At 46.3% G+C, this 72,089-nt stretch overlaps 3 gene segments (V, D, J or C); all 3 read right to left on the reverse strand.

Annotated features, from left to right (window-relative positions):
• Window positions 1-5,068: 5,068 nt before the first annotated feature.
• On the reverse strand, window positions 5,069-8,059 carry LOC129508339 (immunoglobulin lambda variable 1-44-like). The segment is given in 3 exon segments: window positions 5,069-5,108; window positions 7,601-7,901; window positions 8,014-8,059. Coding segments are annotated over 3 exon segments (387 nt in total).
• Window positions 8,060-30,666: 22,607 nt separating this feature from the next.
• On the reverse strand, window positions 30,667-31,190 carry LOC129508295 (immunoglobulin lambda variable 1-47-like). The segment is given in 2 exon segments: window positions 30,667-31,019; window positions 31,133-31,190. Coding segments are annotated over 2 exon segments (411 nt in total).
• Window positions 31,191-70,372: 39,182 nt separating this feature from the next.
• LOC129508296 (immunoglobulin lambda variable 1-40-like) lies at window positions 70,373-70,948 on the reverse strand. The segment is given in 2 exon segments: window positions 70,373-70,758; window positions 70,871-70,948. Coding segments are annotated over 2 exon segments (444 nt in total).
• Window positions 70,949-72,089: the final 1,141 nt, after the last annotated feature.

Genomic DNA, 72,089 nt, shown 5'->3' on the forward strand with positions numbered 1-72,089 from the left:
AAATACTTGCGTGTGTGACAAACATGTACCTGCAACAGTGGAGTAGGGACACAGCTCCCCTGTATCTCTGTGATCCTTTCTCCATAAATTGTGGAAGTGGAAAAATTGGACATCCACATCCAGAAGAATGAAATTAGACCATTCTCTTGCACCATACACAAAGATAAACTCAAAATGTATGAAAGATCTAAATGTGAGACAAGATTCCATCAAAATTCTAGAGGAGAACACAGGCAATGCCCTATTTGAACTCAGCCACAGTAACTTCTTGCAAGATACATCCACGAAGGCAAAAGAAACAAAAGCAAAAATGAACTATTGGGATTTCATCAAGATAAGAGGCTTTTGCACAGCAAAGATACAGTCCACAAAACTAAAAGACAACCTGCAGAATGGGAGAAGATATTTGCAAATGACATATCAGATAAAGGGCTAGTTTCCAAGAACTATAAAGAACTTATTAAACTCAACACCAAAGAAACAAACAATCCAGTCATGAAATGGGCAAAAGACGTGAACAGAAATCTCACAGAGGAAGACATAGACATGGCCAACAAGCACATGAGGAAATGCTCCGCATCACTTCCCATCAGGGAAATACAAATCAAAACCACAATGAGATACCACCTCACACCAGTGAGAATGGGGAAAATAAACAAGTCAGGAAACAACAAATGTTGGAGAGGATGCGGAGAAAAGGGAACCCTCTTGCATTGTTGGTAGGAATGTGAACTGGTGCAGCCACTCTGGAAAACTGTGTGGAGGTTCCTCAAAGAATTAAAAATAGACCTGCCCTAGGACCCAGCAATTGCACTGTTGGGGATTTACCCCAAAGATTCAGATGCAACAAAACGCCGGGACACCTGCACCCCGATGTTTCTAGCAGCAATGTCCACAATAGCCAAACTGTGGAAGGAGCCTCAGTGTCCATCGAAAGATGAATGGATAAAGAAGATGTGGTTTATGTATACAATGGAATGTCACTCAGCCATTAGAAACGACAAATTCCCACCATTTGCTTCAACGTGGATGGAACTGGAGGGTATTATGCTGAGTGAAGTAAGTCAATCAGAGAAGGACAAGCATTGTATGTTCTCATTCATTTGGGGAATATAAATAATAGTGAAAGGGAATAGAAGGGAAGGGAGAAGAAATGTGTGGGAAATATCAGAAAGGGTGACAGAACATAAAGACTCCTACCTCTGGGAAACAAACTAGGGGTGGTGGAAGGGGAGGAGGGCGGGGGGTGGGGGTGAATGGGTGACGGGCACTGAGGGGGGCACTTGACAGGATGAGCACTGGGTGTTATTCTGTATTTTGGTAAATTGAACACCAATAAAAAATAAATTTATTATAAAAAAATAAAATAAAATCTCAACTACATTTTTTGTAGAAAAAAAAGATGAATGGATAAAGAAGATGTGGTCTATGTTTACAATGGAATATTACTCAGCTATTAGAAACGACAAATACCCACCATTTGCTTCGACGTGGATGGAACTGGAGGGTATTATGCTGAGTGAAATGAGTCAATAGGAGAAGGACAAACATTATATGGTCTTATTCATTTGGGGAATATAAAAAAATAGTGAAAGGTAATAAAGGGGAAAGGAGAAAAAATGAGTCAGAAATATCAGAAAGGGAGACAGAACATGAGAGACTCCTAACTCCGGGAAATGAACTAGGGGTGGTGGAAGGGCAGGAGGGTGGGGGGTGGGGGTGACTGGGTGGTGGGCACTGAGGTGGGTACTTGACGGGATGAGCACTGGGTGTTATTCTGTATGTTGGCAAATTGAACACCATTAAAAATATGTTTTTTAATTTTAAAAATTTGAAGTGGAACTTCTTTTCTTCTCCCATATATGTTCCTGAGCCTTGAGAGTCCACAGCCTTGTGAACATTGTGGCATGAGCGTCAGATCACTTTGTGATGAAGAAGAGACATGGTTCTCACCGAACCTGCCTTTCTGCTAAAGGCTACTGATGTTTGAATGGCCAGTGCACACAGATGGGTCACACATTGTCACATCTGACTTTGGAGAAGGATTTTTTTTTTCAAAATCACTGATGCCACAGAGAAGGGCTTCCTCTGAGCCTCAAGAGAAAAAAGAATTCCCAGAGACAAGTGATTATATGTGATATTTTTCTAATACAAGTTGCTTCCAAATTAATAGACCCTTTAATGTAAGACATCATAATAACAGAACACTAGGTAAAAATATATAATCTCAACAGATCCTTAAAGATCTATTGACCAAATTGAAAGTAAAGTCCTATAAAAACTGCAATTATTAATAGAAACAGAACAAATCTACTTATAACCTGGTAACACACTGGATGTCCTACACATAGAGGCAGGAAAGTAGCTAATGCGGCAGGAGGGAGGAAAATTCACAAGCTGAGGAGCAGGTCATTGTGACCTTAAGTCCATTATGACTCCAAATCATTCTGCCAGTATTAGGCAATGTATGTTAACAAGAAAAATCACTGATTAGAGCTTCTCATTAATAGGAATAAACAGGTATTTATTGCAAAAGATCCAAATGTATGGTTTGGCCATTGATACACCAGTGTTGGTTCAGAAGTGAAAGGAGAAATCTCCCCAATGAGCAAAAGAATAGGACTGTTAAAGTATGTCTAAATAAAAGATGGCACAACACCAAAGACATCTAGAAATAGTTTAATGACCAGAGATGAGGACGCCTGATTCCTCAGGCTCTAGGTATGAGACAAGCACTCTGGACCTGTCATTTGCTGTCCATGAACTCCAGTACAATGAGACCCTGTGTCTCAACTTCATGGAGGAAGGCAACCATTCTATGCCCATTGACAACCTTTGTCTAGGAAGAGATTGTTGCGAGTGACCTGAGGACAGAAAGTCAGGAGGATTCCTCACTCCTTGGTGGTGTACCTGGATGGATCTGGACCCATGGTGGCAGTTGACCATGGCTCCTCTTCCCTGTGAACCCTCCACAGCACTGAGGTGTGAGGGAGCCTCCCTCTGGGGATGGGAGGTTATAGGAAAGATTTAGGTAGGGATCCCTAATGGGTTATGCCGGAGAAACTTCTTTGTGTATCAATGTCCCTTCACACTTGGGTACCTCCATCATCTGCATAGCATTGAACACAGTGACTCACTCCTAGGAATGACTTCTGCAAGCACAGAACACTGGTCAACAGCAGCCAGAGCAAATGATGTCTTTGTAGCATTTTATTTAAAATTTGAATCCCTGAGCAGGGTCTTTTCACAGGAGACTGAGTTGTGGTGACTGGAGAGCCATATTCCATAGTTGTTTGAGGAAAATATAGTTGGGTTGAGGAAAATACAGTTCATACTGAGGAATGAGAGCTGCAGTGCTGATTAAAAATGATAACAACATATGCTTGCATTTGAAACTGTAACCACTATCTATCATATTTTTCCAGAAAAATTAACTTAATTGCCAAAGGGGGGGGGAAGGAAGAAAATTAAAACAAAACAAAAAAACATGGGTCTCGTTTACCAAAATAAAATAATCAGATGTTTTAATAATTAGAAAAATTCTGGAATTACATTCAATAGACTCTTAATGAATTCGTTTAATTTAGTGAGTTGTTTAGGTGAAAAACAGCAGCCTGATTACCTATATGCTCAGCTCTGTGTTGGGTGTGGTGCAATGTAGTTGTGTTACCTTGGAATTTTAAATGCACCAACATGTTTAAATTGATTAGTGAAAATCTAAGGTCATTAGTTAAAATTATTCCGTGAATTTAACTGAAAAAAAAACAATACTTTGAATTTGACACTTATGAGGGTTTTATCTTTTGAAATATCATTTTGTTTAGAAGCCTCATTGTTTAAGATAATTTTTGGAAAAATCACAGAAGAGGCATTTTTGTTCATTATTAGGTAAATTTGGTTCTTTTTTTTTAAAGATTTTATTTATTTATTCATGATAGTCACACAGAGAGAGACAGAGAGGCAGAGACACAGGCAGAGGGAGAAGCAGGCTCCATGCACCGGGAGCCCGACGTGGGATTCGATCCCGGGTCTCCAGGATCGCGCCCCGGGCCAAAGGCAGGCGCCAAACCGCTGCGCCACCCAGGGATCCCAGTAAATTTGGTTCTTACAAACATTTGCACCCTGTATTTTCTTCCTCTGCTTCCTCTTTGAAGATGCAGAGGTCTCAATTAAAAATTTTATTTTCCTTTCTCCTTCCAACATAGTAAAAAAAAAAAGAATTTGCTTTGTCTCATTGAGTGTCACACACAGGGTAAGGCTGCCCATGTTCTTCTTCTGATGGGGGCTCTCTCCCTTGTGGGTGGCCACCAGCTTTCTGGCTTAGGACAGAGAGAGGAGCATGTGGTACACCCAACCCTCATTCTATTCAGTCCGAATCCTGGCCAAACACCACGTGTCCTGGGTGGTGAAGGGCATGTCTGTAATGGTAAGTATTTATTGGGCCCCTGGCCTGGTGCTGGATGTGGTGGTTGGCAGTGGAAGTCCAGGATGGGCCAGACAGCCTCAACCCTGCCTCATGGGGCTGTCTCTGGAGAGAAAACATGAATAGGGAGCCCAAAGTTGGTCTACCTTCCTCATCTTCACTCCTGGAGGCAGGGAGATTAGAGCCCATTTCTTGGGCTCCCCTTGGGTTGGAGATATGGAGACTGCTGTGTCACAGGGGAAATATGAATCACAGACAACAGGAGAACTGATGGCATGACTCAAAGGTTTCCTGGGTTTAGGTGATGCTGTAGAAAGGCCATGAAATGAGTATGAAGAGAGGGAGACGGAGAAGAATAACATAACCCTGGGGACGAGGATCCCCAGGAACAAGGTCATGAGCATCCCGCAAAAGGAGATTCAAGTAGAGAAAAGCCAAAGGAACCCAGGAAGATGGCTTTGGTTGGTCAGGTCGATGGCCTTGCTTGCTGTTTCACTGTGATCTATGGAGGCTCCGGGAATGGAATTCAAGATGGAGCCATATGTCAGAGGGGAGTGCGGTACACTGTGGGGCATAGGGATGGAGGGAGAATAGATCCCCATCAGGGGAGATCAAATGAGAAGAGTAAGGTGGCCAATCTAACATCTAGATGGCCTTCTTTGTTCCTTTCCCATTAATAAATCCATGTAAATGATTTTTTTTTGTCTCAGGGTAAGATAAATTCAAAGCTCCTACTTTTATTGTCCTCTAAAATAAGAACCAGCTCATCTCCAACACAGGAAATGTTCTTCTTTGGCCATGTTTTGGTTGATTATAAGTATTATGTTTTTAAGATTTTATTTAAAATCTTATAACATTTTACTGTTTTCCTCATTAATACAGGAGCTGAATAACTTTTGTGAAATGTGTTCATATTCTATTTATATGAGAGACATGAGTGCAACATTAAAAAAATTAGAATTTTACACTTTTGGAAGTCATTCACTGAAATGGCCAAAGGGACTCTTCTAATCCAGTCCAGCTGCATTTTTGTGACTGAGTCTGAAATCTTTAAGCTCAGAATAACTTTTTTTTAGGCCCTAGAGTGAGTGATTCCTAAGAAGTAAATTCTTTGCTGTCTCTGTGTTTTTCCTGAAATCCCTCCCATCCACCCCCACACACACATTATTGTGGCAATGGACAGGAGGTGATTATATGGGATTATGAACTGATTGATGGAAAGGTGAGGAGAACATGAGGCAGTGAGTAGAATTTTAAAAAGACTCTAAGCCTAAAGACATAACATGGCATGAATGGATAGAGAAAGAACATTCCAGAAGAAATCCGTCAAGGGGAGTCCAAACTCGGAGAACGCCAGAAGAGTCACAACGGACTTGACTTTGTCCCAGAGGGGCAGAGTCAAGGTGGACTAAGTCAGGCAGACTGTGACCTCACTCCCTATTACCAGGCCCGTGTGAGGTGGGGGCTCTCAGCAATGACATAGAGGTGACCTCGGGAGCCTTGGAGTAGGAGGAAACCCATATGGAGTGTGTGAACCAAAGGAATGGTTCCTGTGCTGGCCCTGAGTCTGGTCATACCTGACGGAGTAATAGGTGAGAGAGAGGCACTCACATGTAGGGTTGTGGGGAATTGGCCACCGTTGAGGTTTCTGGAAGCTCCTTTCATTTCTTCCTACCTCTGATGAGAGGAGGCCATTGAGTGAGGAATATTTTTGCCATTTTCTGCCTCTTATGGGGCTGCCTGCCTTTCAAATGAGCACCTTGTGCCTGGGACTCCATGTGTTTGACTTGGAATTGATCAGGTCCAGGGACATCAGAATGGTCAGGATGTTGAGCTGTAGTTTTATGAGATGGAAACAACTTGTCTTGTGTCTGCATTCCCAGATACCAGAGTCCACAGTTCATGTTCCAAGCTGAATAATCAAGAGGGTAGAAGACAATGATGCAGATTATGGGGACCTGTTTGGTGAAGCTTTCATCACTTTCTTCTCCTTTTTGAACCCCAAATCCCCAGCCATGTGGTTTGTCAGTGACTGAGCCCAGTTTCAACTAAACAGTCCCTTCCCGCATTCCCCACACCAATCAGACCATCTGCTCACAGGTCACCATAGTGGTGTCAGGGGAGATGATGGAGTGGGCCAGTCAAGCCATCCTGAAAGCTGAAGATGCTGATTTTGGGTCCAGTAGGGCTAGTCTTTCTCATTCTAGAGGGGGTGTTGTGTGGATCTCGTTCCTGGGACTCAGAGACACTTTGTCCTCATGTGGTAAATCATCCTGAGACATAATATGTTTTGTTTGTGTGTCCTCTTTCTTTCTCTAGACACTGTCAGCTCCCTGAGCATGGGGGCTTCCTATCTTTCCTGAACTATTTCCTGACCAATTAGACACAAGCCCAATACATAGAAAGTGTTCAGTAAAAAATATGGATTCATACCATTGGAAGTGTTGACTATCCTAAACCAGACATAGCTGGACTCCATGTTCCGGCTTTCTGTCCTAACCCTTTGATATGGACTGAACTGAGTACCCTCAAAATCCTATGTGGAAAACCTAACCACCATTGTGATGATGAGAAATAAGGCATTGAAGGATGTAGTTATGGATAGATGAGACCATAGGAGCGCTGTCCTAATATGGCTGGGGTCATTTTTAGAAGAGGCTGAGACACCAGATGTAAGCAAACATAGAAAAGGCCCTGTGAGGATCCAGAGAAAACGGAGCCATCTATGAGCCAAAAAGGGAGACCTCAGGGAAAATCAAACCTGGAAATACTCTCAACCTTGCTTTTCAACCTCCAGAACTGTGAGAAAATAAGTATATGTTATTTTATCTACTCAGACTGTGGGACTACATTATGGCAGCCCTAGCTGATGAGCACAATCCTCAGGGAACCTGTCCTCACAGCAACTTGTCCCAGCATCCAGGAATTTCTGTTCAGTTTACATGAAAAAGAAAACTTGTGATAAAAGGACACATTTCAGGGACAGAATTGAGAGAACAAGGATATATAGTCTAGAGAATATTCACTGGGGTGTATTTCAGACCTCATTTTTAGGCCAAACAAAAAGAGAAGCAGATTCCTTGGCAGAGGGTGCTTTCTGCAGAAGGAAACCCCATCACTATGGGGAGATCAGGTTTTTGTTTCATTTCCACCCAGGCCTGGAGGACTGTGTGAGTGCTGAGACTGTCATCCCAGGATGAGCAGTAATAATCAGCCTCGTCCTCAGCCTGGAGCTCAGAGATGGTCAAGGTGGCTGAGTTGCCAGACTTGGAGCCAGAGAATCGATCAGGGACCCCAGAGAGTCTGTCATTATTCCAATAGATGATGGTTTTAGGGGCTATTCCCGGCAACTGTTGGTGCCAGCTCACAGAATTAGCACCAATGTTGGAGCTGCTTCCAGTGCAGGAGATGGTGACCCTCTGGCCCAGGGTCCCAGACACTGAGGGAGGCTGAGTCAGCACAGATTGGGCCCAGGACCCTACAAGGGGAGAGACACAGAGAGGGTAATGCTGGGATCTGGACAGAAGAAGAGGAAGCAGGTCTCCATGTGTCATCCCAGGGCCCCTTCCCATGTCCCCACATCCAGTCACCTGTGAAGCGAGCGAGGAGGGTGAGGAGGAGAGGGGACCAGGCCATGGTGGAAGTCATCACTGATCCTGCCTCTGTGGTCTTGCAGCTGAGCAGAGCCTCCCCTCATCTCTCCCATCTCCTCTTCATCCTCTGAGAGAGGGAGGGCCTATCCATGCAAATTGACCCTCCCTGACCCTGGGTCAGGTCCCTCTGCCTGAGTATGTTAGGGAGTTGGCAGGGGAGGGGTTGTGTGGGGCCAGGAGTGGAGATGTCACAGCTGTGAATCCTGTACAGTTGGCAGAGCAATGCCAGTTGACAGGTCCCAGCTTTGATCAGCCCTTAATCCTCAGAAATGTGCCCTTGTGTCCAGACTCAACACGGCATTGTGTGACTTGCTGTTTATCAGAGACACCTGCTCTGTCTACTGTCTTTTAGGGCCAAGGTAGGTGTCCACTTTTGCCATCTCTCATTATGTCAGGAAGGAGTTTGCTCTATCCAGACTCTTTAGGGTGAATCTTTCCATGTGTCCCATGGCTGTTCATGGTTCAGGACTGAAGTGGTGTGTCTACACAGATACCTCGTAAATCCGTACCAAGTCCAGAACAGAGACCTACCCCATGAATACAGTTACCTTTCTGTATAGGACACAGGATTTCTCCTTGTATATCATTCCTTGCTTGTTAAAAATGCAGCAGTGTACCTCCCACACTTGAAAATATTTGTTCAAATTTCACTTTCTGTGAAAACTTTAGGTAGGAACTTTGCTTTTTGATTGCTCTTTAATCAGAATTCACCATTTTACTCATTCCCCCACTAATAAAAGAGTTGAATCAAATCTTTCTCACTTGTTCATTTTGTACTTGTATGCATGTCAGGTATTTGGATTTATTTTATTTATTTATTTTCAGGCTAACTCTGATCCCTGTCCCAGGACACAAAAGGAAGTGAGTGTGAATGCACCTCCTGTGATCAAGAACCTGAGAAGAGGCTCTCACCAATGACTCTGGTGACCTGGGGGAGCACAGGCTGGGGATGGGAACAGAAGGGGCTCTATCATGAGATGTGTCCAAAACATCTGTGGTGAGTCTCTGGGTCTGGTCCTGACCTGAAGGAGGGAGAGATGGAGGATAGGATTACAGATGATCATGGGATGTCTTAAGTTTGTAAGAATTAGAAAGGTCTGAGAGTAAAAACTGAAACATTGGGACACAGCAATCCCCCTGTCTCTGTTCCCTGCTTAGCTCTCAGTGTCCACAGTACAAGACACAACATGAACTAGCTATAAGGGTAGAGAGCAGATTTGGTGGAGGGCTGAGTCATGTCCACAGTGGGGACACATGGGCAAACCTTCTGACCCTTCCCTCTCCTATCTGGACTCACATATCCCAGCCATATAGTCATCATGTGATTGACCCCAATACCAACTCCAGGGATGAGCGTTATTTTTCCTAAAGAAATCAGACTATTCCCTTTCTGATAACCAAGTTAATGTCAAAGAAGATGATGTAGGTGGTCCAGTCCTCCGGAAAGCTGGGATTCCTGATCAATGGGTGCAGGAGCATGAGATTCTCTCATTTTTGAGGTCTTGTCATGTGGATGCAATATGTGGAAATGCTGAAGGATTTTACCCCTATGTGGGTAAAATCAGCCCAGGGGTAGGGGGTCATGAAAAGGACAATTCAGATAACTATCAGAGAAGAGAGAATGAGCCCTGCAAGGTACTCCAGTTGTCACCTTGAGAGAATATATGCCTGTGTAGCCACAGAACAAGTCATGGAGGCTGTTGCACTTCCATCATTGGGATGAGCTTCATTCCCCATCTCCATACCCTTGCCCATGAAGTTTCTTCTCAGGAGCTCAATCATGCCCCTTTCAATTCCAAAGGGCAGCCTTGAAACCACACCTCGTTGTTCACTATCTCCTTCCTCTCTAAGCTTGCTGAGAAGGCCCATTCTCTTCCAAAAGCCACATCCAACCCCACTAGCCTTCCTCTTCCTTCTTCCTCATTAATGCTCACTGAAGCATATGGACATTTCTTTCTAAGCTTGAATCATATCCCATGTCTTCTTGACAAATCCTCTTGCGACTCCTATCTCCACCTGGCCATGCTCACCTCTACTTACTCCAAGGTAACATTTTATTTGTATTGATGCTTTTGCTGGATTGTTCTCTCTTCCCCAGGAAGTGAAATCTTGGAAGATGCCCTGAGAACAGGGCCCACCCCTATCTTGTTCATGCTGTTTTCTGACCCCCTAAACCCAGTGTGGTAACAAGTACATATTAAGGAAATATTATGAATGGAGGACCTCTCGATGGGCCAACTGTCTTGAACCAGACTCAGCTGGACTCTGTGTCACTGTTTCTACTCTGACCCATCATGCATTTGTTTCCCAGGGTAAGCAGACCCTGGCGTCAAGCAATTGCTCATCATTGTGAGACAATATCACAATATATGGTTTCCATGGACTGGATATTAGAATAGAATTTGAGAGGATAAGTACAGTTTGTAGATGAAGTGCAGTTAGGTAGAGTAAGTGCTGTGAGAGTGAAGAGCCCACAGAGAAAGTAGGGAGACTGGATCTTGATTCTTCACAGATCTGGAACACTGTGTGCAGATCACTCCATGTCTGTACAATAATACCTTGAATCATCTTTGGATCCAGGAAATGATGGGGGGCTGGTATCCCTGGTATATTATCTGACACTGAGTTGTATCTCAGGATATAACGACGAGGGCACCATGGTTTCTGCAATGTCAGTATGCCTAATTATAAAAAAATTGCATAATTTTTTAAACCAAAATGGTGTCACTTCACAGGTACATATGAGTTTGACAGGTCTTCCAGGAATGTGAGAAGGAGGATGACTGAGTCAGCGCAGGTTAGAAATGGGAATCCACAGACACAGACATCATGGGTGATGGGGCAGGGGTGGAGGCGAAGCTACTTGGGGATCTGCTTCAAAGAGGTTGACATAGGTGTGTGGGCTCCCCTAGATCACTGAGGATGGTCCTTACCTTTGCAAAAAGAGGGAAACACAGGAAAGAGAAGCATCCACACTATGGTAGACACAGACCTGCTAAAACCCTACAGCCAGATCTTGGTTGATCCAGGCATCTTATCCTCTTCAGTGGTCTCTGGAATAAAGGGGTGTTTCTGAACATTTTTTTCCATACTTTTGATTTCTGCTTCACTCTGAGAATCAGCTCAGATATGCACTAGCGTTTAGACAGAGGGGGCTGATGGGTGAATCTCAGTATGTCCCCTGGAGAGACTATGGGAGAAGCATCTTCTGGCATCTTCCACAGACATGTGAGAAGGAAATTCTGCCCAGCTCAGAGAGGACGTACCTTCTGAGGCCCCACCAATATCCACAAGTACCTATAACCCAGCCTTGTGGATTTTAGGTGATTTGAGGGAGATTAAACAGAAGTAACCCCCTGCAAACACTAGGGTAAGCTCACAGTGACCTGTTCTGCCCACTGGCCAAATTTCACCCTCTCAGGGATACAATGTTAGGGCCACAGTCATGATAGCCTGGTCACTGCCAGTTCTCCAACACCCAAGGGACAAAGTCCCTGCTCTGCCTCCAGGTAACTGAGATTAGCAATCAACCATTTCCCTTTTTTTAATATTTTATTTATTTACTCATTAGACACCCAGAGAGAGAGGCAGAGATATAGACAGAGGGAGAAACAGACTCCTCTCAAGGGGCGCTATGTGGGACTGGATCCTGTTCTCTGGGATCATGCCCTGAGCCAAAAGCACATGCTCAACCACTGATCCACCCAGGCATCCCACCATCAGCCCTTTCCATTGCAGGAATTTCTAGAATACCAGGAGGACATGTGGAAATACGATCCTGTACAGGATGGGTTGGAATGCAGGGAGGTGGGAATGCAGAGGACTGGCTCAATGGCCTGATTCTTCCTTTAGTGGGGCCCTATGAGGGGTGACTAGTGACCAGGTTTGAGGCAGGAAGCATGTCCTATTGGAGGACAAGGATAGCAGACACCATGCCTGGAAGAAGGGAAGTGTTCCTAGATGATACTCAGTGACACAGAGCAGACATTGATGACGGGAAGGCAATTGCTGCACAGTGACTGCTACATGGAAATGGTTGGAGAGTGAGAGGAATAGTGGACACAGCACAGAATGATATTTCTATATGAACAGATTGGAAGGCATTTATGAAAGACTCACTGAGATATTAGTGACTTGCCATCAAATGCATATATTTAAAGTTTTCATCTCAATACATTTCAAGAGGTATATAAACAAATAACCATCACCACAGTCAGGTTGATGATGTAGGGCCAAGGCCAAGTTGCAAGACGATGGGCATCTTTGGCATGAACGTTGTTCTGAGTTCAAAGCAATCACGACTCAGCCAATCGAGGAAAAGCTCTTTACCTCCCCTTCAACTGCAAGCCTGTCTCAAGGACATGAGAAGAACAGAGAAGCCTCTTTATCTAAGAAAATTATGTGTGTAACAGGGTAACATTGATTTTCTAAACATTTCCTCTCACCTTCCAGCTGACGGTCTTTCTCCCTTAATATCATCAGGCCCCAGGCCCCTACCCTTCTCCTTAGCTCAGAAGATCAGTTAAGCCTTGTGATTACGGATCACATATAGACAATTATTCTGCCTGTTACTCTGTGGGCTACTTATAAAGATCACCAGAGATGTCGAAAATGCAAACCAAGAGCACCCAGCAAAGGTCACTACCTGTCCTGACTCCATCTGCTGATGCTTCCAGCCCCACATCTAGAAGTCTTCTCACTGGCAGCACCCAGGACTCAGACCTGGGTTTACAATTAGCTCTGAACATTATCCTGTGTTTTACTCTTTTTCTTTTTTTTAATAAATTAATTTTTCATTGGTGTTCAATTTACCAACATACAGAATAACACCCAGTGCTCATCCCGTCAAGTGCCCCCTCACCCCTCAGTGCCCATCACCCACTCACCCCCACCCCCCGCCCTCCTCCCCTTCCACCACCCCTAGTTCCTTTCCCAGAGTTAGGAGTCTTTATGTTCTGTCTCCCTTTCTGATATTTCCCACACATTTCTTCTCCCTTCCCTTATATTCCCTTTCACTATTATTTATATTCCCCAAAAGAATCAGAACATACAATGTTTGTCCTTCTCCGATTGACTTACTTCACTCAGCACAATACCCTCCAGTTCCATCCACGTTGAAGCAAATGGTGGGTATTTGTCGTTTCCAATGGCTGAGTAATATTCCATTGTATACATAAACCACATCTTCTTTATCCATTCATCTTTCGATGGACACCGAGGCTCCTTCCACAGTTTGGCTATTGTGGACATGGCTGCTAGAAACATCGGGGTGCAGGTGTCCTGGCATTTCATTGCATCTGAATCTTTGGGGTAAATCCCCAACAGTGCAATTGCTGGGTCCTAGGGCAGGTCTATTTTTAACTCTTTGAGGAACCTCCACACAGTTTTCCAGAGTGGCTGCACCAGTTCACATTCCCACCAACAGTGTAAGAGGGTTCCCTTTTCTCTGCATCCTCTCCAACATTTGTGGATTCCTGCCTTGTTAATTTTCCCCATTCTCACTGGTGTGAGGTGGTATCTCATTGTGGTTTTGATTTGTATTTCCCTGATGGCAAGTGATGCAGAGCATTTTCTCATGTGCTTGTTGGCCATGTCTATGTCTTCCTCTGTGAGATTTCTCTTCACGTCCTTTGCCCATTTCATGATTGGATTGTTTGTTTCTTTGCTGTTGAGTTTAAGAAGTTCTTTATAGATTTTGGAAACTTGCCCTTTATCTGATACGTCATTTGCAAATATCTTCTCCCATTCTGTATGTTGTCTTTTAGTTTTGTTGACTGTATCCTTTGCTGTGCAAAAGCTTCTTATCTTGATGAAGTCCCAATAGTTCATTTTTGCTTTTGTTTCTTTTGCCTTCGTGGATGTATCTTGCAAGAGGTTAGTGTGGCCGAGTTCAAAAAGGGTGTTGCCTGTGTTCTCCTCTGGGATTTTGATGGAATCTTGTCTCACATTTAGATCTTTCATCCATTTTGAGTTTATCTTTGTGTATGGTGCAAGAGAGTGGTCTAGTTTCATTCTTCTGCATGTGGAAGTCCAATTTTCCCAGCACCATTTATTGAAGAGACTGTCTTTCTTCCAGTGGATAGTCTTTCCTTCTTTATCGAATATTAGTTGACCATAAAGTTCAGGGTCCACTTCTGGGTTCTCTATTCTGTTCCATTGATCTATGTGTCTGTTTTTGTGCCAGTACCACACTGTCTTGATGACCACAGCTTTGTAGTACAACCTGAAATCTGGCATTGTGATGCTCCCAGATATGGTTTTCTTTTTTAAAATTCCCCTGGCTATTCGGGGTCTTTTCTGATTCCACACAAATCTTAAAATAATTTGTTCGAACTCTCTGAAGAAAGTCCAAGGTATTTTGATAGGGATTGCATTAAACGTGTAACATTGGGTAACATTGATATTTTCACAATATTAATTCTGCCAATCCATGAGCATGGAATATTTTTCCATCTCTTTGTGTCTTCCTCAATTTCTTTCAGAAGTGTTCTATAGTTTTTAGGGTATATATCCTTTACCTCTTTGGTTTGGTTTTACCTAGGTATCTTATTCTTTTGGTGCAACAAGTTTATTGGGAAAAGGAGAAAAAGAGAGAGAGAGAAGGAAAGAAAAGAGAAAAAGATAAAAGATAAAAGGAAGAAAAAAGGAAAAAAGAGAAGAAAAAGAGAAAGAAAAAGAAAAAAAGGGTGGGGGAAGCAATCAGAAATCAAAAAGAAAAAAAAACACGGGGGAGTATCTTCTGATTCTGTATACTTTAAGTCCCTTGACTTCCCCCTGGAACTCGTCCATCTAGCTGGTCTTCTGGGGGAGGGGCCTGTTGTGCTGATTTTCAGGTGTTAGCACTTGGGGGAGCTGCTCTGCCCCTGCCTGTTGCAGGGCTCAGTGGGGGTCGTTTACCCCGTGAGGTCCCTGGAGGAACAACCCCAGTGGCTGTGGCAGCTCTAGACGTCTGCAGGGGCCTGGAGGCTCCTGGGCAGGGCCGCTGACCTGCTCAGCTCGGGGCAGGAGCATCCTTGCCGTCCTGGGCGCTCCCGGCCTCTGCCTGTCCCGTGGAGGCCGGATCCTGGGCTGTGTCCCGGCGCCCTGTGCTCCGGGGCCTGCGCTGGTGGATTCGCGCTCCCGCCCCGCAGCCCCCTCCGCGGAGCCGCCGCCCGAGCCCCTCCGAGCTGCTCCGGTCGGTCCCGCCGTGCGCGCTGCAGCCCTTAGGGAGCTCGGAGCACTCTCCCGGGGCGCAGGTGTCTGTGAGTGTCCCCGGGAGCCCGAGGGCATCCCCGCCCTCCTGGGTCCTGCTCTAACTCCCTGGGGGCCCCTTTCCGCCCGGGAAGGTTGGTGCAGCTCCTGCTCCTCCGGGACGGGGCTCTCCTGTCCTGGGGACACTCGCCCCGGCCTCAGCCCGGCTCCTCGCGGGCCCCTCCCCCTCGGAGGCCTTTTGTTTCTTTATTTCTTTTTCCCGTCTTCTACCTTGATAGAAGCGCGAACTCTTCTCACTGTAGCATTCCAGCTGGTCTCTCTTTAAATCTCAGGCCGAATTCGTAGATTTTCAGGATGATTTGAAGGTTATCTAGGTAATTTGGTGGGGACAGGTGATTTGGGGACCCTACTCCTCCGCCATCTTGCCCCTCCTCTACCTACTCCTTTTCCATTAAAAATATATCCCTTCTCAAAGACCTGATTGCTTGCCAAATATGGGCTCAACTTTGAGAGCCCACCTGCATGTCCACCTCCTGAAATGAATTTAAGTGAACTGACCTATTAACAGACTAAGGTTCTTGTTCAACAAGATGAAACACACTTCCTGCTCACCTGTGACTGTGCGAGACTCCAGGGAACAACCGGAGGAGGGAGCTGGAGGAAACAAGAGCGGGACGCTCCTAGATGATCCACTTTGGCATGAAGATAATAGTGAGTGAAAAAGTAGTTGAAACCCAGCAGACTCAGGAAAAGCTTCTCACCTCCCCCTAAGCTGAGTAAAGGAATGTAGACCAGGCACCTGCTCTGGGAGGAGAGCTCGCACCCCAGGAAAGGACACTAGGACATGAACTCAGTGGGTAGGACAGGACCCACCAAGGCCTGTTTAGACAAAGTCCTCAGTGTCCCACTGTTTCCCAGGGGTCCCAACATGTTTGTCCAGCAAACGTTGACTCTTCTTGTGTCTGTGAATGGTATTTTTCTGCATTGAATACTCAACCAAACTTTTTCCTTAGTTCAGAAAAACATATATCCTTCATTTTGTGAGGGTGTCCTTGTAAATTCCATGTCCATGTGGATAAGCATTTGTGCCCTACTAAAATTAGTTTTCTCCTCTTAATCTGTCCCACGTCATTTGACTATTAGTCCAGCTAGAAGGATCTTGTAATGAACAGGATGTTCCTGCTTCCTGACAGTAGTCAAGGAGACACAACAGGAAAGAAAGACCGAGGTTTTGGCTTTAAAAGTATGCATTTCTTTTAATTTACCCCAGACCCAGGGACTTGAGGAGCTGGGCTGTATTCCCCCACACAAATGTGCTCCTGGGACACCTGTGCTGCGTCAGGCAGCAGTAGAATCTCTGTGTCGCTCCTCCCTCCTCAAAGACAGGTGTCCCTACATAGGATTCTCCCCTACTAGAGCCTCAGCAGAAGCTTCTCAACTCAGGAGTCTCAGAGACAAGGACTGTGGGTCCAGGGGGTTTTGTCTCACTTCTGCGTTATCTGAGACACTGTGGGTAAAGGTAGCTTCTCCCACTGCCATGATCTGTAGCACAGTGATAGTCAGCCTTGTCCTCAGGCTGCAGCTCAGAGATGAGCAGGAGACCTGCATTTATCAAAGTATCTTTGGATGCAGAGAAGTGGCTGGGGACCACAGAGCCCTGGTGTTTTTCGGAGTCTGAGTTGAAGCTCAAAGGATACCGTGGAGGGCTCCCTGGCTTCTGCTGGAACCAGTTTATACCATAGCTGCCAACACTGATGCCACTGCTCAGAGTGCAGGTGAGAGTGGCTGTTCTTCCCAGGGATGCAGAGAGGGAGGGCGGCTGGCTCAGCACAGGTTGGGACAGGGAACCTGCAAAACACACACACTCATGGGTGATGGCATTAGATGGGAAACAAAACAACCAAGAACAAGAACAACAATTTCTCATGATGCGGAGAACAGGAAGGGTGATTTATGGACCATCCTATGTTCAGAGGCCTGACTCTACCTGTGCCGTGAGATAAGAGCAGGAGAAGGAACAGAGACCAGGCCATGGTGATGCAGATCCTGGCCTTCACAGAGGGCTGGGCTACCCAGGCCTCCTTTTCTCCTCCACCCTCTGCCACGGGGGGGGGGGGCTGCCCATGCCAATGGGCTCTACCAAGTGACTGCCCAGCCCTGTGGTGCTGGAGCTCAGCTCAAACTATGCCCTGAGCATGATGGAGGCTGTCTTCACCCCTGGGACAGTCCTGGGAGGAAGCACTTGCTGAGAGACCTCAATGCCCCAGGCATGGTCTCCTTTGCTTGAGTGGTCCTCACTGAGCAGCCTTGTAAAATCCATAGATCATTCTATTAATCCCATGTGGAAAATTGAAAAATGAATACAAAAAAAGTGTGAATGATAGCTCCTATTAAGAAAAAATTGAATACATTCTACTTAAGAGGTTACAAAATTGGGGGTCCCTGGGTTGCTCAGTCAGTGGAATGTCAGACTCTTGATTAGAGCTCAGGTCATCATGATCTTGGAGCTTTGGAATCTAGCCCCCAATTATGCCCTATGTTCAGTGGGGAGTCTACTTCTCCTGCCCCCCATGAACTCTCTAACTAAATAAACCTTAAAACTAAATAAATCTTAAAACAGAAGTCACAAAATTAGATGTACTAGAAATACATTGAGTGAATAGACTCAGTTCCATAGGATAATAGAAAATGTTATTGTAGAAGAACTCCACAGAAATGCATAAAATAGAGACAAGTTCACAGGAAACATCTAACAAACCTCCAGCTGTAGGTGGTTCCAAATCATTGATATCATATTTTTCACAACATTGAAAAATATGGAAAGCTTCTTAGTTCATTTTAAAGGGCTATAAAACTGATAAATACACCTTCCAAATACATTTCACAAAAAGAGGAATTATAGACCCGTGTCATTAAATGTCCATAGAAGTATGGCAAATATGGCATGTGAAATATCAAGAGAGACCTCAATACCATATTAATAAGTTAGTACATCATCATAAGTGTGATTTATCCCACTGCTATAAGGTGGATAAAGTAATATAATAAGTAATAGTTTAAATTATACACCATATTATCCCATCAAGAGATAGGATCATATTGCCCCAATTGGTCTTAAAGAGCCTTTGACCAAATTTAACAACACATCCCAAGAAAAGCCACATAAACATACTAACAGAAATATTCACAATACGGCACTACATGTGCTGTCCCCTCTGCTGATGATGCTGTCCTGAGGCCAACATCTTAGTTCATGGAGTAGGGAAGACGACCATTTCCACAAAGATCAGGAACACACAAATGTGATCTTCACTTCAAGAATCTTTTAACATTAATCTGCCAGTGTTAAAAAATTGAATTAAGGAAGTGAAATAAATGGTTAGTACTTAGCATTGATGGGAAAGGACAAGTAGTCATTCTCAAAGATCCAAAGGACAGCATGGCCTCAGATGGGTCAAGGCTGATGCAGGAGTGACCGTAGAGATCTCCCCAATGTGTGACTAGTACTGGTGACACTTAGTGACAGAGACACGATGGATGGAACAAGGGCAGCAGAGCAGAGGTGTTGGCAAACTTGTCTGGGGTGAAGAGCACCGTAGAAGGTTGAGGCAGTGACCCCAGATTGGAAATGACCATTTTTTCCCACTCAGGCTACATCCTAAGTGATGTCATCATTGCATTTATGGGGCTTCTGTCCCAGACCCTCACACCACACATTGCTGATGTTTCCAGTGCACAAACTGGGGACCTTTTCCAAGTGACCAGTACACCTGTGAGTCCAGTGTCACTACACCAGCTCCTTGCACTGAGGAGAGAGCATGTCCTGGAGACCTCGGGTACTCCTTTCCCTAAAATCAGGGAGCCTAAAATTTGAAAGCCTGAAGGAGACACGGCAGGACATGGTAGGAACCCCCTCAGAGCTCCTTCTCCTGAGGTTCCATGGAAGGGATTCTGCACACAGGCTGTCTGACACTCTGTGCAGACTCTCCTGAGGGTCCTCTGCCTCCTCAGACATGCATTCTGACTGTTCTTGGTCTATCAGCCTCAATCTACCAGACCTCATAGAGAACAGGAAGAGATGATCCATATTTGAAGCATTGTGGCGAGGAAGCTGGACTCAGGTGCTCACAGGGCGATGGACCCCCACTAGCTGAGGCCGCTCACACATAGGTGAGGACACAGCTGCCCAACACCCCTCTAGCCAGCTGAGTGCTTTGCCCACATTCCCAGTCTCAGGTTCCATGGCTCCCCTGCTGCCCTCAGCACCTACCCCCCCACAGCCCTATGATACCATCTGCACACGGAGCAGGATATTCTTTATGGCAGCAGTCTTACTGATGTCATGACCCTAGAGAGTGCAGTGGGAACGGGCCATTCTAGGTCCCTTATCGGAATGATGACACTCACACATTCAGAATTTTATCTCAATGAAAAAGTGTGACTTATTTCAAAGTGCCCACCTCTGCCAACTGTATCCCTAGAACTCCCACTGGGTATCATCCTGTTCCCAGACCGTGCACATGGTAAGTGCAAGGACAGTGAAGGAGGGACGCTGGGTCACACATATGGGGGTGCTGCCCATGTGCACGTGGGGTATGTGTGAGAGAGTTTGGACAAAGACGTCTACACAGAGCTGTGGTATGTAATGTGGGATCTGAAGGGTGAGTCAAGTGATGCCCTGCAGAGTGTCAGGAGCTGAGACTAGAAAACCAGGGAAGGCGGGTGGTTATGATCCTGGTGACCATCCAATCGAGGTCAGAAAGCTGGACCAGCTGAGCACATGAATCCATCATGTCCAAACAGAATAGGGCACCCTAGGAACATACATATCTCTTTACTTAAACCTGAGATATATTTTTACTCAGTGTGAATACACATGAATGTACATATTTTCACATGGTCACAATTATGTTCACAACAATGCCACCCAAGTGGACTACTAATTTTGCAGTCCAAGCCTTTTCCCTCACATTATTATTTCATACAATCCAGAGGTGTCCACACAAAGATACAATTTCACCCAGAATACGATGGAAGAAAAATCCTTTTCAAAAATGTTTATAATTTTTAATTACTTTTAAAGGAAGCATGAGGGCAGCCCCAGTGGTGCAGCGGTTTAGTGCCGCCTGCAGCCCAGGGCATGATCCTGGAGTCCTGGGATCAAGTCCCACGCCAGGCTCTCTGCATGGAACCTGCTTCTCCCTCTGCCTTTTTGTCTGCCCCCCCCCCCTGCATCTCTATGAATAAATAAATATAATCTTTAAAATTTTTTTTAAATCTTTAAAAATTTTTTTAAAAATAAAGGAAGTATGCAATATATTTGCATTTCACAAAAATGAATCCTAATAAAATGAACTTTAGAAATAGACAAAATGAGGATTTTATTCATTTGCTCTTATATCACATAGAATATTGGAGATGTTCCTTTTTTTCTGTATTTGACCTCAATCTGTGTTCTGATCTAACAGATACTTGTAATAGAAAAGAACTGAATTTTACTTTTTGTGGACCACTTCCTCCCAAGTCATTTATACACTTACTTCAGTTTAGGACTCACACAGTAAAGGGAACCAATTTAGACCCTTCCCAACCCCATCTCTCCCTAGATGGTCAACATTTAGGATGCCCTGAGAGCTCAGGTGACCAGTCAAGAAATGCCAATATCACCTGATATTTATATCCACACTAAATGAACAAGTTTTATGTGTTCCTTCCCCATCTGGGTCTCTCAGTGTGACCAGCATCATTATAGTGTAGACATCCAGCAGTGATACTTGGTCTCCTCCTCAGGCTGGGCTCTGTGAGGGTCAGGGCAGCTTTGCCCCCTAGGATGGAGCCTGAGAACCAGGCAGAAATCCAGGAGTGTATATTGTGTGTATCCTAAATCAGTGTCCTGGGGACTTGGCCAGTCTCTGATAGAACCAGTATGGAGAGTGCCCATTGGTGACCTTGCCAGTGCTGGAAGCACAGGTGAGAGTGACAGTCCCTCCTGGGAACATGGCCAGTGAGACTCCTGATCACCACAGCCTGAGGACTGGTCCCTGGAATGAGAATAGACCCATGTGATAAATGAAGAATAAAGGCAGAGGAATCCCTCTTAAGGACGCCTCTAAAATCTCCATGAACCTGAGCAGTGAGTGAGGAGAGGGAGGAGGAGAAAAGGTCATGGTGTGGACTTAACAAAGGTCCCCTGGCCTTACATCTGAGACACGTCTCTGGGATGTGTCCTCATCTCCTCCTGAGCTCCTGGGACTGAGGGTGGGAGGGGTGGGGGTCGGGTAAAAGGTGTGTTTGGTGGTACATTATGCAAATATAAGACTCTACTTCCATTTGGTTCTGGATCATTGCTCCAGCTAGTAGCTTCCTGCCCAGGAGAAATTCTGGGTTGGTTAAGAGCAATGAGTTGGTCCCTCCAGAGCAAGCAGCTGCTGTCATCTCTCACTCAAGCAGTGAGCAGGGTGCAGGGGCCCATCAGGTGGAATAATTTCAGGCCTTGCCAGCTCTGAGCAGTTATACAGCCCACCCACCCCACCCCCACCCCCCAGTGACCAGCTCAGGAGACTATTCATGGTGATGGGAATTAGGCAGAGGAAATGTAGACCATTTTTACTTTCAACAGGCAAGTGAAAAAAACCTAAGTCAGTGTCACCTACTCTTGTATCCCTCCAGAGAGTATTCCTTCTTAATTTCATTTCTTGTATTTTTAATTTCTATAATTTCTATTTGGTTTGATGACTTCTATTTCAACTAAGACTTTCTATCTTTTCCATCTCTTCCAAGTATGTGAGTAGCTGCTCATCAAATGGATTCTATGATTGTTGCCTGAAAATATCTGTCCCATAATTTCAACATGTGAGTCATCTCAGTGTTGGTGGAAGTAGAGTCTCCTTTCTCTTTTTTTTTGTGCAGTCAGTATTTTATTTTATTTTTTTAATAATAAATTTATTTTTTATTGGTGTTCAATTTGCCAACATACAGAATAACAGCCAGTGCTCATCCCGTCAAGTGCCCCCCTCGGTGCCCATCACCCATTCACCCCCACACCCACCCTCCTCCCCTTCCTCCACCCCTGGTTCGTTTCCCAGAGTTAGGAGTCTTTATGTTCTGTCTCCCTTTATGATATTTCCTACCCATTTCTTCTCCCTTCCCTTCTATTCCCTTTCACTATTATTTATATTCCCCAAATGAATGAGAACATATAATGTTTGTCCTTCTCCGATTGTAGAGTCTCCTTTCTCATTCAAGGTTTGATTTTCCTGGTTCCTGACCTGATAAGTGATCTTTTTTAATGGATCACGGATATTTTGGATATTATATGATGGATTCTCAGTCCCCAGCTAATTTTCTTCAACCAGGCAATCCTCTCAGGAGGTGCAACAGAAGGTCAGGAGTGTGTGTGTGTCTGCTTCCCAGTTGCCCCAGGGAAGTGGAGCACTCACTCCCAGGGCTCAGCTGCTGACTCTCTGCTGGAGAAAGTGGGACCTCCCAGGTCCCAACAGGTGCAAGTGTGGGATCAGCTTCCTGCTGACTCCAGGGAGGACACACAACCCAGAATAGAGATGCCTTCCTGCACGGGTGGAAACTCTGCTCCCTACTGGACTCCATGTTTTCACTGAGGCCAGCAAGTCGAGAGGTCAACTGCAGGACCAGGTCCTCTGCCTCTCAATCCTTCATTCAGTGTGTTAATGCCAGGTGGGAGTCCTGGTTCAGCTCTTCCCTGGCCCCGTGGCCACCTGCAGTGGCAAAGGAGTGCAGACCAGCTCAGCCATGTACCACCCACTTAGTCTCCCTGTTGAGGGATGAGGTTAAAGTGAGCTCCTCCAGGGACTGATGAAATAATGGGCGGCAAGAACTGGAGTGCTAACTCTCCCACTGGAAGTGGCTGTCTCAAGCTTGATGCTCCTACGGGATGGAGCCTCAGCTCTCCACTGGACCACTGAGACCACCCCAGATGGGCAATAGGACAAATCGTACTTCTGCCAGAAGGGGACAGACACCAGGTGTCTGCTCGACACTGCTGAGAGCCTGACATGGAGGCATAGTTCTGGGATTCATTAATATGCATGGGTGGTGGTCAGGTTTGGTCAAGAACATTTTCTTGCCTATGCCAAATTAACTCCAGATTTCTGACCATGGCGATTGACATTTGGAAGTTTGATGGTTTTGTTTCATTCTTCTGGCTTTGTGCTTCTCGATGATTCTTTGTTGGAGGATGCTGCAGCATCTTGACTTACATTAGGGGACATAATAGATGAGAAGGAACCCAGGGAACTCCCCGATGGGACTTCTTCAACTGTTGAGTTGTGTAGGAAGTCTTCCTTCTTTGGCCCACCTTCTGGAGTATTCCTACATTTGTAGTGATACAGGACATTTTAGGGATAAGAGAGAGGGCGGGATGAACAGGAACATTTCCTATTGTCCAGAACTGGGGATCCTCATGCGGCTGCTCTAAATGGTTCCCTCCAATGCTAGGATTGTGGAGATCCTGCTTAACTGGTGCTGTGGAGGTGATTTAACCAGGAGGAACCCTCCCCCATGGGATGTGCAATATGTGCATTTCTAATTAGAAGATGATCTAGACAAGCTTAAGGGCCCAGGTGTGCATCAGGTCAGGTATCACAGAGGAGAGCACAGTGGAGCTGCTTTGAAGAAGCTATAGGGGCTGTTTCTAGGAAATGCAGAGACAGGGAAGTGTGTAGGAACACACTCACTCACTGGCATATTCCAAGGAGGACATTACAGCAAACATTTCAAAACACTACAGTGAAAGTTTTGATGGAAATATCAGATAGGGAGACAGATCATGAAAGACTCCTAACTCTGGGAAACGAACTAGGGGTGGTGGAAGGGGAGGTGGGCAGGGGGTGGGGGTGACTGGGTGATGGGCACTGAGGGGGACACTTGATCGGATGAGCACTTGGTGTTATTCTATATGTTGGCAAATTGAACACCAATAAAAAATAAATTTCTAAAAAAATAAAAAATAAAAGCATTCTTCTTTAAAAAATAGGAAATTACATTTGCTTTAATGGTTGGAAAACAAAAACAAATATTTTTCACTTCAATTTTTTATTTTTTTTTACATTTTTTTAATTGGAGTTCAATTTGCCAACACATAGCATAACACCTAAAGCAATCAATGTGATTGATCATATCAGCAAGAGAAAAAGCAAGAACCATAGGGTCCTCTCAATAGATGCAGAGAAAGCATTTGACAAAATACAGCATCCATTCCTGATCCAAACTCTTCAGAGTATAGGGCTAGAGGGAACCTTCATCACCATCATAAAAGCCATCTACGGAAAGCCCACAGCAAATATCATTCTCAATGGGGAAACACTGGGAACCTTTCCCCTAAGATCAGGAACACTACAGGGATGTCCACTCTCACCACTGCTATTCAACATAGTACTGGAAGTCCTAGCCTCAGCAATCAGGCAGCAAAAAGAAACTAAAGGCATTCAAATGGGCAAGGAAGAAGTCAAACAAAAACAAATTAAAACCATGACTTAGGTTAGCTTCGCATTTAGCAGTGGAGAGTGTAACATACTTATATCAACTCTGGGAATGGGCTTTATATTCCCACATTTGTCGGTTCTGCATGTCTGTGTCATGCACTTCTTATCAGGATTTTGTCTTAAGAGTCATAACATTTCTTATATTAAAAAATTCCCTCCCGTTACTACTGAAAGATATGAGTTTAGTGTCGTCATGATACCTATTCAGTCCCTGTTTTTGTGGATTGTTCCATCGGACTTCCTCTTAAAGAGAAATTTTAAGAGTCCCCTTTAAAATTTCTTGCAGAGCTGGCTTCGTGGTCACATATTCTTTCAGTTTCTGCCTATTGTGGAAGCTCTTTATCTCTCCTCCTATTCTGAATGAGAGCCTTGCTGGATCAGGTATTCTTGGTTGCATGTTCTTCTCATTTAGGACCCTGAATATATCCTGCCAGCCCTTTCTGGCCTGCCAGGTCTCTGTGGAGAGGTCTGCTGTTAATCTAACACTTCTCCCCATAAAAGTTAGAGATTTCTTGTTTCTTGCTGCTTTGAGGATCTTCTCTTTATCTTTGGAATTTGCAAGCTTCACTATTAAATGTCGAGGTGTTGAGTGATTTTTATTGATTGTAGGGAGGGATCTCTCTATTTCCTACATCTGAATGCCTGTTTCCCTTCCCAGATTAGGAAAGTTTTCAGCTAGGATTTGTTCAAATACATATTCTGGACCTCTGTCCCTTTCGGCACCCTCGGGAACCCCAAGGAAACATAGAGGGTATTATGCTGAGTGAAATAAGTCAGTCGGAGAAGGACAAACATTATATGGTCTCATTCATTTGGGAAATATTAAAAATTAGTGAAAGGGAACAAAGGGGAAAGGAGAAAAAAGGAGTGGGAAATATCAGAAAGGGAGACAGAACATGAGAGACTTCTAACTCTTGGAAATGAACAAGGGAGGTGGGCGGGTGGCGGTAACTGGGTGATGGGCACTGAGGTGGGCACTTGACTGGATGAGCACTGGGTGTTATTCTATATGTTGGCAAATTGAACACCAATAAAAAATAAATTTATTAAAAAAATTCCCTCCCTGCTTTTTTACATGTTGTCTTAGTTTAGTAACAGTTAAATGTGAGATTTTAGTATTTTCCAGACGTGTTCAATGTCTGAGCATTTGCTTCCACAAACCTTCCCTTCCTCAGCGCTCACCTCAGATCTGCCTCAGCTTTCACTGTGCAAATGATCCCCACACTTCTAGAATCAAAGCCTTTTTACTTGGGATCCCTGGGTGGCGCAGGGGTTTAGTGCCTGCCTTTGGCCCAGGGCGTGATCCTGGAGACCCGGGATCGAGTCCCACGTCGGGCTCCCGGTGCATGGAGCCTGCTTCTCCCTCTGCCTGTGTCTCTGCCTCTCTCTCTCTCTCTCTCTCTGTGACTATCATAAATAAATATTTTTTTTAAAAAAAAGCCTTTTTACTTAAATATCTGAGTTGGAACAGTCTTTCCTCAGACACCCTGTCCTCAAGGCAGTCATTGGGATCTTCCTCAATCAGATAAGGCAGTTCCTCAGTGTTGTTGGCATAAATTCAAATTCCACACCCCTAAATGTCCACCATGGTCCTCCCTGACACCAGCACTGCCAGCCCCTTTTCCTCTGACCTCCACCATTAGAGGGTGTTGGTGTCACTGCAGGGGAACCTTGGGTAGGGAGAGGATTCTCTGTTCTTAAAGGAGTAGAAGAGCTGGGAAAGGAGTACAAACACTGAATTCCTAGATCAGAAATGGGGACACTGACCTTGAACAGCAGGAGCAGTGTCCACGGCTGGGGGCTGGTGTGCAAGCTTGGTGAGCAGTCCCCAGGTTGGGTGTGGCCACGTAGAAGGGATAGGAGCCTAGGACTGAACTCTGGGCCCACTCCCTGGGTGCAGGACGGGGGACAAGGTCCTAGAGGCAGTGTCCCTCAGTCCAGGCTGGCTCCGTGGGGGTGTCCCTGCAGCGTCCTGGCAGTGTGTGTGTGGTAGTGAGTCCTGCCCTCTGCTGCGGGTCCCCAGGTGTGAGCGGGTTATTGATAATGTGACACTTGCCCCTCCTTTTTCCCCAAGGAAATATTCCAGAAGGGCTGAGGACAGTGAGCATTTGTTAGGAGGGATGTTGAAGACCTTCACAACCCAGGGGGAGGGGGACTCATGGAGGAGCATGAGGTGAATGTTCAAGGTCAGGCTGCAGTGCCCTGGACATCAGGTGTCATGAAGAAGTGGGGATGGAGATGAACCCCAACCTCTGTCGCCACCTGCACATCCCCAGGACCCCAGCCACAGGTAGGCAGAGCTGGGGGTCTCTCTCATCCCTTCAGCCCACAGGGAGAGAAAACCTCACCTGGTTACTGCTCCCCACCCCCACTTTCTCTTCCTAGTGTCTGTCATGGGAAGGGGCCTGGGAGGACCCCCCTGAGCTCTGAGGGCCTGGGGCTGACAGCAGGTGGGCCATGGGCCCAGACTCAGGCAGGGGCTGCCTTCCCAGCTGCCAGCACCCCATGGACTCCAGGGACAGGCTCCCAATGCCCTGTGGCCCCAGCCTTGGTGCCCCCTGACTGAGATGAAGGGACAGGAGCCCAGAGCAGAGCCACCTGCCCCAGTGCGGTGAGTCCCATACCCATTGTGCATGGAGGACAGGCCACACCCAGGTCACACCCAGCCTTCCTGAGGCTGCACCTCATGGGCCCAAATGGTTCAGAATCCCCTTCAATGGCTTCTCCCTGGGGACTGTCTCCAACTGTCCCCACTGCTCTACTACTTCTCCAGGATTAGAATGAGGCTCAGGGTCACCAGATCCCCAGGGCAGGGAGCACATAGACAAAGAAATCAGTGATGCCCCCATAGACTGTAGTGTGGATCCCTGAAGTTTGGTCTCTCTCTGTCTCTCTCTGTGTCTGCTTCTGACCCCAGCTCCTTCCTCTGTCAGATGTGCCTCGGTCCACACCCCTTGTGGGGAGGCTGTAGGCTACCTCTGTCACTATGATGACCTGTTTGTGGCCTCAGATGTGTTCTATAATTTCCAGATTGGTAAATAATCAACCTATAGTTTTCATTTTCCTGTGTTGTAGCTGAAGGACCTCCTGCAGCTGAAGACTCTCTGAACAAGAACCACAAGGGTAGGTCCGACCTTGACATTGGTTATAGAGAGGCTGAGACCCTCACAACACAGGACCTCCTGTTTCTGAAGGGACAATGCTGGCTCCCATCAATCTGTGACCATGGAGGTTGTGGTCCAATTCCAGGCAAGGCTCTGACACATCACAATGGACAGAAGGGGCTCATATGCAGTTTCTTTGCTCCCTTTCCAAACTGCCTGTTCAGATTCCCTTAGGTCTCCACCTTCCTGACCTCCCCATTTAAGGATACGAGGTCACACCTCCTTGGAGAAGTGGATGGGATGATGTCACACTATGCACCACGTCACGGACCCCAGACTCCTAGATGACAATCTGCCTGCATGAAGGTGTTGTCACTCTGGGGTATAGTTTACTGTGCTGTGACAACACAGCAGTGTGGTGCAGCTGCCATCACAGAGCCGTGTAGGAGAGTGACATCACCACGAACACAGTCACCTCACACACTCACCCTCCTCCTTCCTCCACCTGCTGTCAATCTGTGGCCTCCTTACCACCTCTAGATTCCCGCCTCTTCCAAAATACAATGAAATAAATACCTTGATGAAGTCCCAATAGTTCATTTTTGCTTTTGTTTCCCTTGCCTTCATAGATGTATCTTGGAAGAAGTTGCTGTGGCTAAGTTCAAAAAGGGTGTTGCCTGTGTTCTCCTCTAGGATTTTGATGGATTCTTATCTCACACTTAGATCTTTTATCCATTTTGAGTTTATCTTTGTGTATGGTGCAAGAGAGTGGTCTAGTTTCATTCTCCTGCACGTGGCTGTCCAGATTTCCCCAGCACCATTTCTTGAAGAGACTGTCCTTTTTCCAGTGGATTGTCTTCCTGCTTTGTGGAATATTCGTTGACCATAGAGTTGAGGGCTCGTTTCTGGGCTCTCTATTCTGTTCCATTGATCTATGTGTCTGTTTTTTTTTTTTTTTTTTTTTGCCAGTACCACACTGTCTTGATGATCACAACATTGTAGTACAACCCGAAATCCGGCATTGTGATGCCCCTGGCTCTGGTATTCTTTTTCAATATTCCCCTGGCTATTCAGGGTATTTTCTGAATCCACACAAATCTTATGGTTATTTGTTGCAACTCCCTGAATAAAGTCCTTTGTATTTTGATAAGGTTTGCATTAAACGTGTAAATTGCCCTTGGGTAGTTTTGACATCTTCACAGTGTTAATTCTTCTAATCCATGAGCCTGGAATATATATCAAAAGTACACATGGAGACTCCATGGAAGTGGAATACTCTGAATTCTGGGATACCGTCGTTTCTTGATGGAAGGTTCTAAAAAGCATCTGACATCAGGGACCTGGAAAGCTATCCAAGTACATGTGGCCATCCATGGAAAGGCCCTATGTTCAGCGCTCAGAAAGAAGCATTCCCCAATGCAGCTTTTGACAAGTCTCTCATATAAGGAGGGACAATCTGTGAACAGAGCCCCTTCAGTGCAGCTATCCCCTACCCTCTCACCTGTCTGCATTAGGACCTATATCAAAAGAAGCTGAGGAGGCTCAAGGTAAATGCAGTCTACTGAGCTCTGAGGAACAAGTGCTATCTGTAGGCAGCTTCAGAAAATCCTCTCTCATATGGAACTTAGATCCTAGTCCACAGTTGGTGTGAGGCCCGATGAAAGGCCCTGAGCTCAACTCTCAGAAAGCAGCATTCCCTGTATACAGCTTTTGGCAGGGTCTCAACAATGGAGTTCGAACCTAACTCCACTCTAGGTGAAGAGGTGCCAGGGAAACGCGCTGTACCGAAATCTAAGTAGTCAGCATTTCTCCCCTGCAGCTTTCAACTAGACTCTCACATAAGAGAGCTAGAAACCATCCACACAGTAGTGAAGTGTCCATGGAAATGCTCTGTAGGTAGCTGTGAGCAACCAGCGTTCCTTGAGCACAGATTTATAGACTCTCTGAACTAGCAGCAGAACCTACATTGAAATAAATAAATAAAATCTTTTAAAAATAACCATGTTCAGATTTTTTATTGCTTTCAGGTGTGGTGATTATAAATAACATTTCCATAATGAAGCACAGGGGGTTTTCTCTAGAGATTTATTTTTTTTAATTTTCATACTTTTTGTTGTGGCATTGATTTATGTGTTCCATGCAATCATCAAATAGTAAGGAGAACTAGTCATATGGATGAAGTTAAGCCAGTAATGAGCGTGGCTGCATGGAGAGCTGACATGTGCATCAGCAGAGCGGGAATGAGGCTGAAGGACCATGACAGCTTCATGACCTACGAGGGGTTCATTTACGAAGAACTCAGAAGATGGTAAGTGAATGTACACTGGCCTAGAACAAACTTTTCGAGGCCACAAGGACAAAACCTTCTCTTTCCTTGGAGACCCTCTGCATACAAATGAGCTACAACGAGTGACCCTGAGTTCAGAGATGATGAAGGAGCTGTCATTTCCAGAAGGGTCCCCAAGATTGACCTGGATCTGGACCTAAGGCATCAGCCAAGGATTAGGAAGAAATAGAATCCCACAGGGTTGGAGGCCTTGGTGGCTCAAGAGTTGGGCGTCTGCCTTCAGCTAGGGCATGATCCTGGGGTCCTGGGATCAAGTCCCACATCGGCTCCCTGCATGGAGCCTGCTTCTCCCTCTGCCTAAGTCTCTACCTCTCTCTCTCTCTCTCTCTCTCTCTCTCTCATGAATAAATTAATTAAAACTTTTAAAAAATGAATCCCATGGGTAGCCTAAGCTGGCAGCTGCTGAGGTGCTCACTCACTTTGTAGACGACTAAATAGGTTTTTGTCTCACTTCCCCACAGGCCTGGGGCACCGTGGGTGCTTTGAGACTATCATCCCCCACTGAGCAGTAATAATCAGCCTCATCCTCAGCCTGGAGCACAGAGATGGTCAGGGTGGCTGTGCTGCCTGACTTGGAGCCAGAGAATCGATCAGGAACCCCTGAGGCTCGGTAGTTATCAGCATAGATGATGTTTCTGGGGCCTGTTTCTGGGAGCTGCTGGTGCCAACTCACGTAATTTCCACCGATGTTGGAGCTGCTTCCAGTGCAGGAGATGGTGACCCTCTGGCCCAGGACCGCAGACACTGAGGCCGGCTGAGTCAGCACAGACTGGGCCCAGGACCCTGCAAGGAGGAGAGACACAGAGAGGGTGATGCTGGGGTCTGGAGACAAGAGGAGAATGCAGGATCCCATGTGGCAGCCCAGGGCCCCTTCCTCTATCCCCACATCCAGTCACCTGTGCAGTGAGTGAGGAGGGTGAGGAGAAGAGGGCACCAGGCCATGGTGGAGGTCATCACTGATCCTGCCTCTGTGGCCCCACAGCCTCCCCTCATCTCTCCCTTCCCTCTTCATCCTCTGGAAGAGGAAGGGGTGGTCCATGCAAATGAGACCCCCCACACTCTCTGACCCTCCCTGGCTCTGCGCCAGGTCCATCTGCCTGAGGCTGACCTAGCGTGGGCAGGGGAGAGGCTGTGTGGGACCAGGGGTTGGAGAGGTCTCAGCTGTGAACCCTGATCAGAGGGCACAGGCAATGCCATGTGGTGTTCCAACTCTAAGAAAACCTGATCCCTCAGAAATAAGCCTCAAGCTGCATGTGGCATCTCGAAACCACTTCAGCATGCATGACAGGGGGATAAATGGCCAGAGGACACAAGTACTGCCTGCAGACCTCTATCCACTCTCCTCCTCCTTTGTGATCAGGACATGTGACCCATCATGTGGCCTCCAATCACCCAGTGTTGATTTTAGGCTTCACTCTAATTGCTCGGTGTGAAACCATCCACGGTTCCCTTGGCTGATCATGGGCCATTCAGGACAGAGGTATGTCTATATACCAACTCTTCTGACATCACTGTCACATCCAGAGGAGTGACTGGTACCCATGTACACGTGGCCTCTTCTGCACGAGATGCTGAGACCTTCCTCCTATATGATCCCCCTGCTTCCAGCCCTTCCCCTTCTCTGAGTTTCCTGAAATCCTGAAGAGCCAGAGTGTGAGATTCTCCAGCTTGTGGGTAGAAGGCCTTGTGTGCATTCCTGGAAAGATTACACACTGAACATCATTGTCATCTCTCATTCTTTTAGTCTATTTGAAATAATAATTTTCCCCATCCTGTGGGCAGTGACTCCTTCCTAGGATCTGTCCTCCCAGCACATGGACACAAGTCTGCAGAAACCCTGCCATGTGAGTCTGTATGTGCCACTGACCTCAGAGCACAAGGGGCAGACCTGCTGGCAGTTCTAGGAAGGACAGTGTCACAGCTGCAGAAGGTCTGACAAGAATCCAGTAGAGGACTTTCCGTATAGGTCACCTCCTTGGCCATTTGTGCACTTGGATGAATGTTCTTTTCTATAAATGCTTCTCAATCACACTGATTAACACTCAATGATGATGCCACTGTAAAGATGCAGGTGGAATCACTAGTATATTGATCTGTGTCTATTGGAGGGAGATTGTGCATGGGAGTTTTGGCTAAAACATCAGCACAGAAAAAGAAAATGGAATAGACTTCGGCTCTCATTTGAATAGATATTTAAAAAACGATTTACTAAAATTCCTTGTCTTCATGGACACCGAAGGCTCCTTCCACAGTTTGGCTATTGTGGACATTGCTGCTATAAACAGCGGGGTGCAGGTGTCCTGGCGTTTCATTGCATCTGAATCTTTGGGGTAAATCCCCAACAGTGCAATTGCTGGGTCGGAAGGTAGGTCTATTTTTAACTCGAAAGATGAATGGATAAAGAAGATGTGGTTTATGTATACAATGGAATATTCCTCAACCATTTGAAATGACAAATACCAGGAGGAGGGGCAAAATGGAGGAAGAGTACGGTACCCAATCACCTGTCCCCACCAAATTACCTAGATAACCTTCAAATCATCCTGAAAATCTACGAATTCGGCCTGAGATTTAAAGAGAGACCAGCTGGAATGCTACAGTGAGAAGAGTTCGCGCTTCTATCAAGGTAGGAAGACGGGGAAAAAGAAATAAAGAAACAAAAGGCCTCCGAGGGGGAGGGGCCCCGCGAGGAGCCGGGCTGAGGCCGGGGCGAGTGTCCCCAGGACAGGAGAGCCCCGTCCCGGAGGAGCAGGAGCTGCACCAACCTTCCCGGGCGGGCGGAAAGGGGCTCGCAGGGAGTTGGAGCAGGACCCAGGAGGGCGGGGATGCCCTCGGGCTCCCGGGGACACTAACAGACACCTGCGCCCCGGGAGAGTGCGCCGAGCTCCCTAAGGGCTGCAGCGCGCACGGCGGGACCGGAGCAGCTCGGAGGGGCTCGGGCGGCGGCTCCGCGGAGGGGGCTGCGGGGCGGGAGCGCGAATCCACACAGCGCAGGCCCCGGAGCACAGGGCGCCGGGACACAGCCCAGGATCCGGCCTCCCCCGGGACAGGCAGAGGCCGGGAGGGCCCAGGACAGCAAGGACGCTCCTGCCCCGAGCTGAGCAGATCAGCGGCCCCGCCCGGAGCCTCCAGGCCCTGCAGACGGAGAGCTCCCGTAGTTACTGCGGAGGCTGAATCCAGGCTTCCAGAGTTGCCATAGCAACTGCGGCTGTTCCTCCTGGGGCCTCACGGGGTAAACAACCCCCACTGAGCCCTGCAGCAGGCAGGGGCAGAGCAGCTCCCCCAAGTGCTAACACCTGAAAATCAGCACAACAGGCCCCTCCCCCAGAAGACCAGCTAGAAGGACCAGTTCCAGGGGAAGTCAAGGGACTTAAAGTCTACAGAATCAGAGATACTCCCCCGTGTTTTTGTTTTTTTTTTTTTTCTTCTTTTTTTTCTTTTTGATTTCTGATTGCTTCCCCCACCCCCCTTTTTTTCACCTTTCTTTCTTTTTCTTTCTCTTTTTCTTCTCTTCTTTCCTTTTCTTTCTTTTCTTTTTTCTTTTTCTCTTTTCTTTCCTTCTCTCTCTCTTTCTCTCCTTTTCCCAATACAACTTGTTTTTGGCCACTCTGCACTGAGCAAAATGACTAGAAGGAAAACCTCACCTCAAAAGAAAGAATCAGAAACAGCCCTCTCTCCCACAGAGTTACAAAATCTGGATTACAATTCAATGTCAGAAAGCCAATTCAGAAGCACTATTATACAGCTACTGGTGGCTCTAGAAAAAAGCATTAAGGACTCACGAGACTTCATGACTGCAGAATTTAGATCCAATCAGGCAGAAATTAAAAATCAATTGAATGAGATGCAATCCAAACTAGAAGTCCTAACGACGAGGGTTAACGAGGTGGAAGAACGAGTGAGTGACATAGAAGACAAGTTAATGGCAAAGAGGGAAACTGAGGAAAAAAGAGACAGACAATTAAAAGACCATGAAGACAGATTAAGGGAAATAAATGACAGCCTAAGGAAGAAAAACCTACGTTTAATTGGGGTTCCCGAGGGCGCCGAAAGGGACAGAGGGCCAGAATATGTATTTGAACAAATCCTAGCTGAAAACTTTCCCAATCTGGGAAGGGAAACAGGCATTCAGATCCAGGAAATAGAGAGATCCCCCCCTAAAATCAATAAAAACCGTTCAACACCTCGACATCTAATAGTGAAGCTTGCAAATTCCAAAGATAAAGAGAAGATCCTTAAAGCAGCAAGAGACAAGAAGTCCCTGACTTTCATGGGGAGGAATATTAGGGTAACAGCAGACCTCTCCACAGAGACCTGGCAGGCCAGAAAGGGCTGGCAGGATATATTCAGGGTCCTAAATGAGAAGAACATGCAACCAAGAATACTTTATCCAGCAAGGCTCTCATTCAAAATGGAAGGAGAGATAAAGAGCTTCCAAGACAGGCAGGAACTGAAAGAATATGTGACCTCCAAACCAGCTCTGCAAGAAATTTTAAGGGGGACTCTTAAAATTCCCCTTTAAGAAGAAGTTCAGTGGAACAATCCACAAAAACAAGGACTAAATAGATATCATGATGACACTAAACTCATATCTGTCAATAGTAACTCTGAACGTGAACGGGCTTAATGACCCCATCAAAAGGCGCAGGGTTTCAGACTGGATAAAAAAGCAGGACCCATCTATTTGCTGTCTACAAGAGACTCATTTTAGACAGAAGGACACCTACAACCTGAAAATAAAAGGTTGGAGAACCATTTACCATTCAAATGGTTCTCAAAAGAAAGCAGGGGTAGCCATCCTTATATCAGATAAACTAAAATTCACTCCGAAGACAGTAGTGAGAGACGAAGAGGGACACTATATCATACTTAAAGGATCTATCCAACAAGAGGACTTAACAATCCTCAATATATATGCCCCGAATGTGGGAGCTGCCAAATACTTAAACGAATTATTAACCAAAGTAAAGAAATACTTAGATAATAATACACTTATACTTGGTGACTTCAATCTAGCTCTCTCTACCCTCGATAGGTCTTCTAAACACAACATCTCCAAAGAAACGAGAGCTTTAAATGATACACTGGACCAGATAGATTTCACAGATATCTACAGAACTTTACATCCAAACTCAACTGAATACACATTCTTCTCAAGTGCACATGGAACTTTCTCCAGAATAGACCACATACTGGGTCACAAATCGGGTCTGAACCGATACCAAAAGATTGGGATCGTCCCCTGCATATTCTCAGACCATAACGCCTTGAAATTAGAACTCAATCACAAGAAGAAGTTTGGAAGGACCTCAAACACGTGGAGGTTAAGGACCATCCTGCTAAAAGATAAAAGGGTCAACCAGGAAATTAAGGAAGAATTAAAAAGATTCATGGAAACTAATGAGAATGAAGATACAACTGTTCAAAATCTTTGGGATGCAGCAAAAGCAGTCCTGAGGGGGAAATACATCGCAATACAAGCATCCATTCAAAAACTGGAAAGAACTCAAATACAAAAGCTAACCTTACACATAAAGGAGCTAGAGAAGAAGCAGCAAATCGACCCGACGCCCAGCAGAAGAAGAGAGTTAATTAAAATTCGAGCAGAACTCAACGAAATTGAGACCAGAAGAACTGTGGAACAGATCAATAGAACCAGGAGTTGGTTCTTTGAAAGAATTAATAAGATAGATAAACCATTAGCCAACCTTATTAAAAAGAAGAGAGAGAAGACTCAAATTAATAAAATCATGAATGAGAAAGGAGAGATCACTACCAACACCAAGGAAATACAAACGATTTTAAAAACATATTATGAACAGCTCTACGCCAATAAATTAGGCAATCTAGAAGAAATGGACGCATTCCTGGAAAGCCACAAACTACCAAAACTGGAGCAGGAAGAAATAGAAAACCTGAACAGGCCAATAACCAGGGAGGAAATTGAAGCAGTCATCAAAAACCTCCCAAGACACAAGAGTCCAGGGCCAGATGGCTTCCCAGGGGAATTCTATCAAACGTTTAAAGAAGAAATCATACCTATTCTACTAAAGCTGTTTGGAAAGATAGAAAGAGATGGAGTACTTCCAAACTCATTCTATGAGGCCAGCATCACCTTAATTCCAAAACCAGACAAAGACCCCACCAAAAAGGAGAATTACAGACCAATATCCCTGATGAACATGGATGCAAAAATTCTCAACAAGATACTAGCCAATAGGATCCAACAACACATTAAGAAAATTATTCACCATGACCAAGTAGGATTTATCCCCGGGATGCAAGGCTGGTTCAACACTCGTAAAACAATCAATGTGATTCATCATATCAGCAAGAGAAAAACCAAGAACCATATGATCCTCTCATTAGATGCAGAGAAAGCATTTGACAAAATACAGCATCCATTCCTGATCAAAACTCTTCAGAGTGTAGGGATAGAGGGAACTTTCCTCGATATCTTAAAAGCCATCTACGAAAAGCCCACAGCAAATATCATTCTCAATGGGGAAGCACTGGGAGCCTTTCCCCTAAGATCAGGAACCAGACAGGGATGTCCACTCTCACCACTGCTATTCAACATAGTATTGGAAGTCCTAGCCTCAGCAATCAGACAACAAAAAGACATTAAAGGCATTCAAATTGGCAAAGAAGAAGTCAAACTCTCCCTCTTCGCCGATGACATGATACTCTACATAGAAAACCCAAAAGCCTCCACCCCAAGATTGCTAGAACTCATACAGCAATTTGGTAGCGTGGCAGGATACAAAATCAATGCCCAGAAATCAATGGCATTCCTATACACTAACAATGAGACTGAAGAAAGAGAAATTAAGGAGTCAATCCCATTTACAATTGCACCCAAAAGCATAAGATACCTAGGAATAAACCTAACCAAAGAGGTAAAGGATCTATACCCTAAAAACTATAGAACACTTCTGAAAGAAATTGAGGAAGACACAAAGAGATGGAAAAATATTCCATGCTCATGGATTGGCAGAATTAATATTGTGAAAATGTCAATGCTACCCAGGGCAATTTACACGTTCAATGCAATCCCTATCAAAATACCATGGACTTTTTTCAGAGACTTAGAACAAATTATTTTAAGATTTGTGTGGAATCAGAAAAGACCCCGAATAGCCAGGGGAATTTTAAAAAAGAAAACCATAGCTGGGGGCATCACAATGCCAGATTTCAGGTTGTACTACAAAGCTGTGGTCATCAAGACAGTGTGGTACTGGCACAAAAACAGACACATAGACCAATGGAACAGAATAGAGAATCCAGAAATGGACCCTGAACTTTATGGTCAACTAATATTCGACAAAGGAGGAAAGACGATCCACTGGAAGAAAGACAGTCTCTTCAATAAATGGTGCTGGGAAAATTGGTCATCCACATGCAGAAGAATGAAACTAGACCACTCTCTTGCACCATACACAAAGATAAACTCAAAATGGATGAAAGATTTAAATGTGAGACAAGACTCCATCAAAATCCTAGAGGAGAACACAGGCAACACCCTTTTTGAACTTGGCCACAGTAACTTCTTGCAAGATACATCCACGAAAACAAAAGAAACAAAAGCAAAAATGAACTATTGGGACTTCATCAAGATAAGAAGCTTTTGCACAGCAAAGGATACAGTCAACAAAACTCAAAGACAACCTACAGAATGGGAGAAGATATTTGCAAATAACATATCAGATAAAGGGCTAGTTTCCAAAATCTATAAAGAACTTATTAAACTCAACACCAAAGAAACAAACAATCCAATCATGAAATGGGCAAAAGACATGAAGAGAAATCTCACAGAGGAAGACATAGACATGGCCAACATGCACATGAGAAAATGCTCTGCATCACTTGCCATCAGGGAAATACAAATCAAAACCACAATGAGATACCACCTCACACCAGTGAGAATGGGGAAAATTAACAAGGCAGGAAACAACAAATGTTGGAGAGGATGCGGAGAAAAGGGAACCCTCTTACACTGTTGGTGGGAATGTGAACTGGTGCAGCCACTCTGGAAAACTGTGTGGAGGTTCCTCAAAGAATTAAAAATAGACCTGCCCTACGACCCAGCAATTGCACTGTTAGGGATTTACCCCGAAGATTCAGATGCAATGAAACGCCGGGGCACCTGCACCCCGATGTTTCTAGCAGCCATGTCCACAATAGCCAAACTGTGGAAGGAGCCTCGGTGCCCATCGAAAGATGAATGGATAAAGAAGATGTGGTTTATGTATACAATGGAATATTACTCAGCCATTAGAAACAACAAATACCCACCATTTGCTTCAACGTGGATGGAACTGGAGGGTATTATGCTGAGTGAAGTAAGTCAATCGGAGAAGGACAAACAGTGTATGTTCTCACTTCATTTGGGGAATATGAATAATAGTGAAGGGGAATATAAGGGAAGGGAGAAGAAATGTGTGGGAGATATCAGAAAGGGACACAGAACATAAAGACTTCTAACTCTGGGAAATGAACTAGGGGTGGTGGAAGGGGAGGAGGGCGGGGGGTGGGGGTGAATGGGTGACGGGCACGGAGGGGGACACTTGACGGGATGAGCACTGGGTGTTATTCTGTATGTTGGTAAATTGAACACCAATAAAAAATTAATTTATTAAAAAATAAGTAATGACAAATACCCACCTTTTGCTTCCACGTGGATGGAACTGTAGGGTATTATGCTGAGTGAAATGAGACCATCGGAGAAGGACAAACATTATATGTTCTTATTCATTTGGGGAATATAAATAATAGAGAAAGAGAGTAGAAAGGAAAGGAGAAGAAATGGGCAGGAAATATCAGAAAGGGAGACTGAACATAAAGACTCCTCACTCTGGGAAAAGAACTAGGGGTGTTGGAAGGGGAGGAGCGCAGGGGGTGGGGGTGAATGGGTTATGGGCACTGAGGGGGGCACTTGACAGGTTGAGCACTGGGTGTTATTCTGTATGTTGGCAAATTGAACACCAATAAAAAATAAATTTATTATAAAAAGAACAAGAACAATAAAAACACCACAAAAAATAAATAAAATAAAATTACTTGTCTTATTTTTTTCCTTAAGATTGTATCATGGGTCTGATCATGCAGGTAGGAAATCCTGAAGTGGTGCCCATGAGGCCCCATGAGGACCCTGTTGTATGAATTTCGGAGCCAGCTGAGTGTTTGAATTCCCATAGACAGACGAGATTCAGGATTAGCAATTCAAGGTCCCACTCATACCTGGGGTGGGCACAGCTGAGGTCCAGGCACATGTGCCCTGTATGTTGAGGACAGAGCAATTGCTCATTTAGACAACCATGAGTAGGAGAATGAAGTTCTATTGGCAAAAGACACGTGAACCAAGATTTTTCTGTCAAATGTTACCTCTGAGTCGTGGAGAGGTGGAGATGAGGGGACCCAGTCCCTGAGGTCACAGACTCTGTGGCTCTTACTTGGGACAGAATATTTAGCAGAGGTTCAGCCTGACTGGAGGCTTCCCTGGGTTGAACTGAAGGAGTGACAGCCCAGCCCTAAGAGCACAAGGAGGGGTGTCCCACGTCCCCAGGGGCCTTGAGCTCTGTTTGAGCATCGCTGAGCCTGGGGTCCCAGAGTCAATGTACTTATCAGCCTCAGGCAGTGACTGGAGCCCAGAGATGGTCGAGAGCTGAGCTGCCCATGGGGACAGACACTTCCCCTGGGGAATCCTGAGCATCAGCCTCCTTCCAGGGGAGCAGGTGCTCAGGGCACATCCTGGCCACTCTGGTGACAGGACCGCAGTCACATTCGACATCCTGGGGGTCTCTTCTAATGGGCATTCTGTCTCTGAGACTTTGACCTGGAGGACAGCTGGGTGAGCTGAGATTGAGCCTCGCCTCTGAAGGGACAGGAAACATAGAAACTACAGAGTGAAGCACTTTACCTTCAGAGAGGAGAGAGCTGTGTGTGTGTGTGTGTGTGTGTGTGTGTGTGTGTGTGTGTGCGTGTGTGTGTCCCAAAACGAGACCCGGTGACCCTCAGTCCCTTCTACGCCTTCTCCACACACTGAGGGATTGCCCTTTATCTCAGGACCTGAGCCTCAGATTTCAAGGCCAGTATTTCAAAGACCTTCTCCCTGGGGCAGGATTGATTCAGGTGGTGAGGACTCATATGAGAGCAGATCTGTAAGCACGTCCCTAAATCAGACGTGCAGGTCTTGTCGGGTGACAGAAACAGGAGGCAGACACTTAGGGTTTCTCCTGCAGCCCAAATTTCTGGTCATTCACCTCTCCATAGGTGGATCCTGGAGACTTGCACCTACAGCAAGATCACTCTGGTTTTTTGTTTGTTTGTTTGTTTTTCTGAAATCCTCAGGCAGAGACAGGGTTCAGACCTGAAAAACCAGAGAGAGACCGAAGCCTAAGGGACGGGAGCAGAGGGGAGAAGACACAGGATGGGGTGGGGGTGTTGTCAGGTAGTCTGCAGCACCTGGTCCAAGGTCACGTGGAGGTGGCTCAGAGAGGAGACTGTGTCTGTGACCAGGGCTATGGTAAATGTACTAGCTGTGGGTACATCAGTAGTGACACAACTGGGTCACTACAAAGGTCCCATTTTATGGAATGAGATGGCAAAACTGATGTGCGGTTGAACGTTTGCTGGGACTCAGGTTCAGCTGGAGACACGGTAGTTATTCCCATTCATCTTCTCCAAAGTGAGTGGCGATGTGCCCCTGGGCTATTTCCTCATCTGTCTGTCTCCTGCGATGTCCCATTTTCACGAACTCTATATGCATTATAGGACTGTTTCTCTTTCCTGTGGAAGGATAGATCATCATGGGGAAGAGAACACCCTGCTCTGTATCTCCAGATAACTATATTACTATTTTTTACTGAACAGAGGCTAAGAGACAAGATCCTTCGGCCCAGACATTTGTCTCACCTCTAAACTTATCTGAGACACTGTGAGTATCAGGAGCTGCTCCTACTGTCATGATTTATAGCACAGTGATAGTCAGCCTCGTCCTCAGGCTGCAGCCCAGAGGTGAGCAGGAGCCCTGCATTGGCCTAGGAGTCTTTGGATGCAGAGAATTGCCTGGGGACCCCAGAGACCTGGGGTTTATCTGAGTCTGAGTAGTAGTATAGAAGATACTGGGCGGGGGGGGCTCCTTGGTTTCTCCTTGAAAAGGATGTTTAGTATCTGCCAACACTGCTCAGGGTGCAGGTGAGTCTGGCTGTTGTTCCCAGAGGTACAGAGAAGGAGGGCAACTGGGTCTGCACTGGCTGGGACCGGGAACCCACAGATACAGACACAAATGGGATTTTACATAGGTTTATTATTTTAAGATTTTATTTATTTATTCATGAGAGACACACAGAGAGAGGCAGAGACACAGCAGAAGGAGAAGAAGCAGGCTCCATACAGGGAGCCTGAGCTGGGACTTGATCCCAGGACTCCAGGATCAGACCCTGGGCCAAAGGCAGGCGCTCAACTGCTGAGCCACCCAGGGATCCCTTTACATAGAGATAGAGTAAATTTTCTCTAGGTTCTGAAACAGAGAGGTGATTCAGGATAATCCCTGAGGTCTGACCCTACCTGTTCAGTAAGAGAGGAACACAAAGAGAACAGGCTTTCAGGCCATGGTGCCAGAGCCTCAAGGTCCCCACAGCGGACTGGGCTGCCACATGCCTCCTTTTCTCCTCCACCCTCTGCCACAGGAGGGGCTGCCCATGCAAATACGCTCCACCCACTGACTGCCCAGCCCCTCCCTGGGCCCTGGTGCTGGAGCTTGGCTCACACCACACACTGAGGAGGATGGGCATTGCTGCAGCCCTGGGGAGAGCTCTGGGAGGAAGCACCTGCTGAGACAACACACAAGCCCCTGGGGAGTCTCTGCCAGGACAGAGGGGACACATCTGCTGAGTCCCATCAGGGAACACTGTGCCAGGCCTCAAGGCCCAGGCTGTTTGAATGCTTCTCACTAATGAGCTGCTTAGGGACCACAGGGCAGTCCCACAGTGCCCCGTGCTGGTCCAGGGCACACACCTCACCATGACCCAAAGCCCTGAGTGTGAGCTGGTGTCTTCACCTCACTACATCTCATTTCCAGGTACCAGGATCCTTTAGGCTTGCCCGTGATACTGCTGAGTCTCACTCTCAAAGGGATCCTGATCTATGCCAATAACTGTGAAATTAATTAAATGGAAAATCTCTTTGGAATGGAGTCCACAGACCAATGGTGTGTGTGTGTGGGGGGGCTCTCTTGCCCAACACTCCTCAATTGCAAACCCATCTTCCAAAGAAGATATTTATTCATACCCAAGGGAGTGAGGACACAACCAAGGTGTTTTGGTCCCAATTCCTCATATTTACTTGTTACCTCTGCAGATATCTCAGCACAACCTGGCACTGAGCTGGCCTCTGCCAACTGCCCTGGGTGATTATCCATCTAGGATTATCTAAACCAACATTAAGTACATAATTGTCCTGAGGGCTCTAAGGTCCCAAGTCATCACAGAGATCCTCTTACAAGTATGTTGCTGTGTTCTTTGTGGCTGCTCTAGTTGTGTGAGGGTCTCCTGATAGGTTCCCTAAGCCACAGGGGACAGGCCCTGGGCTCTCCTGTCTGTCTCTGCCTTGAGAATATAACATGTGTGGGGAAAGGGTTTATCTTGCATCCCTCTCTATGTTTTAATTTTAGATTTATTGTATTCTTGGCAACTTGTTATTTTCTTCTTATTCAACATCATATGTATAACTGTTTAGTCAACTTTAAAATTGTCCTGCATATGAGGACTGATATGAAAAGAACATTAGTGATCTGTTATTTCCAACATCCTGGGCCCTGACTCATTGCGTTGGTAAGTGCTTCATGCACTGTCCCTGAAGAAAAGAGGGACTTTGCGGAAATTGTCCTAGAATATTGAGATGATTTGTGAATATAGGACCAGAGACCATAGGTACTACACCAAAAATAAGGCCTATCCAATCTCATCCCAAATAATGGGCTAAAGGGAGAATATAAGTTGGGAAGAAAGGGATCAACCCATCTCATCAAAGTTTCTGGAGCTCAGGGAATGACCAGCAAATCCTGGGTCACAGGAGGGTTGATCAAAGTGGGGGGGCGGTGGCAGGAATCTAACTGGATTGCAGGTGACACAGGCTAGACTTCTGCTCTTCTTGGCATCCCCTCCTCACTGACACCACCATGATTGAGCAGCTATTTCCTCCTGAAATCAGACCAATCAGGTTTGTATTGAGATAAGCAAGAAAGGGGGTGATTGTCATAAAGCCTCTATCTGACTTTCAGTAGCAGTGTTGGAGGAAGGTAGAACTTGAGATGGCGTGGGACTTGGGTGGGGACAGGGGAGGATGGAGTCAGACAGGAGTGGAAGGGAGACATTTATCTCTTTTACCCATGTAGCAGTAGCTCTCAGGGACATGGTGGTTCAAGCCAACTGAGCGACACTGATAATTTGTCCTCATCCTGGAACCCAGTGATGGTCAAGGAGAACAGGTTGACCAACCCCATGGCAGAAAATCAGGCTGTAGACAGGAAGTTCAGTCAAGGCTGTGCTAGCTCTCAACTCAGGGCTTCTCCCAGAGAGCTCCTACTATGGTAATACCCATTTCACTGTTCTTCCCTCTGAAGAAGCGAAATCCTAGATTTGAGTATTCATGACAGCTTCATTGGCAAAGGGCTTTCCAGCAAATATTGTGATTTCTCCTTCCTGTACATCCAATACATCTCCCTCCACCCAACTGTTGCAAAGCATCAGTTTGTACCAGAGGAGAGGAGGCCGCTGGCAGGTTGCTGAGGATTAGGAACAGGCCTTTACAAGGTTGCCCATGGTCCTGAGTGGTGTCAGCTATAGGAAGTCACATCCACAGGACTACTTCACCCAATATCCCTGGGGCAGGTTCAGGGGTTTTGTAGCATTTCAGGACCCCAATGCCCCCACAAATGATGGCTCAAATAACCAGCTATGGGCCAGGAATTCCCCTTGGGCCTGGTTCTCATGCAGCATCTCACATCCTAATGCCTCATCCCTGGGAATCAGTGAACCTTGGACAATCCTGAGAACAGGGGCCTGGAAGGGAAGAGAAGGTTTCTGCTTTGTCACCTAGAAGGGCAGAGCTAAGCTGAGGAGAACATTCCACCTGCTGGGATGGGCCCACTCTCTGACCTTGATGTAGACAAACTTGGGAAGAGAAAAGTACCACCATGTAAAGAGGCACCAATTTTTCAATTTGGATCACTAGGAATATTTCAGTATATTTTTATTGTCAGTTTTTATTTCTTCAGAGTGTTCAAAAAGGTGAATACGAAACTAGGAGGAAGGACACTGTGATCCAGAAGCTACTTCCAAGTAAAATCAGGGTGAATTCAAGTTCTCTTAAATTGGAAGACACCAACACAGAGATCACTACTCAGGGTGCAGGAAAATCTGAATGTTGTTCCCAGGAATGCAGAGAGGGAGGGGGTCTGGGTCAGCACAGACTGGAACAGGAAATCTACCAACACAGACATGGACCAGTGATGGGCATCGATAGTGGGAGTTTCTTAGAGGCTGATAACATATGGGAAGCTCCCACAGAAGTCATATGATGCTCCCATCTGAGCAGAGAGAGAGGAACAGGAGGAGAGGAGTCCGGGCCACCATGATGACACAAGCCCCTGGTCCCCAGAGTTGAACCCTTCTTTCCCAGGTTTGTCGTATACTCTTCACTGTCTCCAGGCAAAGAAGTATGCTTTTTATGAAAATTATCACCCCTTACAGACTCTCTCAGACTCCATCTGATCAGTGATTCAGGAGACCAGGGCACAGAGGAGTCTGATGATGTGACCTGCTCTGAGTGGGACTCAGGAGGGAGTGGAGGGAGCAGAAGTGAAAACCTGCATAAGACACTGTGCATGAGCCTCTGCCAGGCCCTGAGGGCACCAGGCTCCTGGGTCTCACCAGGGGGCACAGGGGGCAGCTCAGCCTCTGCCCAGCCCTCAGGCCAGGGGGGCTCCCCCAGCTGGGAGGGTCCCCTTGCAGGCCCAGGAGGATGCACAGTGCCCCCTGCTGGTTACATGTCCCTCTCAGGGTCCTCAGGGTCCTAGGTTTATAACCAGAGCTGTGACACCAGCACTCAGCAATGACCTGAAGGACTGTGTAAAGCATCCTGCGGGGTCTGATGTAAAGAACATGGATACAGTGTCTGTGATTTGAGAGCATCCCACATGGAGGGAAGAGTCATACAGAAATAAGCACTCCTGTGAGAGGGGGAATGACTACAAAACATAAATCATGCAAAAGACAGCCTATCCCACCCCCTGGGACATTTATGGGGCTCCTACAAGGAGGGCCTTTCAGTTTATCTCAAGTGACCATGTCCTGCACATCGAGTCATAGAAGAAAAAAACCAAAACACGGCATGAAGATGCTCCAACCAAGCTGGCAGGCAGTGATTTCACAGAAGCAACACCACCTGGTGATAATGTGGCCCGAGAATAGGAGGGGGACAGGACAGGGCAGCTCTGAGTAATCCTTTGTGGTCGGGGCAGAGCAATTGCAGCAGGAACAGAGCAGGCAGGGATGGAGGTGGCTGTGTTCCCAGGAGCTGATCAGGCCTGTGCAAGAAGAGGAAGGTGAGGAGAGAAGGGGGAAGAGGAATGTGGCAACTGGAGTCTCTGGTTTGATGGGCCTCGTCAGAGGGTGCTGCTGTCACTGCAGGAGAACCTCAGGTAGGGAGAGGTTTCACTGTGCATAAAGGAGTAGAAGATCTGGGAAAGGAGCACAAACACTGATTTCCTAGCTCAGCATTGGTGGACCCTGACCCTAAGCAGCAGGACCAATGCCCATGGCCCGAGGTTGGTGTCCAGGCCTGGTGAGCACACCCTGGGGTGGGTGTGGCTGTCTAGGGGGACAGGAGCCTGGGGGAGAACTATGGGCCACCTCCCTGGTATAGGAGGGGAAAGAAGAGTCCTGGAGGCAGTGTCCCTCAGTCCAGGCTGGCTCCCTGGGGCCGTCCCTGCAGGGTCCTGGCAGCATGTGAGGAAATGAGTCCTCCCCTCTGCTGAAGGTCCTCAGAGGTGAGATGGGTATCGGATGAAGTGAGACCTGCCCCTCTTCATGTGTCCCTTTGAAATATTACAGAAGGTGATGAGGACAGTGAGCATGTGTTGGGGGGGATGTTTGCAGACCTTCACACCCCAGGGGGAGGCGGAGTCAGGGAGGAGCATGAGCTCAATGTGCAAGGTCAGGCTGCAGTGCCCTGGACAGTGGATTTCATGAAGTGGAGATGGAGACGAACCCCAACCTTTTCGCCACCTGCACACCCTCAGGACCCCAGTCACAGGAAGGCAGAGCTGGGAGCTCTCTCTTCCCTTCAGCCCCAGGGGAGGAGCACTTCATTCTGGTCACTGCTGTCCACCCCAAACTTCTTATGGTGTCTGTCATGGGAAGGAGGCAGGGAGGACCCCTCCGAGCTCTGGGGGCCTGAGGCTGACAGCAGGTATGCCCTGGACCCAGACTCAGGCAGGGGCTCTCTTTCCAGCTGCCAGTACCCCATGGACCCCAGGGACAGGAACCCAGTCCTCTGCTGCCCCAGCCCTGGTCCCTCCTGACTGAGATGTGGGAATGGAAACCCAGAGCAAAACCCCTAGCCACATTGCTGAGGGTCCGCTGCCCCCTCGCCATGGAGGACTGACCACACCGAGGCTTTAATCTGGCTAGAGTGTCTTGGCTTCAAAAGTCTCAGAATGTTCTTTTTTTTTTTTAATGAAAGTGAAAGACTTTATTCATGACTATTGCAACAGGGGAGAGAGAATCCAGCAGAGTCAGCCAGGCCGCTGCCAGGAAGCAGAGTGGGGTCCATGGCAGGAAAGTCACTAGGGGCAGATATCGAGGAGGGGGGATTCCTGCTAACACTGGGTGAGGCCCTGTGGAGCAGCCTGACTGCCACTGGGTCAGGAGGGCGCCCTGTGTCTGCATTGGAGGTGAGGGGCTCCGTGGGGATCAGGGCTGGGTGGGGATGGGGGTGGGGTGGGGCCCAGACCACACGGTGCTCCTCACTCTCTGGGTTTGAGCCTCCTAGACCGCTCCTCTTCCTGTCTCCCCCTCCTGCAGCCTCACTGCCCTGCTGACACCTTGCCGTGACCGCAGGCCCCTGGCCCCTCTGCCCATGGTCACTCACGCCAGTTCCAGCCTCTTAGCTGCTTTTTGGGGGTCTTTCACTATTCCCGTGAAGCAAGGTGTCAGTAGGATCCCCACAGCAGGGAGCAAAAGGACAAAGGCCCCAGTGCACCTGCCCCCATGGACTCAGTCTGGAACTCAAGAAAGTATGTCTTTCTCTGCTTCTCTGTGTCTGTGTTTGTATCTCTCATCGGCAGCTCCTTCCTCTGTCAGCTGAGCCTCTGTTTACACTTCTCGGTGGGGGAAGGCACAACAAGCTCCCTTTCTCTATCCATGACCTCTGTCTGTTGCCCAAGGGGTGCTGTGTAACTGCCAAGTCTTGTGAGTAATAAACCTCTATTTTTAAAAGATTCCTCTGTTGTTCCTGAAGACATCTTCAGTAATGAGGGAGATCTAACTAGAACATTGGTTATGGGGAGGCTGAGAACCTCACAAAACATGACCTTCTGTTCCTGAAGGAAGAATGCTGGGTCCCACCTTCTGTCACCATGGACTTCTAGGTTCAATTCCAGGCTTGGCCCAGAAACATCACAATTACCGGCTGACCCTCCACCCCATGGGACACAGAGCAATTCACTGGTATGAGGGGCTCATGCGTGGTTTCCTTTGTCTCTGGACTTAGAGGCTCCCTTTTTTTCAAAGGATCTCAGATCAGCAGCTTTCTTCCCCAGACCTTCAGTGGGATGGGTTCATATCTTTGTATAGCAGTGAATGGGATGATGTCACACTGTGTGCTCCATCGTGAACATCAACTCCTGGATATAATGACAGATGATAGAACAGGTCAGCCAGTTACTAACTTTTGATGAAAAGTGGATGATGCACATATAGAAAAAATAAAAAATGATGTGTGGATGAATGAAAAATGAAAAAAAATCTTACTGTTCACTGCTATTAATAATAGATAAAAAAGCACACGTCCCAGTTAGATAAAGACTACTCCACGAGAAAGAAATGAATAAACAGACCAATTTCTAATGGAATATTACTGAAAACCTCTTCCACAAAAACGGAAAAGCTCCAATTACTTTCACATACCCACACCCCCCACACATACACACAAATAAGTCTTCAGAGATCAAATGAAGCCATTTGCTAGGTTCTTATTTATGTATTTTTTCCCAAACACATAGATCTGGAAAGTTAAATTCTTGTACAAAGCAGTTGTAATGGTAATAATTACACCTGAAAAATATAATACAGAAAAGGAAACTGCAGACTGATATTATGAAATGTTGCTGTAAACCTTCTGAATTAAATATCAAAAAAGAGATTCCAACATCACATAGGTATATTGTACACCAGGACTGACTTGTTTCAGGGACGCAAGTTCATTTCCATATTGACAGGCCTTTTAATAGAAGACTTCATAGTAATACATCAATGGATAGCAGCATATTTTCTCAAAAGAACTTGAAAGAGCCTTTGACAAAATCTAAAACAAATTCCTCATAAAAAACATATAAAATAGAAACTGTCGAATACATTTGCAATATGGTTACCCATTCTTTCCCACTTGCATGTATTTAGAGCCACAGCCAGGACCTTAGCTAACGGGGTGCAGAAAGAGAATATTTCCTAAGTAACAGACTGGTGTGACCTTCAACTCCATCATTACTCAACCCAATTCTGCAGGTATTCTATAATGCAAGGACACAAGAAAAATTCCTGGTTGCATCTTAGCATGAATGAAAATGGGCAAGTAGTCATTCTAAAAGATGCAAATACAGAATTCAGCAGTACATACTCCAGTCCTGGTGCAGCCATAACAGAAGAAATCTCCCCAATTTTATGAACAATACATGTTCCTACTGATGACTAATGAGGGGATGGCATAATTCTGGAAACTTCTATGATTAAGTAAATGAAAACCCAGGAATCCTGAGATGTCAGGAGTCAGATCCGCACTTGCCAGTCCCAGTCACGAACTTCAGTGAAAAGACACTCTGTGTCCCAACCTAATGGGGGATGTCCTTTCTACGTCTTTTTGGAATCTTGGTCTAGAAAGGGTTGTTGTGAGTGACTTGAGGATAGAAGGGAAGGTGGAAGCCCTCCCTCCAGGGCAGTGCCCAAGGTGGCAGCAGCAGGAGCAGGAGAAGCAGAAGCCACAGGCTGAGCCTGAACAGATGCTGGGTTCTCGCTCCCAGCAGATGAGAAAGGGGTGTGTTCCCCATTTTCACAGGTCTGGGGCTCAGTGTGAGCCCCAAGAATTTTGTCCCAGGAGGGGCTGTGAGGAGCAGCCATTGGTACCAGGACACACACTGCACACCACTGATGAGCTGTGTCTCAGACAAACCTGGATTCTGCAGGTCTGTATCAGCCTTGACCTGCACGAACTCATTGCCCAGGTCAGCCTGCCCCTGGCAGCCAGGAATGTCTGTTGAATCTGAGAAAATCCTATCACGTGTTCATGCCAAAGACGAATTTTGGGAGCTCAGTTTAAAGAGAATGCGGACATATTTTGTAGATAAACTTCCCTGGAGTGTGTCTCAGACTCCAGCTTACACCAAGGAAATATAGGAACCAGCTGACAACCAAGGAATAAGGGCTGCAGAGGAAACCCCTTTGCTGTGGGGACAGCAGGTTTGTGTCTCACTTCCCCATGGACCCAGAGTACTGTGTGAGCATCAAGACTATCATCCCATGCTGAGCAGTAATACTCAGCCTCGTCCTCAGCCTGGAGTCCGGAGATGGTCAGGGAGGCTGAGCTACCAGATCTGGAGCCAGAGAATCGATCAGGAACCCCAGAGTTTCTGGTATCATCATAGATGAGGAGACTGGGTGACTTTCCTGGGGACTGTTGGTACCAGCTCACGTAAGTATGAATTTTCATTGCACCATAATCATTGTTGCTAGGGATTCCAGTGCAGGAGATGGTGACCCTCTGGCCCAGTGACCCAGAGACTGAGGGAGGCTGAGTCAGGATGGACTGGGCCCAGGACCCTGCAAGGGGGAAAGATACAGAGAGGGTGATGCTGAGGCCTGAAGACAAAAGACGAATGCAGGATCCCAAGTGTCCTCCCAGGCCCCAGTCCCCTGTTCCCACATCCAGTCACCTGTGCAGTGAGTGAGGAGGCTGAGAAGGAGAGGGGACCAGGCCATGGTGGAGGTCATCACTGATTCTGCCCTCTGTGGTCCCACAGTTGAACAGAGCCTCCCCTCATCTCTCCCTTCCCCTCTTCATCCTCTGAGAAAGGGAGGGGCCATCCATGCAAATGAGACCCCAACCCTCTGACCCCTCCCTGGCCCTAGGTCAGGTAACTCTGCCAGAGGATATGAGGGGGGTGGACAGGGGAGAGGTTGTTTGTGGCCCCAGGGTGTGGGGATTTCCTAGCTGTGAGCAGAGAGCATAGGCAGTGCCAGGTGGCAGGTCCCAGCTCTGATCAACTCAGATTCCTAAGCAAATGGACTCAAGTGCCCTCTGGTGCATGGTACAGACATACCCTCAACTGGTGACTAAAAACCATAAGAGAAAAGTTCTATCTTTCCTCTTCTCTGTCCAATATTTTCTCCATTAAGGACTTGCCAGCTGTCCCCTTAGGGGTCTTCCCATCACCTCAGTGTAGACTTTATGCTCTACTCAGAGTTCTCAGATGACTCCAACCATGGTGCTCTCAGCTCTATATGGGTCAGGACTGAGCTGGTGTCTCTACACATAGTACATTTTTTTTATAAATTTATTTTTTATTGGTGTTCAATTTGTCAACATATAGAATAACACCCAGTGCTCATTCCATCAAGTGCCTCCCTTAGTGACCATCACCTAGTCACCCCATCCCCCCCACCCATCTCCCTTTCAACTAACCCTCAGGGGAAATGGAGAGAAAATAAGTGGGAAAAATTAGAGAGGGCTACAAAACATGAGATCTGTGCATATGTCAGGTCTCTAACAGTGGGCTGCAGGCTGTAGGACATTTAATTTAATCTACATTTTTCTTCCCTTTGCTTCTTCATCGACAGACTGTGAGCAGGCCATCATGCTCCTGACAACAAGGAATTTCTCCTCAATATGAGAAAACCATAGAATGTGTTTGAGCCAAAGACAGGGTGCAGGGGCCGAAGTGAAGAGAATCAGGATCATTTTGGAGCCAAAGCTCCGTCAGGTTGACCACAGACTGCAGTTTACACCAAACAAAGGGGGAAGCTGACTTGGCCAAACAGGGGGTACTGCAAAGGAAAAGTCACTTCTGGGGGGAGAGCAGGTTGTGTCTCACTTCCTCCCAGGCCCAGAGCACTGTGTGACCATCGAGGTTGTCATCAGAGGACTGGCAGTAATAATCAGCCTCGTCCTCAGCCTGGAGCCCAGTGATGGTCAGGGTGGCTATGACTTGGAGCCAGAGAATCAATCCGGGACCCCCGAGGGTCGATTGCTATTACCATAGATGATTGTTTTAAAGGACTTTCCTGGGAGCTGCTGGTACCATTGTACAATGTAACCACTGCCAATGTTGGAGCTGCTTCTGGTGCAGGAGATGGTGACCCTTTGCCCCAGGGCCGCAGACACTGAGGGCGGCTGAGTCAGCACAGCCTGGGCCCAGGAACCTGCAACAGGGAGAGGCACAGAGGGGATTATTTTGGGGTCTGGAAACAAGAAGAAGAAAAAGAACCTCACATGTCCTCCCAGGGACCCTTCCCCCGCCCCCACATCCAGTCACCTGTGCAGTGAGCGAGGAGGGTGAGGAGGAGAGGGGAACAGGACATGGTGGAGGTCATCCCTGATCTTTTCTCCCATGGTCCCACAGTTGAGCAGAGCCTCCTCTCATTTCTCTCTTCCCCTCTTCATCCTCTCTGGGAGGGAGGGCCCATCCATGCAAATGAGACCCCGGGTTTTGACACCAACCTGGTCAGGTCCCTCTGCCTGAGATGACAGGGGCATGGGCAAGAGGGGGGGGCTGTGTAAGGCCAGGGGGTGGGGAGGTCCCAGCTGTGATCTCTGAGCAGAGGGCACAAGCAGTGCCAGGTGGCAAGTCCCAACTCTGATCACCCAGACTCTTCAGAAATGGAACCATAATGGCCCCTGGTGTCCAGACCCAGAGGCACCACTGTGTGACAGGTGGCCAGGGCCCACATCTCCTGCTTCCCCAACTCTTTGCCCACTGTTCCCTGCATTAGGGTCAGGCCAGGTCCCTGTATGCCAGCTCACATTACTTCAGGGCTCACTATATGCTCCACTGAGAATCTTCAGAGAGAGTTAGTCCACAGCTCCCTTGACCGTTCCTAGTCAGGGCGAAGGTGGTATCTCTTATACAAATTGCTCTTAGAGTTCAGGATCCAGTCCAGAGCAGTGACACACCCCATGGACACATGGCCCTTGCTATGCAGGATGCTGGAACTTTCCTCTCATGAGGCTCCTCTGACTTCCAGAGTTATCTTCCCCTGAGTTCTGCACAGCACTGAGGACATGGGGACAAAATTACCAAAGAGACACAGCTTCTTGGATAAAGGGATTTGGAGACAGACCACACACTGGGTTGAGCACAGCTTCAGTCTCTGCAACTTGTGTCCATCATATTCAGGATAGAACATTAGTCGTGAACTCCCCATGACTATAGGCATGGGATTCTCCTGCCCAAGGCCCCCTGGACTCAGAAGATTCTGTCAAACTTCCCACATGTGATTGGAGGAGAGTTGGTGCTGAAGGGAATGATGCCCCTGAGCTCACAGGTCCTGTGGCCCTGGGTAGGGTCACAAGACTTTCCATCATACTGTAGCCTGGTTGGAGGTGGCAGTTGGGTAACTGAGGGAGTGACCGCCCAGGCAGACAGCACAGGGATGGGTGTCCCATGTCCCAGGGGCCTGGAGCTCCGTGGGAGCAGCCCTGAGGCTGAGGTCCCAGAATCAATGGAATGATCAGGCTCAGACACTGACTGGTTCCAAGAGATGCTCAGAGACTGAGCTGCTCATGGGGACGGAGATTCCCCCTGGATATCCTGAGCATCAGCCTCACCCCACAGGAACGGGATCTGTGCACATCCAGGCTGCCCTGGTGACAGGACCCCAGTCACACTAGATGTCTCCAGTGGTTCCTGTTGAAGAAGAGTCTGTCTCCCAGAGATTGAGTCTCTGGGAAAGAACTCTGTGTGTGTGTGTGTGTGTGTGTGTGTGCGCGTGTGTGTGTGTGTGTGTGTGAGAGAGAGAGAGAGAGAGAGAGAGAGAATGCAAGATGAATAATGAGGCTATGTGACCCTTCTCCCTCTAATGACTTCGAAACATGCTGTGGGATGGTCCTCCATGGAAATGCTCTTCTAAATATCCAAGATCTTGATCTTATATTTAGAGGTGAGCATCTCAAAGGTTTTTTATTTGAAAAGATTATTTTTAAAAAAGATTTTATTTATTTATTCATGAGATACAGAGAGAGAGAGAAAGAGAGAGAGAGACAGACAGGCAGGCAGAGAGAGAAGCAGGCTCCATGCAGGGAGCCTGACTGGATCCCAGGACTCCAGGGTCCCACCATGGGCTGAAGGTGACACTAAACCACTGAGCCACAGGGGCTGCCCTGAAAAGATTGTTAACCAAGAGGACTGCTGTGAGAGCAAACGTGTTAACAATCCACTGAATCAGGAGTCTAGGACTTGTTGAGTGACAAGAAATCTATCCATTCTTTATCTCTGCAGACACTACACCTACATCTCTAGGGTTTCCAGGTATCGTGGAACACAGGGCAGGGGTGAGCCTCCTCTTTCTTACCCCAAAACCTAGCCTCACCCAAAGTCCCCTAAGTTCCACTGGTGTCTAGCAGGTGTGAGAAAACATACTGCTGATAGTTATGTGTCTGTGTGTGTGAAAAACGCTACAGCCTGGGACTGTTTCTATAGTAGATAATGTTTCTGTGGTGGATCTACGGTCCACAGAATTCTTCAGAATGAAAACTTAGAGCATAAGAAAAATAATGACCTATATTTTATATTCCCCAAATGAATGAGACCATATAATGTTTGTCCTTCTCCGATTGACTTACTTCACTCAGCATAATACCCTCCCGTTCCATCCACGTCGAAGCAAATGGTGGGTATTTGTACTTTCTAATGGCTCAGGAAAATTCCATTGTATACATAGACCACAGCTTCTTTATCCATTCATCTTTCGATGGACACCAAGGCTCCTTCCACAGGTTGGTTACTGTGGACATTGCTGCTAGAAACATCGGGGTGCAGGTGTCCCAGTGTTTCATTGCATCTGCATCTTTGGGGTAAATCCCCAGCAATGCAATTGCTGGGTCGTAGGGCAGGTCTATTTTTAACTCTTTGAGGAACCTCCACAGTTTTCCAGAGTGGCTGCACCAGTTCACATTCCCACCAACAGTGTAAGAGGGTTCCCCTTTCTCCACATCCTCTCCAGCATTTGTGGTTTCCTGCCTTGTTAATTTTCCCCATTCTCACTGGTGTGAGGTGGTATCTCATATTGGTTTTGATTTGTATTTCCAGAATGGCAAGTGATACGGAGCATTTTCCCATGTGCATAAAGCAATTTGGCAGTGTGGCAGGATACAAAATCAATGCCCAGAAGTCAGTGGCATTTCTATACACTAACAATGAGACTGAAGAAAGAGAAATTAAGGAGTCAATCCCATGTACAATTGCACCCAAAAGCATAAGATACCTAGGAATAAACCTAATCAAAGAGGTAAAGGATCTATACCCTAAAAACTATAGAACACTTCTGAAAGAAATTGAGGAAGACAAAAAGAGATGGAAAAATATTCCATGCTCATGCATTGGAAGAATTAATATTGTGAAAATGTCAATATTACCCAGGGCAATTTACACGTTTAATGCAATCCCTATCAAAATACCATGGACTTTCTTCAAAGTTAGAACAAATTATTTTAAGATTTGTGTGGAACCCGAAAAGACCCCGAATAGCCAGGGGAATTTTAAAAAAGAAAACCATATCTGTGGGCATCACAATGCCAGACTTCAGGTTGTACTACAAAGCTGTGGTCATCAAGACAGTGTGGTACTGGCACAAAAACAGACACATAGATCAATGGAACAGAATAGAGAGCCCAGAAGTGGACCCTCAACTTTATGGACAACTAATATTCAATAATGGAGGAAAGACTATCCACTGGAAGAAAGACAGTCTCTTCAATAAATGGTGCTGGGAAAATTGGACATCCACATGCAGAAGAATGAAACTAGACCACTCTCTTGCACCATACACAGATAAACTCAAAATGGATGAAAGATCTAAATGTCCTCTTTTTAATTACCCTAGACTCTGGGGCACGAGCAACTGGTCTCTATTCCCTCAGCTGGGTGTGCTATTGGGGAACTTGTGCTGTCTCAAGCTACAGCAGAATCTGTGTGTAACTCCTCCCTCTGCAAGGACAGGTCTCCCCACACATGATCCTTCCCTTCAGGAGCCTCCATAGATGCTTCTCAATAAAATAGGCTCAGAGACAAGACCTGTTTTTGGAGAAGTTTTTGTCTCACTTCCTCATTTTCTGATTCACTGTGGGAAGGAGTAGCTGCTCCCACTGCCATGGAGTATACCACAATAAAAGTCAGCCTCGTCCTCAGGCTGCAGCCCAGAGATGAGCAGGAGCCCTGCATTGGCCGAGAATTGGAACCAGAGAAGCGACTGGGGACCCCGGAGCCCTGGTACTTATCTGAGTCTGAGTAGAACCTCATGAGATACCAGGGAGAGCTCCCTGGCTTCTGCTGTTACCACTATATATGATAGCTGCCAACACTGAAGTCACTGCTCAGGGTGAAGTTGAGTCTGGTTGTTGTTCCTAGAGATGCAGAGAGAAAGGGCACATCGTTCAGCACAAGCTGGGAAAGGGAACCTGCAAACACAGACACATCACAAAGAAGAGAAGGGACAGGTTGCATCTGCTTCACGACCTGAGACAAAGGAGTCTGTTTTAGGCTAAGGGGCCACCCTGAGGCCCTGAGTACCCTCTCTACCTGTGCAGTGATAGAGGAGCACGACGAGGAGGACAGAGATCCAGGACATGGTGACAGCCCCTTCTTAGGCCACACGGCTGGGCTGGGCTTCCCCAGGCCTCTCTTATCCTCTTCCCACAGGCTCACAGATGAGGGGCTCTCATGTAAATGTGACCACTCCTGACTCTCCCCCATGTGCACACACAGGGTCTGGAGCCTTTGGACAGGGATCTGCCTGATGTATTAATTCCCCCCTTGGATGGGCCTGGAAGAAAGGCTGATGGAACCACCCAGCCCATGTGCAGGGGACCATGAGAGGCCCCAGGAGGATACACATGACCAGTCCCCACTGAAAGCACAAGGAAAAGGGATTCCAGATCAGGGCTGAGTCCTGTAGCAGGAGGAGCTAGCAAAAGAGCAGGATGGAGATGGTCCCATGGATCCAGAGTCTGAGGACTGCATTATGTCACCCGAGGTGCTGACTGCTAAAAGGGGTGGGTCCCCCACAGAACCTTCCCTCCCAGGCATGCAGCTCAGGGCAGACAGAGTTGTCTCTGTTCCTGCAGGGATCTGCAGGGGACAAAGGCTCGAAGGTCCTCAGGTACCTCAGCGTAGAGTTATTCGGGGCCCAGGCTCGGGAGGAGGCAGGGCGGGAGGTCATGGCCCCTGTCCTGATGATGGCACACAGCAGCAAAGCCTGGTGGTGGTCCTGGAAGCGCAGCCCTCAGCGTCTGGCCAGAAGACCCTGCAGGTGTCTGAGCACCCCCCTGCCTCTTAGGTGGCTCCAGGCAAATATCAGCACCGGGGTTACTGAGCCAGACTTTCTTGGGAGAAGCAGGCTCCTCTCATGCCCCCTAGGCCCCAGGTCCTTCCTCATCCCTGCTGACATGGGCATAGCTGTGGTCCCAGACTCTTCTGACCTGATACTTTCTTTGTTGTCTCCTTTTGTAGCTCAGACCTATGGCTGCAGGCTCTCTCACTCCAGCTCTTTCCCTTGTGACGTGTCAACAGCAGCCCCTGTGTCAATCATGTCATTGTCTCATTCCTTCCTGCCATGTGTTTGTGACAGGTGCAGAGCTTGGGTCTCTGAGGCCTCTTCACGTGAGTTTGACAGGGTGCACGGGGAGGATAGGATTCTAGGCCATAGGTACAATGTTTTCCTGACTTCTAAGCTGCTGGCTGGGTGGCCAGGGCTCTTTTTACTTCTCAGGTCCAGTGGCCTGAACAAGGAGTGCTGCTCATATGAACTTTTCCCTGAGTATGAGCTGAAGTTTGAGGTTGGTTCATAGACAGACTGAGTCTGAGGGTGAGTCTCAGAATTTGACTTCTGGAAGGGGCCAGGGAGGAAGCAGCTACTAGAACTTTCCACAAACCAGTGAATAGGACACTCTGTCCAAACAGAGGGGATACAGCTGCTGAGCCCTCACCAGCACACACAGGCATCAATGATCCAGCCCTGGGGAGTTTGTGGGGATACGTTGCTGGGGCCCCCACTCTGCCAACACTGGGGAAGGTCCTTGTTTCTTTGTTGATCTTCGATGACCTGTCTGCTGTGCGTGCAGTGGTAAAGCCCCTTACTATTACTGTTTTATTATCAATGTGTATCCTTAATTTTGTTCTTAATTGGTTGATATAATTGGCTGCTCCCAAATTAGGACCATGAATATTTGTAATTGGTAGATCTTCTTGTTCGAGAGAACTTTTAATTAAGATAGTGTCCCTCTCCATCTCTTACTACAGTCTTTGTTTTAAATGAAATCTGTATTTTATATGGATTGCTATATCAGCTTTCTTTTCAGGTCCATTGGCATGACTAATGATTTTCTTCACCTCCCTACTATAAATCTGGGTGTGTCTTTGGGTCTAAAATGAGTGTTTGGTAGACCGCATATGGATGGGTCTTGCTTTTTTTTTTATCCAATTTGAATCTCTGTGTCATTTGATTGGAGCATTTAGCCCATTTTCATTCAGAGTAACTATGGAAAGATAGGAATTTAGTATAGCTCTATTATGTGTAAAATCTCTGTTTCTGTAGACTGTCTCTGTAAATTTCTGATCTGTGTTACTTTGGGGTTCCGTTTGCTTACAATATCCCCCTTAATATTTCTTGCACAACTGGCTTGGTGGTGACATATTTTTTTCAGTTTCTATTTGTCCTGGAAGCTCTATATCTCTCCAGTTTGAATAACAGCATTGTACGATAAAGTATTCTTGGATGCATGTTTTTTTCTTCATTTAGTATACTGAATATACTGAATATATTATGCCAGCCCTTTTTGGTGTCTATTGATATGTATGATGCCAGACTACTGTTCTTTCCCCTGTAGGTTAGGAACCTCTTTTCTTCAGCTGATTTCAGGAATTTCTCTTTATCTCTGATATCTGCAAGCATCACTATTATATGTAAGGATGTTGATCTATTTTTATTGATTTTGGAAGGGGTCCTATCTACCTCTGGGACTTGAAGGCCTGTTTCTTTCCCCAGATTACGGAGGTTCCCAGCTATGACTTGCTCAAATATACATTCTGGCACTTTCCTTCATTTTTTTTTTCCCTCGGAGATTCTAATAATTCTTTTTTTTCTTTCGTTTTATACCATAGCTGATTTTTTGAAGCTTCCTCTCATGATCCACTAGTTATTTCTCTCTCTCTCCTCAGCTGCTTTCCTTTCCATCAACTTATCTTCAATGTCAATGACTCTCTCTTTTGTCTCATTTACCCTAGCTGTTGAGTATCCAATTTAGATCGTATCTCAGTTACAGCATTTTTAATTTCCTCTTGATTCGATATCATTTCGGCACTACAAGATCCTCTAGTGTCTTTTTTTCTTTGTTCAAGGCAAGCCAGTAATTTTGTAAATATTAACCTGAATTCCAACTTTGATATCTTACTTATATCTTATCAATTACAACTGTGGCAGAGAGCATTACCTCTGGTTTTAATTTTGTTTAATTCCTCCTTCAAGTCATTTTTTCCAGAGAAGAATGGATGAACAATTGAGCAGTATTAAAAATATCAACCACGACCCAAGTGAAATACACATTAGACAAATACCAAGAGATCAGAACCCAGCAAAGAAAAAAAAAAGAAAAGACAGAAAAAAAGTCAGGGAAAGAGACAATATAATCTCACCGGGTAGATAAAACAGGGTGACCAACTTGGTCCTGAGTGAGTTTTGGTCTGTGTGTTAGAAGACAGTAAAACCCAGATTGTAACAAAATCAACACATACAGACACACACACACACACACATTTTGTATGTATACAAACTATAAATGTATATATATATATGTATATATAATATTAAATAGAGTGAAAGGGAGCAAAGAATGAATAATATACCTATAAAATGTAAATGTAAAAATAGTGAAAGGGAATAAAGGGGAAAGGAGAAAAAATGAATGGGAAATATCAGAAAGGGAGACAGAACATGAGACTCCTAACTCTGGGAAACGAACTAGGGGTGGTGGAAGGGGAGGTGGGCGGGGGGTGGCGATGACTGGGTGATGGGGACTGAGGGGGGCACTTGATGGGATGAGCACTGGGTATTATTCTATATGTTGGCAAATTGAACACCAATAAAAAATAAATTTATAAAATAAATAAAATGTAAATGTAAAAAAATCAAAGTTAAAAAGACTTAAAAATGAAGACTTGATTACAACACGTTGAAAAAGAAAAAAAGGAAATGGAAAATTTTAAACTGAAAGATAAATGAATAATGAGGAAGGATTCAAAATCTATATATTATTTTCTCCACGTGCTGGTGTTTTACAGTCCTGTGTGGTCTATAGATTTGCTGTTTACCTGTTCTGCCAACTGGTCTTCTTGGGGAGGGATCTGCTGTGCTGATTCCCAGGTGTATTTGCCTGAGCGGAGCTGCCCCGCTCCTTGCCAGAGGCAGACACGGCATAAGATGTTTTTGGTTCATCTCTGTAGCTTTTTTCCCCTGGAGGCTTTCAGAACCTCTTTAGAGAGTCTTAATGGAAATGGCCCAGCCTGGATCTCCTGCCCCAGAGGTAAGATATGGTCCTTCCCTGTCTTCAGTAAACCCTCAGCATAAATGGTCTTCAATTGTGGATGTGCCAAACTCTGCAGACTCCTGCCCTGCATGCCCCCACAATCCTCCCAGTGGAAGGGGGAGGGTCATCCTTTTGAGCAATTTGCAGGGCCCTTGGCACAGAGGGCAGTGCCCTGATCATGCTTATGCCCACTCCAACCCTCCTGGGGTAAGGGGAGGGTCGCCACTTTCCTATGTTTTGCAGGGCTCTGGCACTGAGAGCTGTCCTTGGTCATGCATGCAGCTACTCTGCCTCTCCTAGGGAAAGGCAGAGGGTCCCCACATTCCTATCCTTTGCAGGATCCCCCCGCCAGAGAGAGGCCACCCACTTGGGACACAGCTCAAGGTTTATGGTGAACCAAGCTGAGAACGGCCTTCTGGGCTTGCTGAACATGATCAGGTTCCCTGTTCCAATGCCTGAGAACTATATCAGCTCAGGCATTCTCATTCTTCCTGTGACTTTGGAGATCCTGAGACCATACTGTCTCATCTAGAACTCTAAACCATTTCACCGCCTGAGCACCTTTTAGGCCAGGGTGTCTTTTACTGGAGCAGATATTGAAGGTTTTCCATTTTGCCCTCTGGGCTATATCGCTTTCTGGCAGCTGGTTTTTGGAGGCTCCCTACCCCACCCCACCTTTTATCTTCCCATATATCCCCTGTGAATCACTTCTCTACATGTCTTATCTTGTAAAAAATCAGCTGCTTTTCTACTTGTAGAGTTCCCAATACTATTTTATTAAATCTCAGGTTGAATTTCTGGGTGATTAGAGTGATTTGAGAGTTATCTAACTAAATTTATGGGACTGGGTGAAACGAGATCCTCCACTCTTCCACCATCTTGCCTATTCTCCTCTCTGACAACACTTTACAAAGAGATCATTTGGTCAAGGAGTGGAAACTGCAAGGGGACCTCCAATGCTGGGGGAAGAGCAGGTTTTTGTCTCACTTCTTCATAGATGTGGAGCACTCTGTTAGCTTTGAGACTGTTGTCCCAGGCTGAGCAGTAATAATCAGCTTCATCCTCAGCCTGAAGACTAGTGATGGTCAGGGAGCCAGAATTGCCAGACCTGGAGCCAGAGAATCTATCGGGGACACCTGAGGGTCAACCACTAGTACTATATATGATGGTTTTAGGGGCCTTTCCTGGGAGCTGTTGGTACCAGTACACAGAATAGCCATCACCAATGTTGGTGCTGCTTCCAGTGGAGGAGACAGTGACCCTCTGTCCCAGGGACCCAGACACTGAGGACAGCTGAGTCAGCGCAGACTGGGCCCAGGAACCTACAAATGGGAAAAATACAGAGAAGGTGATTCTGGGGTCTTGAGTCAAGAATAAGCAGCTAGTCCTGTAAGTCCCCCCATGACCACTTCCCCTCTCCTTGTATCCAGTCACCTGTGCAGTGAGCGAGGAGAGTGAGGAGCAGAGGGGACCAGGCCATGGTGGAGGTCATCTCTAATCCTGCCTCTGTGGTCCCACAGCCGAGCAGAGTCTTCCCTCATCTCCCCTTCCCCTCTTCATCCTCTGAAAGATGGAGGGGCCATCCATGCAAATGAGACCCCATATCTCTAACAACTCAGGGCCCTGGGTCTGGTCCCTTTAAATGAGGAATTTGGGGATAAGCATGTAGTAGTTTCCATCAACCTTGACCATCGGAGTAAGACCATGACTGCCCTCTATGTGCAGACATGGTGAACTGAGCTCATCATACATGTCTCCTGCCATCCCATTGCTCTGTCCACCCAACCCTGCACTAGGGCCAAGCAAGGTGTCTCTATATGCTGCCTTCCATTACTTCAGGGCTCACTTTATTCTGTACTAAGAGCTCCCAGGGTGAGTATGTCCTTGTACCTCTTGGTTTGGTAATGGTTCAGGACTGACATGGTGTCTCTTATACAAATTCCTCTTAGGGAGGGAGGAGTAAGATGGCGGAAGAGTAGGGTCCCCAAATCACTTGTCCCCACCAAATTACCTAGATAACCTTCAAATCATCCTGAAAATCTACGAATTCTGCCTGAGATTTAAAGAGAGACCAGCTGGAATGCTACAGTGGGAAGAGTTCACGCTTCTATCAAGGTAGGAAGATGGGGGAAAAGAAATAAAGAAACAAAAGGCATCCAAGGGAGACGGGACCCGCGAGGAGCTGGGCTAAGGCTGGAGCAAGCGTCCCCAGGACAGGAGAGCCCCGTCCCGGAGAAGCAGGAGCTGCACCAATCTTCCCAGTTGGAAAGGCGCCTGCAGGGAGTTAGAGCAGGACCCCAGGAGGGCGGGGATGTCATCAGGCTCCCTGGGACACTAACAAACACCTGCGCACCCAGGAGAGTGCGCCGAGCTCTCTAAAGGGCTGGATCCCACAGACGACGGCCCGGGAGCAGCTAGGACGAGGCTCAGGCAGAGGAAGAGGCTCTGTGTGGAGGGGGCTGCACGGCCCCAGGAACAGCTTGGCGGGGCTGGGGGGGGCGTCACCGCAGAGGGGGTTGTCCGGCTGGGAGGGCGAATCCAACAGTGCAGGCCCCGGAGCACAGGGCACCGGGACACAGCCCAAGATCCGACCTCCCCCCAGGACAGGCAGAGGCCAGGAGGGCCCAGGACCACAAGGACGCTCTTGCCCCAAACTGATCACCAGCCCTGCACCCGGAATATCCAGACAGAGAGCTCTGTAGATACTGGGGGAGCTGACTCCAGGGCTCCAAAGCTGGCCGCCGCCACTGTGGTTGTTCTTCCAGGGGTCTCACAAGGTAAACAACCCCCACTGAGCCCTGCACCAGGCAGAAGACAGAGCAGCTCCCCCAAGTGCTAACACCTGAAAATCAGCACAACAGGCCCCTCCCCCAGAAGACCAGCTAGATGGACAATTTGCAGGGGAAATCAAGGGACTTAAAGTATACAGAATCAGAAGATACATTCCCGTGGATTTTTTGTTTGTTTGTTTGTTTGTTATGTTTTTTTTTTTTTGCTTTTTGATTTCTGTTGGCTTCCCCCACCTTTTTTTTCCTTTCTTTCTTTTTCTATCTCTTTTTCTTCTCTTTTTTTCTTTTTATTTCTTTTTCTTTTTCTCTTTTCTTTCCTTCTTTCTCTCCTCTCTTTTTCTCCTTTTCCCAATACAACTTGTTTTTGGCCACTCTGCACTGAGCAAAATGACTAGAAGGAAAACCTCACCTCAAAAGAAAGAATCAGAAACAGTCCTCTCTCCCACAGAGTTACAAAATCTGGATTACAATTCAATGTCAGAAAGCCAATTCAGAAGCACAATTATACAGTTACTGGTGACTCTAGAAAAAAGCATAAAGGACTCAAGAGACTTCATGACTGCAGAATTTAGATCCAATCAGGCAGAAATTAAAAATCAATTGAATGAGATGCAATCCAAACTAGAAGTCCTAACGACGAGGGTTAACGAGGTGGAAGAACGAGTGAGTGACATAGAAGACAAGTTAATGGCAAAGAGGGAAACTGAGGAAAAAAGGACAAACAATTAAAGGACCATGAAGACAGATTAAGGGAATTAAATGACACCCTAAGGAAGAAAAACCTACGTTTAATTGGGGTTCCCGAGGGCGCCGAAGGGGACAGAGGGCCAGAATATGTATTTGAACAAATCCTAGCTGAAAACTTTCCCAATCTGGGAAGGGAAACAGGCATTCAGATCCAGGAAATAGAGAGATCCCCCCCTAAAATCAATAAAAACCGTTCAACACCTCAACATCTAATAGTGAAGCTTGCAAATTCCAAAGATAAAGAGAAGATCCTTAAAGCAGCAAGAGACAAGAAGTCCCTGACTTTCATGGGGAGGAATATTAGGGTAACAGCAGACCTCTCCACAGAGACGTGGCAGGCCAGAAAGGGCTGGCAGGATATATTCAGGGTCCTAAATGAGAAGAACATGCAACCAAGAATACTTTATCCAGCAAGGCTCTCATTCAAAATGGAAGGAGAGATAAAGAGCTTCCAAGACAGGCAGGAACTGAAAGAATATGTGACCTCCAAACCAGCTCTGCAAGACATTTTAAGGGGGACTCTTAAAATTCCCCTTTAAGAAGAAGTTCAGTGGAACAATCCACAAAAACAAGGACTAAATAGATATCATGATGACACTAAACTCATATCTGTCAATAGTAACTCTGAACGTGAACGGGCTTAATGACCCCATCAAAAGGCGCAGGGTTTCAGACTGGATAAAAAAGCAGGACCCATCTATTTGCTGTCTACAACAGACTCATTTTAGACAGAAGGACACCTACAACCTGAAAATAAAAGGTTGGAGAACCATTTACCATTCAAATGGTTCTCAAAAGAAAGCAGGGGTAGCCATCCTTATATCAGATAAACTAAAATTCACTCCGAAGACAGTAGTGAGAGACGAAGAGGGACACTATATCATACTTAAAGTATCTATCCAACAAGAGGACTTAACAATCCTCAATATATATGCCCCAAATGTGGGAGCTGCCAAATACTTAAATGAATTATTAACCAAAGTAAAGAAATATTAGATAATAATACACTTATACTTGGTGACTTCAATCTAGCTCTCTCTACCCTTGATAGGTCTTCTAAACACAACATCTCCAAAGAAACGAGAGCTTTAAATGATACACTGGACCAGATAGATTTCACAGATATCTACAGAACTTTACATCCAAACTCAACTGAATACACATTCTTCTCAAGTGCACATGGAACTTTTTCCAGAATAGACCACATACTGGGTCACAAATCGGGTCTGAACCGATACCAAAAGATTGGGATCGTCCCCTGCATATTCTCAGACCATAACGCCTTGAAATTAGAACTCAATCACAAGAAGAAGTTTGGAAGGACCTCAAACACGTGGAGGTTAAGGACCATCCTGCTAAAAGATAAAAGGGTCAACCAGGAAATTAAGGAAGAATTAAAAAGATTCATGGAAACTAATGAGAATGAAGATACAACTGTTCAAAATCTTTGGGATGCAGCAAAAGCAGTCCTGAGGGGGAAATACATCGCAATACAAGCATCCATTCAAAAACTGGAAAGAACTCAAATACAAAAGCTAACCTTACACATAAAGGAGCTAGAGAAAAAACAGTAAATAGATCCTACACCCAGCAGAAGAAGAGAGTTGATTAATTTTCGAGCAGAACTCAGCGAAATCAGACCAGAAGAACTGTGGAACACACCAACAAAACCAGGAGTTGGTTCTTTGAAAGAATTAATAAGATGGATAAACCATTAGCCAGCCTTATTAAAAAGAAGAGAGAGAAGACTCAAATTAATAAACTCATGAATGAGAAAGGAGAGATCACTACCAACACCAAGGAAATACAAACGATTTTAAAAACATATTATGAACAGCTCTACGCCAATAAATTAGGCAATCTAGAAGAAATGGACGCATTCCTGGAAAGCCACAAACTACCAAAACGGGAACAGGAAGAAATAGAAAACCTGTACAGGTCAATAACCAAGGAGGAATTGAAGCAGTCATCAAAAACCTCCCAAGACACAAAAGTCCAGGGCCAGATGGCTTACCAGGGGAATTCTATCAAATGTTTAAAGAAGAAACCATACCTATTCTACTAAAGCTGTTTGGAATGATAGAAAGAGATGGAGTACTTCCAAATTCGTTCTATGAGGCCAGCATCACCTTAATTCCAAAACCAGACAAAGACCCCACCAAAAAGGAGAATTACAGACCAATATCCCTGATGAACATGGATGCAAAAATTCTAAACAAGATACTATTCAATAGGATCCAACAGTACATTAAGAAGATTATTCACCATGACCAAGTAGGATTTATCCCCGGGACACAAGGCTGGTTCAACACTCGTAAAACAATCAGTGTGATTCATCATATCAGCAAGAGAAAAACCAAGAACCATAGGATCCTCTCATTAGATGCAGAGAAAGCATTTGACAAAATACAGCATCCATTCCTGATCAAAACTCTTCAGAGTGTAGGGATAGAGGGAACATTCCTCAACATCTTAAAAGCCATCTACGAAAAGCCCACAGCAAATATCATTCTCAATGGGGAAGCCCTGGGAGCCTTTCCCCTAAGATCAGGAACAACACAGGATGTCCACTCTCACCACTGCTATTCAACATAGTACTGGAAGTCCTAGCCTCAGCAATCAGACAACAAAAATTCATTAAAGGCATTTAAATTGGCAAGGAAGAAGTCAAACTCTCCCTCTTCACAACACCCTTTTTGAACTTGGCCACAGTAACTTCTTGCAAGGTACATCCATGAAGGCAAAAGAAACAAAAGCAAAAATGAACTATTGGGACTTCATCAAGATAAGAAGCTTTATCACAGCAAAGGATACAGTCAACAAAACTAAAGGACAACCTACAGAATGGGAGAAGATATTTGCAAATGACGTATCAGATAAAGGGCTAGTTTCCAAGATCTATAAAGAACATATTAAACTCAACTCCAAAGACACAAACAATCCAATCATGAAATGGGGAAAAGACATGAACAGAAATCTCACAGAGGAAGACATAGACATGGCCAACATGCACATGAGAAAATGCTCTGCATCACTTGCCATCAGGGAAATACAAATCAAAACCACAATGAGATACCACCTCACACCAGTGAGAATGGGGAAAATTAACAAGGCAGGAAACCACAAATGTTGGAGAGGATGTGGAGGAAAGGGAACCCTCTTACACTGTTGGTGAGAATGTGAACTGGTGCAGCCACTCTGGAAAACTGTGTGGAGGTTCCTCAAAGAGTTAAAAATAGACCTGCCCTAGGACCCAGCAATTGCACTGTTGGGGATTTACCCCAAAGATGCAGATGCAATGAAAAGCCGGACACCTGCACCTTGATGTTTCTAGCAGCAATGTCTACAATAGCCAAACTGTGGAAGGAGCCTCAGTATCCATCGAAAGATGAATGGATAAAGAAGATGTGGTTTATGTATACAATGAAATATTACTCAGCCATTAGAAACGACAAATACCCACCATTTGCTTCAACGTGGATGGAACTGGAGGGTATTATGCTGAGTGAAGTAAGTCAATCGGAGAAGGACAAACAATGTATATTCTCATTCATTTGGGGAATATGAATAATAGTGAAAGGAATATAAGGGAAGGGAGAAGAAATGTGTCGGAAATATCAGAAATGGAGACAGAAAATGAGTGACTCCTAACTCTGGGAAACGACCTAGGGGTGGTGGAAGAGGAGGAGGGCGGGGGGTAGGGGTGAATGGGTGACGGGCACTGAGGGGGGATGAGCACTGGGTGTTATTCTGTATGTTGGTAAATTGAACACCAATAAAAAATAAATTTACTAAAAAAAGTAAAATAAAATAAAAAGGAGTCTTTATGTTCTCTCTTTCTGATATTTCCCACACATTTCTTCTCCCTTCCCTTATATTCCCTTTCACTATTATTTATATTCCCGAAATGAATGAGAACATATAATGTTTGTCCTTCTCCGAATGACTTATACCTCCGATACTGATGACAAACGGCAATTTGCGTTCTGCAGGCACAGAGCAGTTGCCAACTTTTCTCACCATCCTCGCCATTCGCATCTCAGTTCTGTACATCTGCCTGGAGTCCTTGCAATAATGCTTAGCCTTTTCATAGATAAGCTTCCTTGCCTTTCAAAGCATCTTTTGTGCAAACATTTTCTCAGACACTTTATCTGCAAATCTGTGAAATTCCTTTGCTTTTTCTTAAGGGTTTCTGGCACAGCAGGAACCCTTTTTTTCTTCTCTTCTGCACTCTCCATGGTTCCAGCCAGAAAAGAGTTTGAGTGTCTGATTCTTCATTTTATCTCAGGTCATGACCTCAGTGTCATGGGATCGAGTCCCACCATGTCAGATTCAGCACTCAGTGGGGAGTCTGCTAGAGATTCCCTCACTCCCTTCCCCTTGCCTCTCCCCCACTCATTCTCGTCCTTTCTCCGTCTCTCTAAAAATAAATAAGTCATATATATATGATATTTAAAACAATAGAAATTTTAAACTCTTATGGAAAAACGACAATAGGGATACATACAAATGACACATAGAGTACAGAAATAGAAAGATTGCAGAATATTGTGAACTAAAAAAAAGAAATAGTGATTCAAGTGTTCTAAATAAATTATGAACAGTGAGATTGCATTGCAGACTAATATATTCAGACCCTATAACCATTGTGAATTATTATAGATATGCAGTGGGTTTTCATAAAGATAATTGCTCTAGTAACAGTCATACTAATGAATTAACAGAATCAAATTACATGATCTCGCTAGACCTACAAAGAACTGTTGTCTATGTGAAAGCAAAGTCCTCATAAAATTCACATAAATAGAAACAGAGGAATTTTACAATGATGACACACTCTCTCCCAGACACATAGAACTCTGTCTCACACCGAGGAAAATAGCTAATGGGGAGGTAGAGGGAAGACATTTCTACCATTTCAGGAATGTGCAAATTTGACCTAAATACCATTAAACTCAATATCTTGGGGGTCCCTGGGTGGCTCTGTGGTTTAGCGCCTGTCTTGGACCCAGGGCATGATCCTGAAATCCCAGGATCAAGTCCGAAATTGGGCTCCCTGCATGAAGCCTGCTTCTCCATCTGCCTGTGTCTCTGCCTCTATCTTTCTCTGTGCCTCTCATGAATAAATCTATAAAATCTTTAAAATTAAATAAATAAACTCAACATCTTTCTTCAAGTATTAGAGGATGTAAGTGAACAAAAAAAAATCCTGATTAGGATTCAACATTGGGGGATCCCTGGGTGGCTCAGCGGTTTGGCGCCTGCCTTTGGCCCAGGGTGCGATCCTGGAGTCCCGGGATCGAGTCCCATGTCGGGCTCCCAGCATGGAGCCTGCTTCTCCCTCTGCCTGTGTCTCTGCCTCTCTCTCTCTCTCTCTCTCTCTCTCTCTCTCTCTCTCTCTCTCTCTGTCTATAATGAATAAATAAATAAAACCTTAAAAAAAAAGAAAAGTCTGGATCATAGATCCTAAATAAAAAAAAAAGGATTCAACATTATTGAGAATGGAAAGGGAGTTATGTCAGAACATCCAAATATATGATTCAGACATAGATATTCTGGAATTGGTGCATCAGTGACAGAAGCAATCACTCAATGAGCAAAAAGGACAGGCAATCGTATTGAAGATGAGTAAGAGGATTCCATGAGTCTGGAAACTTCTAGAAATAGCTAAATGACCAAGGATGGAGATCCTGGATTCCTCAGAGGTCAGGTGGGAGGTGGGCACCCTGGCCCTGGCACCCCCATTCCATGTATTTCAGTAGAAAGAGACCCTGTGTCACAACATGATGGGGGAGATGACCTTTCTGTGTCCTTTGAGACCTTTTTTTTCTTTGAGGCCTTTTTTCTAGGAAGATGATACAGTGAATGTCTTTGGGGACACAAGGGAAGGAGTAACTCTGAGACCCAGGTGGCTGCCCTGCATGGACCTGGACCCATGTTTGCAACAGGAACAGCAGACACAGGAGCCACACACTGAGTCAGAGCAGCTGCTGGGGCCTCCCCCTCCCAGCAGATGACAAAGGGGTTTCTGGTCTCCGTTCTCAAGGACCTGGGATTCTATGTGAGCCTTGAAATGCTGTCACAGGAGGAGCAGTGAAGCATGACCTCATCCTCCTGGCTCAGCCCAGCAATGGCTAGAGACCAGAGCTGCCAGACATGGAGCCAGAGAATGGACCAGGGTCCACAGAAAGTCCAGCCATCATAATACATGAGGATTTGACTGCCCATTCATGGAGCTGTTGGTAGCAGGACACATATTGGACACTCCTGATGTGTCCTGACTCAGAGCTGGATTCAGGGTCCTTGTTTCTGCCCTGACCTGTCATGGACTCTGTCCTCAGGGCAGCTGACCTTGGCACCCAAGAATCTGTACTCAATTTTAGAAAAATCATACAATATCTTGATTCCAAGTACAGGCTTCAAGGAGAAGTTTCAGAGAATGTGGAAAGAATTATAGATAAACTCCTTGAGGGGAGTCTCAGATGCCTGTTTATATCAAACAAACAAAGAAGCACTGACTTGGCCAAACTTTCAGGACTGCACCGACAGCCCCATCACAGTGGGGATGGCAGGTTTGTGTCTCACTTCCCCCCAGGCCCGGAGCACTGTGTGAGCACCAAGTGTGGGATCAATGGACTGGCAGTAATAATCAGCCTCGTCCTCAGCCTGGAGCCCAGTGATGGTCAGGGTGGCTGAGTTGCCAGACTTGGAGCCGGAAAATCGGTCAGGGACCCCTGACGGTCGATCCCCATCACTGTCCACGAGGAGTTTAGGGGCCTTTCCTGGGAGCTGTTGGTACCAGCTCGCACCAACAATACCGATGTTGTTCGTGCTTCCAGAGCAGGAGATGGTGACCCTCTGGCCCAGGGACCCCGACAATGAGGGCGGCTGAGTCAGCACAGACTGGGCCCAGGACCCTGCAAGGGGGAGAGACACAGAGAGGGTGATGCTCTTTTCTACAGAAAAGGGGAAAAATCAGAGCCCATGTGCCCTCCCAGGATCCCTTCCCCTTTCCCCATATCCAGTCACCTGTGCAGTGAGCAAGGAGTGTGAAGAGGAGAAGGGACCAGGCCATGTTGGAGGTCATCAGTGATTGATCCTGTCTTCTGGGGACCCACAGCTGAGCAGACCTCCTCTAATCTCTCCCTTCCCCTATTCAACCTCTGAGAGAGGGAGGGGCCATCCATGCAAATAAGACCCTAGTCCCTGTGTCTTAGGACACAAAGGGGTAGGGATGGGAGGGGCTGCATGTGACAGGGGTGCAGAGGTCCCAGCTATGAGCCCTGACACAGGCAGTATCAGGTGGCAGGTTTTCTGCTCTGATCAACCCTTATCCCTCAGAAACATGTGAAGGGTTCTCCCTGGGTCCAGGCCTAGACACAGCATTGTACGACATGGTGACACGAGTCCATTAGGGATAACTCCTTCCTCCTCACTACACTGTCAATTGTCAAGTTCCTTAGGGCCAGGACAGATGTCCCCTTATGTGGCCTCCCATCCCCACAGGACACATTTTTACCCTATTAATGCTCCACATAGTGAGTCTGTCCACAGATCCCTGGGCTATTCACGGGACAGGACTGAGGTGATGTCTCTTGTAGAACCACATAGATGAGGATCACGTCCAGAGCAGTGATGAGTCCACATTGACCCATGGCCAGTTCTGTGCAGGAGGCTGATTTCTTTCCTCTTACCTGGTTCCTCTCTGGTTTGGAGAGTCCTCTTCTCCCAGAAGTTCCCTCAGCACTGAGGACCAGGGAACACTCTTTCCGGGCTGTGGGTAGAAGCTGTTGTGTGCATTGTAGAGGATTATACACTGGACATCCCTCAGAAATCTCTGCCAGGCCTGAGTCCCCAGCAGGGAGCACAGGGCCCAGCCCCCAGCACCAGGCTCCTTAGTGTGAATGGCCTTCAGTAAACAGTGGAGTAGGGACCACAGGGCAGTCCCACAGCGTCTCCTGCTGGTGGCAGAGCACACACTCACCCTGGCCTGAAGACCTGAGTCCAGCTGGTTTCTGCAACTTGCCAGGACCCTGTCTATTCTCACATCTCTCATCTGATTTCTAGAGACAGCGATTCCAGTATATTGTACCTGATTCTTTTGTATCTCACTCTTGAGTGGTGTTCCAATATCAGGAAGTTCAGGAATGTACATCAATGGCAACTATTTTCACCCCAGAGAAGACCCTACACACTTTGAACCACTTCATTGGTCTGTGTTTTTGGTTAAACGTTCATTGTTAGTTTT

The sequence above is a fragment of the Nyctereutes procyonoides genome, unplaced genomic scaffold (genome assembly GCF_905146905.1).
Source record: "Nyctereutes procyonoides isolate TBG_1078 unplaced genomic scaffold, NYPRO_anot_genome, whole genome shotgun sequence".
In the NCBI taxonomy this organism is placed as follows: Eukaryota; Metazoa; Chordata; class Mammalia; order Carnivora; family Canidae; genus Nyctereutes; species Nyctereutes procyonoides.